Here is a 72,089-nt window from a genome sequence, read left to right on the forward strand (position 1 = left end):
AGGATCCCACATGGCCAACTGTGTAGTTCCAGTCTAAGACCCAGTGGCTTGAACAACACACAGAGCCCATATGTGTGTGTATGCCCAAAATTCTAAGAGAATGGATTTACTGTATGGTCATCCTCCCTAAAGAGAACTTTCTCTCTCTCTCTCTCTCATCTATCTATCTATCTATTTACTTATATCTATCTCTATCTCTCTATTATCTCTGTATCTTCAGTGAGTATATATGCTCTATAGCAAAATTTTAAAAAACCTTAATATTAATCAAATAAAAAAAATTTTGAGGGTTGGCAGGTGGCATGGTGGTTAAAGCTGCTGGATTCTCACATGGCCAACCACTGTTCAAGTCCTGGACCTGGTGGCTTGCTTTCTCACTTTTCCTCTCTCTTTCTGTCTCTCTCTGGTCAAATTGGATAATAATAATAATAATAATTAATAAAGTTCCAAAGCTATTTTTCCAGAAGATATATGCCACAGAATTGCTTATAATGATAATTTGGCAACAATTTAAATATCCAATGGAGATGGAATAAGTAAATTATGGTACACTTAAACAATAACATTAGGTAGCCACTAAAAATAATATTTTATGATACTATGTAATAACAAAACATGTATATTATTATTTTTTTAATTCTTATTATTAATTTTTTACTATTAAGTTTCTTATTCACAAGTTAAAAACTAATAGTAATATTACGGTGCCATTTAGGGGCAGAGATGTAAATTAGCAAAGGTCCTAAAAAAGCCAAGACATAGCTGAAGAAGAAGAAGAAAGTGGGCATCAAGTTCTTGCCCTAGGAGATATTAAGACTTATAAAACTAGAGTAATCAAGGCAAGATGGTATTGACACAAGTACACACGAAATGGCCAATAGGACAAAATAGAGAGCCAAGAAACAATCCACACAAATTTGGAAATAGGTCAGAGGGGAAAGGAAGCTGATATTGCTGCTTGTCCACCTGAGGGAAAAAATAAAATTAGATTTCCTGCCTCATATCTGACAGTAACATCCATTCCTGATGGATAAAATACTTAGATATAAAAATAAAAAATTTTACAAAAAGACAGTAGAATATTGTTTGGGGCCTTGGGGTAGAAAGGGACTTATTAAAAGACCAAAAAACGTTTCCAGCAGAAAATAAGCACAGTTTGGCAAGTGGAATAATCCCATCCCCAGTCATCTGGATTTCTGTTCTAGTTGTTTCCTCTTGCCTAATGAGCATGCATATGTAGACACCAGAAGGTGTCTGTGGGGTGTTTTACTTTGTTAGGAGAATTACAGGATACGGCACCCATTCCAGCACTACAGGGCTACAAATCCTCACCCTGAGAAGGTGATGAAGCAGCCTTCAGTTTAGCTGGATCGTCCATTGACCTGCTGGAGTCTCCCATGCTCACTAAACAGTCTGACCCTGTTTCCCTCTCTTGCTACCTTCTTCCCCGTCCCCTCTCCAGTCTTCTGCTTAATCTGGCCCTGGTTGCTTTTTTATGCCAAGTCAAATGGGAAAAAGAACACCGTGCTCACTTAGTGGGCAACAATTAGCATCCTGCTTCTCTCGTTTACTCCTCCTCTGTCCCCTCAATCCAGCATGTATCACCCTCCATCTCTGTCATAGTTTCAGAGACTGGCAGGCCAACCATTGGCAGGACTAAACTTTCCCTGGGGTTACTGCAGAACAGTCAAATCCTGTAACAGGGCGATACAGCTAGGGCATAGAGAAAACTCTAGACTTGGAGCCAAGAAACTTTGGTTCCAGTTCTATCTTGCTCTTCCTTCTACCATCCTGCCACTGGGCAAATTGCCTCACCTTTCTGGACATCTGCACATGAATCCTCACACGAGCAGGGATAGTGCTCTTTGCACCACCTTTCTCACAACCCAGTTGGAAGGCACAAAATGGAAAATAAGTTAATTCATATGAAATGCCTTCAGAAACCATAAACCACATATCAGATGCTGCTGTTATTTCCAGAAGGTCTGCTATTCTGCAATGTGGGCCAAGAACAAATTCTGTCTTCCTTCTCACTACTGAGATATTGATCACTCTTCTCTAACACTATTGCTTCTGGCCCTGGGATACATCTTGTCAAGCGATGGTCTTCCCCACTTCATTTTTCTTCTGCTGCTGCAAACAGACGATACTACTAGGGAATGAAAAGAAAAATACTATAGAAGAGTCTCATGCTCAGGTCCCATGATTGGACTCCAGTGGGGCAAGACAACTTTGGCTCAGGTGAGAGTGTGCACTTTCTGAGAAGGGGCAATCAAGGGGGTGTCCATGGGGACACAATTTACAAAGTTGTTCCTGAATACCAAGCCTGAACCCAATGCCCTTGAGGCCCACTTAGGAAAAGATACAAACCCAAGCAAGTCTACACTAGCCAAAATCAACAACATTGAGCTTATCTCAGAGACTCACGGTGTATAGTCCTCCATCTGCCCCTGCTGGATGGAGAATATGAGTGAATCTTCATCTCACCCCTTCCACTTCATGCTACTGATGCCCTTCTCTCCCATATCCTAGAGAACTGTTGTCAATATGCCAAAGTTTCAGTGATCTTCCCTTCTGCAGATGAAAACACCCCAAGCTGTTTAGGCTGATGCTTAAGATCTCCAACTCCTCAATTACCTCCCAGCTTCAGCTACCACCTTATATATCTCCTTACACATGTTTTTTGCTTCCTCAGTCACCCTATTGTGGAGAGCAGCTGATCTGAAAACATGTGATTAAAACATGTGGCCTATAGACACATGCAAAAACACACTTCAATAAGCTACTCTAGCAGGGCTATTAAAAAGCACCTACATACAAAAGCAGTATCTGCCTGTGGTCAATAATTATCTTCCTGGTGGAGGTGTGATGTCCTATACTAGGGAGTCTGGACTCTCCATGGTAGAGGTGTGATGTCCTACACTAGGGAGTCTGGACTCTCCATGGTAGAGGTGTGATGTCCTACAGTAGGGAGTCTGGACTATCAGTGGTGGAGGTGTGATGTCCTACAGTAGGGAGTCTGGAATCTCAGTGGTGGAAGTGTGAAGTCCTACTCTGAGGAGTCTGGACTCACAGTGGTGGAGGTGTGAAGTCCTACACTGGGGAGTCTGGACTCTCAGTGGTGGAGGTGTGATGTCCTACACTAGAGAGTCTGGACTCTCCGTGGTAGAGATGTGATGTCCTACACTAGGGAGTCTGGAATCTCAGTGGTGGAAGAGTGAAGTCCTACACTGAGGAGTCTGGGCTCTCAGTGGTGGAGGTGTGATGTCCTCAGTGGGGAATCTGGAATCTCAGTGGTGGAGGCATGATGTTCTATACTGGGGAGTCTGGAATCAACATGGTGACCATGGTTCCAGTCCCCAGTCCATTCAGCCCAATGCACACAAGCCTGGGTACCAGTGCCCAAAGTTCCACAGGCTAAAAGACCACTCTCTCTCTCTTATGCACACATAGACATACCCAATCATGAATAATCACACACAATTTTTTTTTAACCATATGCAATATACTGTCCCTATTTTTATTGGGAGGAAGGAAGGAAGACTAAAACTCCTAAATGGCTTTATGACTTAGAAAAGATTAAGAGCCTCTGATTTGGAATGATCCATATTGCTCATTTTTAAGCTCTTTTTTTTTTTCATTTTAAAAAATGTATTTACCTTTAATCACATGTCTTTACAGTATATGTTTCTTTTTCCAAAACAAATACCATACGTATCAGTCAAGATAAAGATATTACTATATACATTATCGTCAGAAAATAGCTTCTTGGGAACCAGCAGTTAGTGTAATGGCTATGTCACTGGACTCCCACGTAGTCGACCGTGGTTCGCATGCCGGACCCAGTGGCTTAAAACTCAGGCCGGGCACATGTGCATGCGTGCCCAAGATCCTGAGAGGAGAATGGAGGAGAGGGGATTGTGGCATGACCATCCCCCCTGGGGGGTGATTTCTCACTTTCTGTCTCTATGTCTCTCTCTGTCTGGCGAGTGCACGCACCCTATACCGGAAAAAAAAAAAAAAAAAAAAAAAAAAAAAGTTTTACAGTTTCTTGTGGTCCAGCAGGTGGCATGGTGGTAGGGGGCACCACATGGCCAACCGCGGTTCAAGTCCCAGACCTGGTGGCTTGCCTTCTCACTTTTTCTCTCTCTCTCTCACAAGGAACTTCCCTTGTCCCTCTCTGTCAAATGAAAATAAATAAAATTAAAAACAGTTTCTCAATTTTTGTTAATTAAGCATACTTTTACCAGTTTTCTCCTCCTTTCCCCTCCCTCCCTTTGATACTAAGCTTTTTTTTTTTTCACATTTTATTGATTTACAAAAGATCTTATACTAAAAGTATGGACTAAGCTAGAATCTAGTGACAAGTGCATTGTAATTTTATTCCGAAACATTTTTTTTCTCTCTCTCTATTCCCCTTTACTAAAGAGAGGTATAAACTAACTTATTTGTAAAGAAAAAAAAAGTTAATCTCAAGTTAATCTCAATTTGGTCTGTTACTTGCACAAAGCCCTGGAAGAATTCAATTGCTGATGCAAGGCAACAGATATTATTGAACTTATGCAAATAACCATATGCCACAAATAAGAATGCTCACAAATATATATTTTCCAATTGAAAAAGGGTCAGGAAGAGAGAAAAGTATAACTCAATTTTAAAAATCCTTTTTTTAACAAATTGCTGAATCTATCAACAATTCAAAAGAAAACATGGGGCCAGCAGATGATGCAATGCTAGACTCCCACATAGTCAACTGTGATTTGAGTGCCAGACCTGGTGGCTTAAAACTCACGCCGGGTGCGTGTGTGTATGTGCCCAAGATCCCGAGAGGAGAATGGAGAAGAAGGGATTGTGATATGGCCATCCCCTCTGAGGGGTGATTTCTTGCTTTCTGTCTTTCTGTTCTCTCTGGCAAGCACACATGCCTACGTGCAAAATCCTCTCTTTAAAAAAAATTCTTAAATCTGAGAGACAAAGCCTAGAAGAAAATCAGTAATGTTTTAGAAAAAAGTCATAGAATTGTATCTCACCAGTTAAGTCTCAAAATAATCTCTCCTTTTCTTTGAATATGCAGTGTTACTGTGGTCTGACCTTTCCATTAACATTCAACATTATTATTGATATTTCAATAATAATATCTTGTCCCTACCATTAAGTTGGCCTTTTTCTTGGTCATTTTTTTTGTTCTCTTATTTGTCTGTCTGTCTTTAGTTTTCCTGGTATAGTACTCCCTTCAGAACTTCTTGAAGAAATCGTCTGGTGGTGGTAAATTCTTTCAGGTTCTGTTTATCTGAGAATGTTTTTGTCTTTTCTTCCCATATGAAGGATAATCTTGCCAGATACAGTATTTGGGGTAGAAATTGTTTTTCACTTAACATTTTGAATATATTTTCTCATTCTTTTCTTGCTTACATTGTTTCCAACAAGAGGTCCGATGTTAGCCTGATGGGATATCCTTTGAAAGTAACATGATGTATTTCTCTTCCCAATTTTAGTATCTTGTCTCTGTCTATAGTTTTGGTCAATCTGGCTATGATGTGCCTTGGAGAAGATCTTTCAAGGTTGAATCTATGTGAGGTCCTTTGTATTTCTTAGGTCTGGATATTTGAATGCCTCTCTAGGATTGGAAAGTTTTCTTCCAGGATTTCATGGGATAGATTATCAATGCCCTTATTAGTTTCTTCACATTCTGGGATACTGATTATTCAGATATTTGGCCATATAATGGTATCTAGTATAACTTGTAAATTATTCTCATTTTTTTAATAATTATTTTTATTTAATTTCATTTATTCATTCATTTTATTTTTTAATTTGACCTGAGAGAGACACATGGGGCGGGGAGAGTGAGAAAGCAAGCTGCCAGGTCCAGGACTTGAACTGTGGTCAGCCATGTGGGAGTGTCCAGCGCCTTAACCACCATGCCACCTGCTAGTTCCCCTATTCTCATTTTTTGGGTTATTTTCTCGTCTTTTTGGTGAATTTTTTGAGGTCAGAGTTTCTGTCTTCTACATCTGAAATTCTATCTTCTTCATGATCTAATCTGCTTTTAATACTTTCAAGGGAAGTTTTGATTTCCTGTATTATAGTTTTCATCTCTAACAGCTCCATTTGACTCTTTTTTATAGTGTGTATTTTCTCTTTCAGATCATGGAAGAACTTCCTCACCTCCTGGAACTTGTTGTTCTTTTCTCCTGCATTTTCTGGAGTTTGTTATCTCCCTTCTCCTGCATCTCTGTTAGCTTTGTCACTATGAATATTCTAAATTCTTTATCTGACATTTCCACGAGTTCCATTGTACTGTCTGTGGATGATGAAAGGCTGTTCTTTCCCCTTGGGGGAGAGATATTTTCTTGATGTCCCAAATTTCTTGTGCTTTGTTGTGGTTTCTGGTCATGTGATAGATTATGCGTTCTCAAAGTTAATTCTCAATGTTCAGGCATGCAGAAGGAGATGTACTGCCATATTTCTGCAGTTCCATTTCCCTGATCCTCATCAAGTAATCTACACTTTTATCAATGAAACTGGATATTGCAAAGGCATCATAGTCTTAAGGGAATAGGTGCATCTGGGTTGAGTCGCAGGGTTTCCACTAAGAATTCAGAGGTATGAGGGAGGGGATGAGCTGCGCTCACTGCAACTCAGTATTTCTCTCAGCTGCTCACTTTGCAGACTCTCTTCTCTGATTTTTAGTCATTTGGTGGTATATTCACGTTTGTTAGAGATTTCTGCTACTGTAAGCTCGTATGCTTCATTTTACTATGAGGTACTTCTATGCCTATTTCTCCTCTACTACTGTGTCTTGCAACATGGTATCCACAGAAAGGAATTTCAATTTAGATTTATAAAGATGAGTTTCTCCCTTTCTGTACTAGTTCAGTGGGGGTCAAGGTTTACTATGACCCTACAGGTATTCTGATGTTTCACTACTATGCACTTAGACCTGCCTAGACACTCAATGTGTGGAAGGTGAGAAGCAAGGTGAGAAAGTCAGTTGAAAAAAAGAAAACAAAAGGAGAAAGACCTAAATAAATAAATAAATAAATGAAGACAAAACAAAACAATTAAAAAGGAAAAAATATTTTAAAGAAAAAGGCCAAAAAATGAGAACTACACAGCATACCACAGGAAAGGGGCAGGGCTAGGCCCACCTCAGATGCACATGGATTCTAAAATTTGCAAGAGAAAGAAGTCAGAGAGAAGAGACAATACCTACAGATTTTTAAAACACACACACACAAACACACACATATATATATATATATACAAAAGAGAAAATTTTTGAGAGAAAGGGAGAGGGAGAAATAGAGACAGAAAGAAGACAGAGACCACCCTACCTGGCTTTTCACTGGATGTTGGGCCAGGAGAAGAGGTTTAGGGCAGAGACTTTCTGGTTAAAGGGGCAGGGGTAGTCCCACTTCAGATGCACATGGATTCTGGCTTTTCGCTGGGTGTTGGGCTGGGAGGCTCATTTCTAAGTTCTTAGTGAATGCACCAGCACTTATGTATATGCCTCTTGCATGTCTCTGACCTTTTGCAGTATTCAAAACTTGCCCTTCTCACCAGCTCGTGACAGACTCCTAGCGGTAGAGAAGGGAAGTACACTTCATTCTTGACACTCATAATTCCTGGGGAGCTCTATGCCAGGAATGACGATTTTATCCAGTGACAGGCTTTCCTTGCTCTTTTGGATGACTTTGGGTCCACCCAATGGGCAGGCCACTGCTAACTCTTTGACAGATTGAATAGGGAGAAATTGTTAAATCTTTCTAAAGTATTGCCTGCTTCCCCAAGACTTCTCCAAAGTAAACATTCACTGCCTGAGGTAGGAGAACAACCTTTTCTTTTACAAAGTGTCAAAGAGATTGTAGTAATTGGGTCAGATTAGGAGGAAGAGGGCATAACGGTGACTGTACTAGGCACAGCATTTCTGGTCTAACCATCATTTTCTCTTGCAAATTAATAAAATGGCGCTCTGAAGTGTCCATCACCCTAAGAACTTTTTTGTTAGTGTCAAAACACCAGGTGGTGGCACAGTGATGTGCAAATGGACCCACATAGGAAAGATCAGGTCCCAAGACTTCTCTAAGCATGACAGGGGCATATACACAAGCCCAAGATCTTGATTGACTGAAGCTGACAGTAGATCATAGTATGAAGACTCTGTTGGGGGTATTTTTCTTTTCTCTCTCTCTGTTTCAGAAGAAATAATAAATAAACTTCAAAAAAACACCATAACCTGGGGGAACCAGCAGTTAGCGTAATGGCTATGTCGCTGGACTCCCACGTAGTCGACCGTGGTTCGTGTCCTGGACCCGGTGGCTTAGAACTCACGCCGGGCGCATGTGCGTGCGTGCCCAAGAGCCTGAGAGGAGAATGGAGGAGAAGGGATTGCGGCGTGACCATCCTCCCTGGGGGGTGATTTTTCGCTTTCTGTCTCTATGTCTCTCTCTGTCTGTCTGGCGAGCGTACGCGCCCTATAGCGAAAACCTCTCAAAAAAAAAAAAAAAAAAAAAGAATAAAAAATTAAAAAAAAAAAACCATAACCTGAAGACAAGATGGTGATCTCACAGTGATAACCTTTTAAGAGTTGAAAAGTACTTTGTCTAAAAGCAGATTTTAAAAGCAATTTCTCTTCAGAACAACTTTTTTTGTACCACTTAAGAAACCTCTTGATACTCCATGGCAGTAGCAGTGATAAAATGGGTGACATCAAAAACAACCATCTTGAAAAATTTCTTTCCAACAATAGAGCTTTGTATTGTGTTTGTCATAAATCTACATATTCTTCTCTTCCAGATGACCGTAATTGAAAAGTGGAGCTTGTTTTGACAACTGATGGCAGGATGATAGTGTGCTACCGCCCGTCTGTGGACATTCATTATGAACCCCAAAACCTATCCCTAGACCAGATCCTGTACATAAATAATGAAGAAACACGTGATCAAATGCTAAAATACAGATTAGAAGGAAAAAAGTGAACACTTTGAGCAAGGACCCATGCTAGAACAACTTAGCAAAATATTCTTTTCTACCAAGCACCATTGATATCCTCACGGACAGTATCACAGACATCGTAAGAAACTGGATCCTCCAAAATACAGATGACATCAAGGTTCTCAGAGGAATCAGAAATGTGCCTCATTTGTCATTTAAGAAAATCCCATGTGGTGTATTCACTAATAGATTATGTAATAAAATAATAATAAAATTTCTTTTCATATATATTTTTTAAATGGGACCAGCAGATGGCGTAATGGGCTTTAATGTAGTTGACAATGATTTGCGCCCCGGATTCAACGGCTTAAAATTCACACCAGGCACATACTGTGCATGCATGCCCAAAACCCCAAGAGGAGAATGGAGAAGAAGGAATTGCAGTGTGGCCATCCCCCCCTCCCCTGGGGAGTGATTTCTCACTTTCTGTCTCTCTTTCCGGCGAGTCCACGTGCCCTATAACAAAAATCTCTCAAAAAAAAAAAAAAAAAAAAAAAACATACCACAACTCACCCGCTCCTGGACACACCATGAGCTTTCAAAAGCAGGGACAGATGTCCTACTTCTTATAAAATATTAAGGCCATGTAAGGAAAAAAAAAATGTGCTAGACTATTTTAATGTGCTTGAACCATAATATTTTTAAATTATCAATAATTTTCTAATTTGATTTTTTAAAACAGACCCCTCTGTTTTAAGAAAATACTTCAATGTCTTTAAGGCAGTAAAGTTAAAATCATGTTCTCCATGGCTTAAGATCATGGTGAGCTTCAAAGCTTTCTGTCATGACTTGCATTGTGGGAAGAGATCCATCTCTGTAGATTAGGATGACCTAGAAGTGAGTCTTGGGCCAAGTAGGGTCTCTCTTTGAACATCAGAGATATTGGTTTTGCACCCAGGAGCAAATGCAATAGAGAGAGACATAAATAATGACACTCCATGGAAAAGATAGATATTGTGTTGTGACAGCAGAATAAAGAATGAGGAATGTCTAAGAGAGAAAAAAATTACCCTCTGTAGGTGTAGGGTTGGTAGCCTTTAAGAATAATTCTATGCATCTCCTTCTATGGGTTTTCCACCTCCCTTCTATACTAGAAGTCTCTCCTTCAATCCCAAAGCAGTTGACAAAGCGGGCATTACAGCTAATCTCTACTATAGTTATATAGGCAGATCACAGCACAGCCTGTTTCTGCACTTTGGGTGAGGAGATGTGGAGAAAACAGGTGGATAAACTGGTCACAGGATGGCCAGATGTGGGCAGCAGAACTCTAGAAGTAGCAGATATCTGCAGAAAATGTAAGCATTCTTCTGGAAATTACACACGAGAGGATCCAATAAACTACTAAACTTACAGTGGCAAACCAGCATATGGGGCTTGACTCTTGGGATTTGAAGCAGCAAAGCAAGGGTGACCTTTGTAGACCAGAGAAACTAAAGATTAAATAACTAAAGAGTTATTGATTTGAGCTGTCCCAAAATAATTCATGGCCAAACACTATAAACATGAATAGCAAGACTTAAAGGAGTTCAGAGTGATCCAGCTCATGGTGTGGTAGTTAGGGTGGCTGGATCCCACATGGCCAACTGCACATTTCGAGTCCCAGAACCAGAAGCTTGAGAAACACACGAGGCACATGTGTGTGCATGCCCAAAATCTCAAAAGAAGGAGAGATGAAGGAGAAAGGATTGCAGCATGACCATTCCTCATGGGGGAGGGGGTGCTCTACCCCCACCCACGAGTGCATATTTTACCCTCTGGCAAAATTTTTTAAAAAAAATGAAGTTCAAAGGTAGGAAAGGTCATTTTTCCCATGATGACTGGGAATGTCCCACAAAGGAAGAATTTGAGCTATGTCTTAAAGAAAGAATGGAAACAGAGTACAGGAGAAGGGGGGAGAGCATGCACGACATGTACTAGGAGTATGAAAGGAACAAAAGTACAACAGAGCACAAGGGCAGGTGTTCTTTAACCAGACTCAAGGCAAGTCTGTACTCATGAGCATCCATCCCTCATGCTTCATATTACATTAGGTCCAATTCTGGAGGCCCAAGGATGGGAATGTGCTAAGCTGGTCTCTGTGGAGCAATCAAAAGTGCTAAAGACCTCATGAGTTAACCAGTGCTAGTTCTCAGAGAAAAGCCAATAGTCCCAAGAGGACAAGAGTTGGTCTAAAGACACACAGGACCAGCAGGTGGCATGGTGGTTAAGGTGCTGGATACTCCCACATGGATTACCATGGTTTGAGTCCCGGAACTGGTAGCTTGCTTTCTCTCTTTCTCTCTCTCTCTCTCTCTCTCTCTCTCTCTCTCTCTCTCTCTCTCTCTCTCTCTCTCTCTCTCTCTCTCTCTCTCTGTCTCTGTCTCTCTCTGGTCAAATAAAAATAAATGAATGAATAAATAAAATAATTCTTAAAAAAAAAAAAAGAATTGGTCTTAATGAATCATTCGTATCTTTCTCGTGCCTCACATCCCCTTCTCAAAAGGCACTCCTGCACTAAATAAATAAATAAATAAATAAATAAGGCACTCCTGTACTCAGCCACTGAGTACAACACGTGCAGTACTCACTTGGTGCAGAGTACTGGAGAAAGTGTCTCCTCTTCGCTCCCTGTCCCATATGATACTGAGACCCATGACAAAGAGTCCACTGGGCAAGACGTTTATGGCTTCTCACTTTCATCAAAAATATTAACATTTATTCAGCACCTACTCTATGTCAAGCACTGCTCTAAGCACAGAGATACAGCAATGAATAGGTCAAAGACTCGGCCCTCTATAGAGTTCCTTTCTAGCAGGGAAGACAATAATAGTCACATAAATTAAGAATAAGATAGTGCTGTCTATGGTGGGGGAAAAAAGAGTCAGGGAAAGGAAATAATAAGGAAGGAGTTTTTGTTTGTTTGTTTTTACATGAAATGGACAGGAAAAGCCCATTTAAATAGGTGACAGAGAGCAGAGGTCACAGAGGAGGGGTACCAATCCCTGAAATGAACATGAGATGGAGCATCTGAAGAACAAAAGGGCACTGTGGTTGAAGGGAACTCAGGGAGCATGGGGTTGAAGAAATCAAGGGAAAGACAGAGACTTTTAGAAAAGGGACAGTGAGGAATTATCTTGGAGCGTGATCCACTCCTGGCCCATCACAGCCACACAGTGCATATGGCTGCTTCCCTGTGGCCATAACCCCAGAGCCAAGGGAAGGGCTGAGTGAGGTCTTTAGCCTCACTAAGTGAGATGCATTAAACTTTATCCAAAGTTACTTTGCTCTGCAGCTGGGGGAAAAGGACAAACTTCCAGTCCTAAAGTTAGAGCAATCAAGAGTCAAGGGATGTGGAAGTGGCTGGGGCCTTGTTATCTCAAGTAGTAATGAGTCTCAAGAGAAGCCCCATGACTTCACCCCAGAGAAGGGAAGGCTTCCTCGGTGGATCAATACTTGAGACTTCAATTTTTGAAATTCCCCAGAAACTTGGAAGAAATCCAAATATACCAGACCTATACTAGCTGCACATTGAGCTACAAAGTATCCCCCAAATGGCTTATACCAAGGCCTTGTTAGGGATGTTACTCCAATAACCCGGCAGGACCCCTGGGGTCACCCATGGATGAACTTAGTAAATCTCATTATCCTCCTTACACCTCAAGAGGAAAAGACAGGAGGAGCGACCCCCCCAAGACCATCTCCACGGGATGATTCCCTTAACCCCTCACCCAGCTGAACTCAAAGCAAGGGCCAGGATTCTTTCTTTTAAGAAGTTAATGTGGTGTGGAACCACCAGATCGTATAATGGTTACATTGCTGGACTCCTAGGTAGTCGACCATGGTTCAAGTCCTGAACCCGGCAACTTAAACTCATACCAGGTGCATGTGCATTCGTGCCCAGAATCCCAAGAAGAGACTGGAGGAAAAGGGATTGCGACATGATCCTCTCCCCTGGAGGGTGATTTCTCACTTTCTGTCTCTGACACTCTGGCAAGTGCACACACCTTATAGCAAAAATCTCTCTTAAAAAAGAAAGAAAGAAAAAGTTTATGTTGTGATGGGGCTAGAGAGACAGGTGAGTTGCAGTGGCCCTGGTCTGTTTGAGGAACTATTCCACTACAATTCCTCTCCAAAGAGATGGCCATTTCACCCCCTATGGGTGGCCTCTACCATCCTAGAAAGAGAGTATCTATGGAGCTCTCAAAGACAATTAAGGAGAAGCAGCTTGATGGTCTGCAGAAGCATACCCCTTCTTATATCCAACCTAAACATTTCCTGCCTCACCACCAAACATCTCTGCTCTCCATGAGGAAAAGCAACAGAGTAATGACTGCTTAGAATTCAGCTGTGTCCCGACAGAAGAATGCCTTCCTTCTTTTATCATTTCTGTAGCATTCTTAGATGTGCCTTGTAGTTTTACAGTAGGTTCAATTTTTTAAAAAAATTATTTATAATTTTATTTATTGTTATCATTTTTAAAAAATTATTTAATTTTATTTATTATTATCGTTTTTCTATTTTGACCAGAGAGAGAGAGGAGAGAGAGAGAGAAGGAAAGTGAGAAAACAAGCCACCAGGTCTGGGACATGAACGCGGTAGGCCATATGAGAGTCCAGCACCTTAACTATTATGCCACCTGCTGACCCTCATTATCATTTAAAGAAAATAATTTGTTATAGAGCACATGCGCGAGAGAGAGACAGAAAATAAGAAAGCAAGTCAACAGGTCTGGGAATCGAATCACAGTCAGCCATGTAGGAGACCAATGCCTTTACCACGCCATCTGCTAGCCCCAGTAGGTCCAATTTTTTTCTAACTTAATTATGAAATGTCCAGATATACAGAAACTCTTATGGAATAGTACAATGGAGACCCAAAACCCGTAACCTGATGTCAATTTGTAACATTTTTTTCTTTTTATTCATGACAGTGTGCATGCATATGTGAGAGTGGGAGAGATGAGGACCCTCGACAGTCTGATTACACCATAATCCCCTACTTCTAGGCCTCCAGCCCATGGTATTTGGGGTACTTCAATCCTGGAAGCATTCAATTCTAGAATGTTTTAGTCTAAAAAGACCAGCGATTTCTTTCTTTTTTTTTTTTTCTTTTTGGAGAGGTTTTGGCTATAGGGCACGTGTGCTCGCCAGACAGACAGAGAGACAGAAAGTGAGAAATCACCCCCCGGGGGGATGGCCACGCCACAATCCCTTCTCCTCCATTCTCCTCTCGAGATCTTGGGCACACACGCACATGCACCCGGCGTGAGTTTTAAGCCACCGGATCCGGGACGTGAACCATGGTCCACTACATGGGAGTCCAGCGACATAGCCATTACACTAACTGCTGGTCCCAAAAGACCAGTAATTTCAAGTGCAGTTGCCCTGTGGGATCCAGTTTCTCTAGAATAGTGCCTACCTCTGTGCCATGGAGTCAGTCCATGATGTCAATCGTTCGTCAATTTTCAAAATTCCTGGTATATTAAGGATACAAAGGAGTTTCAATACTCAGAAGAAAACTTTTTAAACTTTTATTCTCAATGTTGAACAATTAAAGTAATTTCAACTGTGAAATCATAAAGATATGAGCTTCGCATTATTAACTTGATTTTGGTTGGAAATTATAACCAGAAACAAAAGCCATCAGCCTCAGTTAACAATTTAATAAAGTGCCTTGAAGAAAGGGAGACCTTTGGCATAGATGTTTTAAGAAAACAAAGTCCTGAACCAACTATTTCACCTCATTAGGTAGCTAAAGAAACAGCAAAAATATTTACATATCAGTTACTCAAAAATATAGAAAAATCTTAATTTTTTTCTGTATCTTTTGTTTACAGAATTAAGCACTTGTCTAAATCAGTCCACTAAAAAGGCCAAAGACCTTTCCTACAATACTGAAAAGAAAATTTTAATAGTTCCAATGACAGTTGACTCAGAACATTGAAACTAAAAATATTTTAAAGGAAACCACACACATGTTTAAAATGTTTGTTTTCATAATCGGACTGGCAGGTGGCATGGTGGCTAAGGGCACTGGATTCCACCTGGCTGACCACGGTTTGAGTACTGGACCTGAAGGCTGGTTTTCCTCTTCCTCTCACTCTCACTCTGTCCCTCTCTGGTCAAAGTAAAATAAGTAAATAAATAAATAAAGTTAAATAAAATAATAATTTTTTAAAATAATAAAATAAAATGTTTGTTTTTATAAAACGATGTATATTCACTTATAGCTATAAATTCTATGAACCAGCAGATGACGTGATGGTTATATCGCTGGACTCCCACGTAGTCAATTGCAGTTGGAGTCCCAGACCCAGCAGCTTAAAATTTACACCAGGTGTGTGTGCGTGCATGCCCAAAATCCCAAGAAGAGAATGGAAGAAAAGGAATTGCGGTGTGGTCATCCCTCCCTAGGGGGAGATTTCTCTCTTTCTCGCTGTCTCTTTGGTGAGTGCACATGCCCTGTAGCGAAATCTTTCTAGGAAAAAAAAAGCCGTAAATTCTGTTCTCATGAGAGACTAATTTATTCACCAATATTATTATGACCTCACTATGACTCCACTGATCTAGTCCTCATTTATTCAAGCAGGTTTTAAGTGCAGATCACACTAATATTAGTAATATAGCTAAAGGCGTTTGTCTTACTTATAGGTAGAGTGACACAGTTCACATTACAATACAACACAGAACCTCGACTTTGCACAGTACCATTAAAGTGAGGAAGAGGCAGAAAGCCAGCTCTCGTTGCCACGATCAGCATTGTACCTGAAGTCCTAGTCCATTGAAATACGGCATGACAAATATGCTGAGAGCGAGCACTGAATAGAAAGATATGAAGTCATCTCTGCCACAAATGTGTCTTATAAACTCAAGACACCAAACTGATAAAGTGTTAAAGTTAGTAAGCAAGGGTTTGGTAAGACAGGCAGCTATAAGATGAACATGCGACAATTGCGAAGAGCCAATTCAAAAATATAATCAATATAAATAGCCCCTAAAATTCTAAATACTCAGGACCATTTAGTGGACTCTTGGTTGAGGAAGCCATCTCCCACATGGACCACCACGTAGTTCAAACCCTGTGACCTGTTAAACACACAGGGCACATGTGCATACGTGCTGAAAATTCTGACACAATAGAGAGATGAAGGAGAAGGAATTGTGGTGTGATCACTCCCATTGGGGGTGTATTTTCCCTGTCCCTCTCTCTGTGTCTCTCTGTCTCTGACTAGCCAACACATACAATCTCTGGCAATTAAAAAAGGCAAAACTAAAAGAAAATAAAACTAATAAACTTTTACCAGCCTCAGTTAAAAACAAAATAATCAGAACAGAAGGAACTTTTCTCTCTAGAGCCTCATCATCTTTGTTTATGCAAAGTTTCTATCTTCGGTAGAAAGCCAGCTATGACACCACACTTCGGGAAAGGTTTCTCATTTTTCCATTTGACTGAAACACAACTTTGCCATCTATAGAGTTTCATACATAATAGGATCTATTTTAGATTCTCCATTCTATTCCACCAATCTACTTACATTCTTATTCCATCCAAATTTGCTATGTATCTTTTGATATGTGGGAAGGGAAGCACATCATTGCTAGTTTTTACTTTTTTTTTTTTTTGTAGAGGTCTTTGCCTTAAGGCACATGCACTCGCCAAAGAGAGAGAGGGACAGAGACAGTGAGAAGGAAAGGGAGAAATCATCCCCCAGAGTTGAGGGGGATGACTGTGCCATGATCCCTTCTCTATTTTCCTCCCAGGATCTTGGTCATGTATGCACACATACCCAGCATGAGTTTAAAGTTCCAGGTCTGGAACTCGAGCTGCCGTTAGCCATGTGGGAATCCAGTGACATAATTGCTACACCATCTGCTGACCCAGCTAGTTTTTCATTTTTACACACACACAAACACACACACACACACAAACACACACACACACACAAACACACAGGCATGCACATCTGTTGGCTCTTCTAAAGCACTAACCTTTTATTTAAATTGTTTAATACACACATAGGTTAATATGTTACTTGCAACTACATTGGATTTACTCTAGAAGAATCAACATTTTAAATGTTAAGACTTCCTGGGGTCAGCAGGTGCCATAGCAGTTAAGGTGCTGGACTCCCACATGGTCGCAGCTGTTTGAGTCCCAGACCTGGTGACTTGCTTTCTCACTTACTCTTTCTCTCTCTCTCTCTTTAGTCAAATTAAAATAATAATAATAACAAGTGGAGTTAAATAAATAAATAATTTTTTTAAATGTTAAGACTTTCCATGCTCACTTTAGCAGCAAATATACTAAAATTGGAATAGGGGCCAGCAGATGACATAGCATTACATCGCTGGACTCCCACATGGCTGACTGCCATAGAGTACCGGACTGGTGGCTTTCAAACTCATGCTGAGTGCGTGTGCGTGCCTGCCTAAGATCCCAGGAGGAGAACGAAGGAGAAGGCATTGTGGTGTAGCCATCCCCCACAGGGGGTGATTTCTTGCTTTCTGTCTCTCTCTGTCTCTGGAGCACACACTCTATAGAAAACATATCACCAACAGCAACAACAACAACAACAAAAACTGGAATGATACAGAGAAGATTATCATCGCTCCTGTGCAAGGATGGCACATAAATTAATGAAGTATTCCATATTTTTCAAGGAAGGCATGACCATTGTAAACATTTATGTATTCAACATCAAGAGGTCCCAAATACATAAAATAAAGACTGTTAGACATAAAAAGAGAGAGTAGACTGCAACACACTAATTGCTGGGGATTTCAACACACCACTCTCATCACGGGGGATGGCCACACCACAATCCCTTCTCCTCCGTTCTCCTCTTGGGATCTTGGGTACGCACGCACACAAACCCAGCTTGAGCTTTAAGCCACGGGGTCCGGGACGCGAACCACGGTTGTCTACATGGGAGTCCAGCGACATAGCCATTACACTAACTGCTGGTCCCCTGGCTCCCATTTTTTAATATTGACCACATAATAAATCTAAAAATGTAGAAATCATCTAGCATCTTTTCTGACCACAATGGAATTAAACTTAAAGTCAACAAGAGAAAGAGCCTTTCAAAATACACAAATTCACAGAGACTAAGCAGTTTACTCCTGGAGACTCTGAAACTACTGAAGAAATTAAAAATGAAGGAACGAGCAGTTAGCGTAATGGCTATGTCGCCAAACTCCCATGTAGTTGACCACGGTTCGAGTCTCGGACCCGGTGGCTTAAACTCATACTGGGCGCGTGTGCATGCATGCCCAAGATCCCAAAAGGAGAATAGGGGAGAAGGGATTATGGCGTGGCCATCGCCCCTGGGGGATGATTTCTCACTTTCTGTCTCTCTGTCTCTCTCTGTCTCTCTGGTGAACGCACGTGCCCTATAGCAAAAAAACCTCCCAAAAAATAAAGTGAAAAAAAGAAAAGAAAAAGAACGATGAGATACAAAGTGGTTGGATCTAGAAGATGTAAAGTTAAGTGACATAAGGCAGGTCATGAAAGACAAATTCTGTGTTTCCTGACTCAATATATACCAAATGACTGTACTCTGCTGTAGAAATTGAAAATTTTGAAAACAGAGAAGTAGAGAGGACAACTTTAGATACCATAGATGGCATAGAGGGTGGGGGGGTGGGGAAAATGGGGGAGGTATCCAGAAAAAAGCACTGAAAAGATAAGAATGAAGGTAAAGGGGCAAATGAGTTGTAGAATGACATACTACAAATGAGTGGAGGAAAAAAAAACATGGGACCAGCAGTTAGCGTAATGGCTATGTCACTGGACTCCCATGTAGTCGAAACACAGTTTGAGTCCTGGACCCGATGACTTAAAACTCACCCTGAGTGTGTGTGTGTGCATGCCCAAGATCCCAAGAGGAGAATGGAAAAGGGATTGCAAGGTGCCCATCTTTTCTGGAGGAGTGATTTCTCACTTTCTGTCTCTCTCTGTCTCTCTGGTGAGTGCACACATCCTATAGCAAAAATCACTCATTAAAAAAATAATAATAAAATGAGCGAAGCAACAAATCAACAATAAAAGTTAGTAATTTTTTTAAAAAATAAGACTCCAATACGAGACCAGCAGGTAGCATGGTGGTTGAGGTACTGGACACTCCCACATGGCTGACCATGTTTTGAGTCCTGAACATGAATAAATAAATTAAATAAATAATTTTTTAAAAGACTCCAATACATGATCTATCTTTCCATTTGTTCAGGTTTAATTTTTTTAAAGAATTATTTTATTTAACTTTATTTGTTTATTTATTTTAATTTGACCAGAGAGGGTGAGAGAGAGAGAGAGCTAGAAAGCAAGCCGCCAGGTTTGGGACTCAAATTGTGGTCGTCCGTGTGGGAGTCCAGTGACCTTAACCACCATGCCACCTGCCGGTCCCTGTTGGGGGTTTATGTAAAATAATTTTATTTGTAAAGATGTTACCTGTCATGTTAAGCTTATTGTCTTCATCTGTTTTGTACTGCTATAACACAATACTCAAGAACGTACAATTTATTTTTTTAAAGAATTACTTAGTTTTTACATACCATTTGTTATTATTATTATTTTTAGAATTTGACCAAACTGAGACAGAGAGAGCGAGAAAAGGAAAGCGAGAAAACAAGCTGCCAAGTCCAGGACTCGAAACGTGGTCAGACATGTGGGAATCCAGTGCCTCTAACGACCACACCACCTGCTGGCTCCAAGACTGTGTAATTTATAAGGAACTAAAATGTATTGGCTCACAGTTCTGGAGTCTGGAAAGTCAAGATCAAGATGCTGGTTTCTAGCAAGGTTTTTCCCGTTGCACCATCACATGGCAAGAGGTGAGAGAACCAAGAGAGAGTTCACTCTGAAAGCCTGTTTATTAAGGCATTAAACCCATCTATTAAGATAGAGCCTAATCCCTAAGATTAGGGCCTAATCACCTCTTAACGGTTCACCTCCCAAAATTGTTATATTGGCAATTAAATTTCAAAGTGAGTTTTGGAGGGAACAAACATTCCAGCCATAGCACTTATACATAAGTATTTTGTAATTCTTTTTGCAAGTTTTTTGGTGTTTTGTTTTACATTTTTGTCCATAGAGAGCATGCTCATCCTGGAGAGAGAGAGGGAAAATGAGAAATCACTCCCCAGAGGGGATGGCCACACCAAAATCCATTTTCCTCCATTCTCCTCTCAGGATTTGGGGCATGCAATCACATGCACCAGCCATGATTTTCAAGACCCAGCTAGCATAATGGCTATGTCGCTGGACTCCCATGTAGTCGACCGCAGTTCACGTTCCGGACCCGGTGGCTTAAAACTCACGCCAGGTGCGTGTGCGTGCGTGCCCAAGATCCCGAGAGGACAATGGAGGAGAAGGGATTGCAGCATGACCATCCCCCCCGGGGGGTGATTTCTCGCTTTCTGTCTCTATGTCTCTCTCTGTCTGTCTGGCGAGCGCATGCACCCTATAGCGAAAACCTCTCAAAAAAAAAAAAAAAGGAAATAAAAGACCCAGACCTGGGACTTGAACTGCAGTTCACCATGTGAGAGAGTCCAGTGCCTTACTCACTACACCACCTATTGGCCCCAGGGCAATAGTTCTTGTTGTAAATACTTTATTTTTTTCTATTTGCCTATTTCCTAATCAATTCTAATGATATTTTACTAAGTCTCTTGAATTTTATACAATCTTATTACCAGCTTAAAGAAATGTTTTCATCTTTTCTATTCCAGTGACTCAACTAGTTACTTAACTTTATGTTACTGCATTTGCTGAAAAGTCTAAAAGATAATGTCAATTAACAATGTTGATAACAAGCATCCTTATAAGTTCCTATGTTTAATTGAAACCATGTTTCAGTTAGCTTTTCTGGTGTGTTTCGTAATTATTTTTTGTTATATTTCAGTAATCTGCCTCTGTAAATAAAAAGATTAAATAAAAATATTTTTACAGAGTTTAAGAAGTGAGATAGGCTGCTATGTTTTATCAAATAACTATTTCACATTTATTGTTAAGATTATATTTGTATTTATTCATTTATTTTTAATTTGCCAGAACATGCATGCACTTGCCAGAAAGAGATGGAATGACAGCGGGAGAAGGAGAAAACAATCCTTAATGGGGAGTGGTCATACCACAATCCTTTCTCTTCCATTTCTCTAACCTTCTGGAATTTGAGGCATGCAAGCACACATGTCCAGCATGGTTTTCAAGCCACCAGGTCTGGGATTTGAACCACGTGGTTGGACATGTGGGTTCCAGCTTGCTTAACCACCAGATCACAGGCTGGTTTATGATCTTATCATTAGTATTTTAGAGTTTATTGGTATTAGTATTTGCTAGAGACTCGTGCACTTGCCAAAACACAGGAGAGGAGAAACTATTCTCCCATGGGGAATGGTCAAGCCCTTCTGACCTTCGGGTCCCCTCACCTGCTCCTCCTTTTGGGATTTTAGGCATGTACACACACACACTCTCCACATGTTTCCAAGCCAATGGGTCCAGGACTCAAACTGGGCAGTCAGCCATGTGTAACCTGACTGCCTTAACCACTAGACCACAAAGCCGGTCCAATCATATTAATCACATTGCTAGATGTATTGATGTTGGACACACTTGTATTCCTGGAATAAACTTTTTAAATCATTATCTATTATCCTTTTGATAAACACTATATTTTTCTTACTAGTATTTAATTTAAATTTTTTTCTCATTCTAAAGCAAGCCTGATCTATATTTCTTTCTTTTACATTTGGGTTTAAAAATAACTTTTGTATTTCATTTTAAATCTTTTTTTTTAAATGCCAGTTGGCTTTGCACTTGTCAGAGAGAGAAAGAGAGACCCCAATGGGCCAAGATTGTACTGTAATCCCTTTTTTTCCATGTCTCCATCTCATCAGGATTTTGGGCGTGCACACATGCACATGCATCCAGTGTGCTTTTCAAACCACTGAGGTTGGGATTTGAACCATGGTCAGCCACATGTGATCCAACTCCCAATGCATAGCCTTAACCACTGCACTATGGGATTGGCCCTTATTTTTTGGGTTTCAGCTTAAAGTTATGTCGGCTTCACAAAACGAATAACAGAGATTCCATCTTTTTCTCTACCTAGAATAGTTTAAATAACATTGAAATTATCCAGTCTTGAAAAATTAACAAACTACAGCTGTGACTATCTGGTTACGCCTCATTCTATTTTTAAATCTTTAATCACCTCTCCAGTCTCTACTATTTAATTGGTCTATTCAGGTTGCATCATCCTGATGTCCATTACTCACTATTTCTATTTTGCAATGAAAATATCCCCTTTTTCTTTAATAAAAGAGAGAGCAAAGGAGAGGAAAAGAGAGGAGACATAGTTTCGTTGTTGTTTTTCGATGCAGCCTCGCTCTGTTGCCCAGGACAGCCTTGAGTTTGTCAACCTCCTGCTTCAGCCTCCCCAGGTTATTAGGATGGCAGACTCACACTACCAACCCTGGCTTTTCAATTGAATCAGGAATTAAACCCAAGCCTCCCATGTGGCCCCCAGCCTGCAGAGCACAGCACCTGACAGTACCCACTACTGTGGCTGCACTCCTTTTTTTTTTTTTTTTTTTTTTATCTTTTTTTTTTTTTCTTTTTCTGTAAGGCACATGTACTTGCCAAAACAGAGACACAGAAAGAGACAGTGAGAAAGCATCCCCTCAGGGAGCATTACCAAGCCACAATCCCTTCTCTTCCATTCTCCTCCTAGGATTTTGAGCATGCACACATGCACACATGCCTGGCACATTTTTAAAGCCATTGGGTCCAGAACTTGAACTATATAGTCAGTTTTATGGGATCCAGCCATCCCAACCTCCATGCCATCTGCTGGCCCCAGTTGGGCCTCTTTTTAAGAAAGACTTTTTGAGGGCCAGCAGGTGGTATGGTGGTTAAGGGTACTGGACTCCCACATGCCCAACCGTGGTTTGAGTCCCAGACCTGGCAGGTTGCTTTCTCGCTTTCCCTCTTTTTCTCTCTCTCTCTGTTCCTCTCTGGTCAAATTGAAATAAATATGTAAATGAATAAAATTAAATAAAATAATTCTTTAAAAACAAAAAAAGGCTTTTCTTTCCACATCATTCTATGTAAGTTCTTATTCTTTTACTGAATCATCACAAAAGTCGTGATGTGATGTAGTTTTCAAATGCAAAAAATAAGTCATGACTTTTCCGACAACTCAATAATTTCTCTTGAATCTGTAGTTATGTTTCAATTTATTTATTTATTTATTTATTTATTTGGGGGAGAAATTTTTAATACAGGGTGCATGAGTGCATCAGAGAGACAGAGAGAAACAGAGAGATGGAAAGTGAGAGATCACCCTCGCGGTGGGATGGCCACACTGCAATCCCTCCTTTTCCATTCTCCTCTTGAGATTTTGGGCACTCAGGCACACACACCAGCATGAATTTTAAGCTACTGGCTCCAGGACTTGAACTGTAGTTGACTATGTGAGAGTCCAGTGTCATAACGATTACACCACCTGCTGGTCCCCAGTTATGTTTCATTTTTGATTCTTAGTCTTATATAAAGAGTTCTTATAGGTTGAAATAAAGTATTTTTTCAGCAAGATGAATACTATAGTGAAAACAAGCAATGACCAGCCATGAATAAGTTCGAGAAAAAAGAAATACAAAGGGTCAATGAATAAATGAACTGAATCGTATCGGCTATGGTTTAAATGTCCGTCAATGCTGTCCAAACATAGATATTGTAGGGGAAAGTACCTGACTACAGGGCTTGCAGTCTGGGCGGACATGTAAGCAAAAGACTCCCTTCTCCGAGTAACAGAGTAGGTAATAGTTGAGGCTGTTCTCCTTGGACTAAACCTGGAGACTTGTTCTCTAAAGAAAGGATAATCTACCTAAAAAGGACTTGTAGAGAGGATGTGGAGACCCCCTCCCAAAGAAAACCGCTGAGTTCCAAAACATGGAAAAATGTTAAGACACAGAGAGGCGGCTCTACCCAGAGGGCGAAGTCTACCATAATGAAAGTAAAGAATTTTTTGGAGCATTTGGCTGCCTGATTCATATCTTTCTACCCTAGAGGAAAGTCTGTCTGTTAACAAACCCAGCCAACTTACACAGACCCAAAGACCAGCCCACTCATTCAAGAGAGGAAGCTTTTATGAAAATAGACTTATCCAGTGAGAAGAAAAACTCGTACCATCTCGTTTAATTTAACAAAGCATTTATTCATGAGTGTAACTGGATACCCAAGTACCACCAGATATTTGTTTTGTTTAATTTTATTTTATTTAATTGCCAGATGGCATATGCACTTGCCAGAGAAATTATTACACACTGAATACATGCTTTAAAAGCTATACCCCATAAAGATGTACCATGATTTTTTTATAGATCAGAAATCGCAGTAATAACAAAAAAATTAACATACCCTGTCCTAGACCAAATCTAGTAACATTCTAGAATTCCAAGGGTAAATAGGAAACCCTGGAAGCTTTCAGAGATGAAGTAGAGAGACAGATTACCAAAGAAATAAGGGTGAGAATGACATCAAACTTGTTGTCAAAAAAAAATTAATTCTCAAAGACATTGGAATAATATTTTCAAACTTTTGAGAGTGGGAAAAGTTTAGTCTTTTTCTTTTTAGAGAAATTTTTGCTATAGTGTGCATACACTCACTGGAGAGACGGAGAGACAGAAAGTGAGAAATCACCCCTTAGGAGGAATGGCTATGCTGCAGTCCCTTCTCCTCCATTCTTCTCTTGAGATTTTGGGCACGCATACATGTTCCCAGTGTGAGTTTCAAGTCGCCAGGTCCAGGATTTGAACCACACTGACTACATGGGGATCCAGCAACATAACCAACACAACCATCTGCTGTTCCCTAGTCTATTTTTTTTTAAGTAATACTTTTACTTGGTAAAAGAGTGAAACTACATTTTGAAAGTGTTCACAGTGGGGCCAGCAGGTGGCATAGTGGTTAAGGCACTGGAGTCCCACATGACCAACTAAGGTTCAAGTTCCAGACCTGGCAGCTTTAAAACCATGCCAGGCATATGTGTGTGCATGCTCAAAATCCCAGGAGGAGAATGGAGAAGAGATTGCAGCATGGAAATCCTTCTTGATGGATTATTTCTCACTTTCCCTTTCTATCTCTGTCTTTGTCTCTCTAGGGAGCAAAAACTTTTTAAAAACAAGTGTTCAGGTCAGCAGGTGGCATAGTGGTTAAGGGCTCTGGATTTCTGTGGAGAGCAGCCAATCTGAAAACAGATCCCCACATGGCTGATTGTGATTTGAGTCCTGGACCTGGCTCTCTCTCTCTCTCTCTCTCTCTCTTTCTGTCCCTCTCTGGTCAAATTAAAATAAATAGATAGATAGATAAATAAATAAATAAATTAAATAAATTAAATTAAATAATTCTTTAAAAATAAAATGTTCGTAGAATCTTATTCCCACCCTCTCCCCATTCACTTCATTCCCCATTCACCTACCTCCAAAGGTAATAACCATTTTTATTAGTTTTCAATTTATTCTTCCAGCTAGGAGAATGCTTTAACTCACATTTCTAAACCAAGCCAAAGAATCAACAGAATTTGAGCAAAATAAATATATATGCAACACACAAGCACTCAGAATTAAATGTGCCAATCTAATCTTTGTGAAATAAAATATTGGAACAGGAATTCCAACAAAAGGAAAAGCAAATCAAGAAGGAGGACATGCAGGACACAAGGAACATGGCAGCAGTTGAGGAGGACCAAGAGGAAGTAAAAGAAGCCAAAAAGAAGATGAGGGGATTTGTTAGACCGAGGCAGATTTACTAGGAAGCTGATGAGCTAAAGCTTCAGCGCCCCTCACTCAGTCCCGCTAGCCTTTTGGAAGGCCAAGGGACAGACTCTGTTAGTGCTGTATTTGTAATTTCAGATATTCTTCTCTTTTTGGAGGACTCCTCCCAAGTCGTATAAAATTTAAGAGATACAAACCCTTTATCATCCTTGATTAAACTTTGACAATTGGAATCTTTTTCTTCAAGCAACAAGGTTTACAATGACATGAATTACAATACTTTCCTTGGGTTTAATCAAACTATAATAATATTTACCCAATAAGTGATATTTACTGAGTTTCCTTTTTTCTTTTTTTTTTTTCTTTCTTTCTTTTTTTTTTTTTTTTTTTTTTTTTTGGGGGGTTTTTTCTTTGGGGGCGCGCCACCCCCCAGAGAGACAGAGAGACAGAAAGCGAGAAATCACCCCCCAGAGGGGAGGGCCACGCTGCAATCCTTTCTCCTCCTTTCTCCTCTCAGAATCTTGGGCACGCACGCACACGCGCCAGCGTGAGTTTAAGCCACCGGGTCCGGGACTCGAACTGTGGTCGACTACATGAGAGTCCGGCGACATAGCCATTACACTAACTGCTGGTCCCTCTTTTTCCTTTTTTTGAGAGTTTTTTGTTATAAGGTGTGTGTGCTCACTAGAGAGACAGAGGAAAACAATGTGAAAAATCACTCCCCAGTGGGGATGCCCTTGTTGCAATCCCTTCTCCTCTATCCTGCTCTCAGAATTTTAGGTATGCATACACACATTCCTGGAGTGTTTCTCAAGTCGCCAGGTTCTAGACTCGAACTTTATTTGGTCATGTGGGAGTCCAGAACTTTAACCATTATACCACTAGCTGGCCCCACTGATTTTCCATTTCTATTACCTGTAGGTAAGACACAAAGATTTAGTTGGAGTTATAGAGCAGAATGTGAATGCTATGAATATTGGTAATATAAAATATCAATATAACTAAAAATATTAGGACATGGGAGGTGAGACGAAAGGATGATTAACTTACTAGTCTTTAATAATGGGATATTGAGGTCGGCAGGTGGCATGGTGGTTAAGGGCAGTGGACTCCCACATGGCTGGCCAGGCAGCTTGCTTTCTCACTTTCCCTCTCTCTTACTCTCTTGTTCTCTCACTCTGTCCCTCTCTAGTCAGATTTTTTTTTAAAGTAAGTAAATAAATAAAGCTAAGAAAAAATTATTTTTTAAGAAAATGAGATATCTAGGAATACTATTTAAAGTTGATAATAAGAATCAGAATTCTATTATACTGTGTTTTGTTCACTACATGAATAAAAATGTATGTCACTAATTACAGTCTGGAGTTGGAGAGGGTCAAGGAAAGTGAGAAGTGCTTTAAAAGCAGTACATTTTTCAACTTTTCAAATGTAGCCATAGATGTCTAAAGGTGATTAACCAAGAAAAAAGGCAAAAATATTACTATGGGCAGAAATATTATTTAAACATAAAATAATAATTATGAGGAAAAATTCAGTCAAGAAGTTTTGCTTGTGGCAAATTGAACTAACGCAAGGGGAGAGAATTTTTTTATTTTTCATTTTATAGTCTTTTACAACGTTCAATTTTTTTTTTTTTTTTTTTTTTTGAGAGTTTTTTGCTATAGGGCTCGTGCGCTCACCAGACAGACAGAGAGAAACAGAGTGACAGAAAGCAGGAAATCACCGGGGGGATGGCCACGCCGCAATCCCTTCTCCTCCATTCTCCTCTCAAGATCTTGGGCACGCACGCACACGTGCCCAGCGTGAGTTTTAAGCCATGAGGTTCGGGACGCGAACTGCAGTCGACTACGTGGGAAACCAGCGACATAGCCATTACGCTAACTGCTGGTTCCCTAACGTTCAAATTTTTAAAATGTATTCAAATGCTACTTCTAAACCCATTTTGAAAGCAATTTAAAGATATATGTGAGCAACGATATTCTTTATAGCGTTTATAAGTGTGGGAGCTGAAAATAACCTCAATACCTACAGAAAGAAATAGGAGACTAATTAAAATAATTTAAATTGACTTTATGTATTGATCAATATGGGAATATCTTCATATTATAGTAGGGTTTTTTTAATTTAAAAAAAAATCTAAATACAGGGTCAGCAGGTAACGTAGTAGACCACAGTTCAAGTCCCAGACTCAGTGGCTTGAAATTCACACCAGGTACGTGTGCATGCATGCCTAAAATCTCAGAAGGCAAACGGAGGAAAAGGGATTACAGTGTGATTTTAAATTTTTAAAATTTTTTAAAAATCTAAGTGCAAGGTACCAGCACACGGCATGATGGCTATGTCACTGGATTCCCATGTAGAGGATCACAGTTTGAGTCCTGGATCTGGCAGCTTAAAACTCATGTAGGGCGCGTGTGATTATGTGCCCAAGATCCCAGACTGAGAGAATGGAGAAGAGATTGTGGCATAGCCATCCCCCCCGGGGGCTGATTTCTCACTTTCTATCTCTCTGGTTCTCCAGCAAGTGCCCTATACGCCCTATAGCAAAAATCTCTCTCAAAAAATAAAACAAAACAAACAAACAAACAAAAAAAAAAACCTGGGACCAGCAGATGGCATAATGACTAAGTCACTGGACTCCCATGTAGTCAACTGTGGTTCAAGTCCTGGACCTGGTGACTTAAACTCATGCCAGGCATGTATGCATGCATGCTCAATATCCCGAGAGAAGAATGGAGGTGAAGGGATTACAGTGTGGCCATCCCCCCAGGGGTGATTTCTTGCTTTTTGTCTCTCTGTCTCTCTCTGTCTTTCTGGTGAGCGCACGTGCCCTATGGCAAAAACCTCTCCAAAAAAAAAGAACAAACCTAAAAGCTAAATAACATAATGATTCATTTTCTAAAATATGTAGTAAGGGGCCTACAGATGGTATAGTGGTTATATCACTGGACTCCCACATGGTAGACTGCTGTTCAAGTCCCAGTGCATGCCTAAGATTCTGGGAAGAGAATGGAGAAGGGATTACAGCACAGCCATCCCCCCCCAGGGGTGATTTCTCACTTTCCTTATCATCATCTCTATCTCTGTCTCTCTCTCTCTCTCTCCAGCAAATGCATGTGCCCTAAGTCAAAAGCCTCTTTTAAAAAATATCTGTGGAAAAGGGGCCAGCAGGTAGCGTGGTGTCTGTGGCACCAATCTCCCATATAGCTGACCCTAGTTCAAGTCCTGGGCCTGGCTGTTTGCTTTTTCACCTTCTTTCTCTCCTTCTCTCTCTCTGTCTCTCTCTGGTGAGCACATGTACCCTTTAGCAAATTGAAAAATAATAATGTTGATAAATTAAATTAAAATAATTATTTTTTAAAGATTTATAGTATGTATGTATATCCTCATGAGACATATTCCAAAATGTTAACAATTACATTCTGGTAATAAGAATGCAGGCAATTTTTATTTTTCTCTTGTTGCTTATTTAGATTTTTCTAAAACTTCCTATAAAAAAGATACATTCTTTTGTAGTAAAAAGAAAAGGGAAGTGTTATTTTAACATATTTTTCTTTACTTAATTCATTCTACATTTCTCTTGATTGGAACAAGGCCACAAAGATTCTATTTGTCATTCTTTCCCTGATTATTTGAGCCAAAATCTGTTTGACATCACCCTCAAATCAAAGTGGAAAGGTACAAAGATATCCTTCAACTTGCTGTGATAAGAAAAACACAGTTTCATAGCTAAAGGCAGATACAGAGAACATCATTTGCTGGTTACCTGGTATAGCTGTGACATCAGTATCTGAAGCCAAGGAGAAGAGTCTAAATCATCACAATTTGACAACAAAGCACATGCTGACATTGTCAGAGGTGTGTTCATTGTCTGGATGCTCATTTCAAATCGCTTTGGTAAGGCGTAATTACTGCTGCTAAATTTCATAACATCCTAATATCTGTGGCTTTTCCATTCATAAGGGACAGTCCTGTGAACCTTGATGAGACTTCATCATTACAACAAACGTAAAGGTGAGAAAACAAAGGCCACAGCTATAGGTGATGGGGAAAGTTCCAGTCCAATCCATTCTCATTATCTCAAAGCAAGCAAGAGGACCAAAGAGAATGCCCTTGATCTGAGATGTTTTTTCCTTCCTTTCTTTCTTCTTTTTTTTTTTTTTTTGAGAGATTTTTGCCATAGGGCGCATGTGCTCACCAGACAGATAGAGAGAGACAGAGAGACAGAAAGCGAGAGATCACCCCACAGAGGGGATGACCATGCCACAATCCCTTCTCCATTTTCCTCTCAGGATCTTGGGCACACACGCACACACACTTGTTATGAGTGTAAGCCATGGGGTCCAGGACTCGAACTGTGGCCGACTACATGGGAGTCCAGTGACATAGCCATTACACCAACTGCTGGTCTTAAGATGTTTTACTTTCACATAAAGACTGTTCTGTACTTCAGAATTTCAGAAGATATTTCAAAGGCAATCACAATGGACTTCTATCCAATTTCACCTGTATTTTTTGGCCTCGATCTATTTCAACTCAATCAGATACATATTTCTGAGAACCGAAAGCAATTTAAAGAATCAAAATAGTGTTTACCCAAAGTGAAAAATTCTCCAAGGGTAATGTTGGAGTAATAACACGGTTACATTTATTGAGGTTTTCCAATGTGCCAGGCACTGTATTAGGTACTTCACACATACTTTTCTCATTCAATATTTACAAAACCTTGTAAAACATGCAATAAGATGACCTACATGAGGCAGACTGTGTTTTCAAAATATGGCCACAACAGCATTTCCCATTCCAAATACTTTTCCTTAAGGTTACTTTGCCATTCTTCTCATCAACAACTTGGGCCCTGTGTACCCTCTCTTTGAACCCCAGCAGGCTGTGACCGATTGAGTACAGCAGAATGATATACGTAACTGGCAGAGCTGGGTCAGCAAAGGCCTTGCGACTTCCACCAGGCAATCTTGGCATGTCTGCTCTGAGGCAAACCAGACAGCACTTACGAAGTCTTAATATCGGCCTAGCCAGTTACGTATATCATTCTGCTGGAATAATTGTTTAAAAAAAGAAAGAAAGAAAGAAAGTGACCTATCTCACCACATTTTATGATTATGTCATTCCCTCTGTTGCCACTTATTGGTCCATTAACTAAAATACTGAAAACTGCTTACAAATCACTTACGGTATAAAGCAAGGTTGAGTGACCTAATTACTATAGACAAGTATCCTAATAACATAAAATCTCTCTTAAATAAGTAAAAATAAGGTGGAAAACTATGTTTTTATATTTATTCACATGTGAAAAGCACCAATAGGAAAAAAAAAAAGCCTTTGAAGACTCAGCACTGAAAATCACTGAAGAATGATGGCAGGAAGCGAATGAACTCGGCCCTTGGAAGGCCCCTTCCTTGTAGCTTTCTTTGCTGCCCTGTGAGTGGAAAGGACAGCCGGCCATTGATAACGCCTCTGCCTACTGTCACAGGGCTCACTACTCCACGTAGATCTCATTTGGACTGAGTAGAAAAGTCCACTGAAGATCATTCCTTGAAAGTCCCTGACCACCTCAAGCACATATATCCTGTGATTGGCTCTACCTGCTTATATCAAAGAGCTTTCATTACTCATATAGATACTGCTAGGCTTTCCTGCTAAATCTAAAAGAAATATATTCAAATGTAGTTCAACAACACTGGCACAATTTCAGTAAAAAAAGAATCTCAGGCATCACTTTAGTCCTCCTGATTAGAGTACATGAAGGGGCTTGAATAAGTTTAGAAATGCACACTATAGGGAACCAGCAGTTAGCGTAATGGCTATGTCGCTGGACTCCCACATAGTCGACCATGGTTCGTGTCCCGGACCCGGTGGCTTAAAACTCACGCCGGGCGCGTGTGTGCGTGCGTGCCCAAGATCCTGAGAGGAGAATGGAGGAGAAGGGATTGCGGCGTGACCATCCCCCCTGGGGGGTGATTTCTCGCTTTCTGTCTCTCTGTCTCTCTCTGTCTGTCTGGCGAGTGCATGCACCCTACAGTGAAAATCTCTCCAAAAAAAAAAAAAAAAGAAAAGAAATGCACACTATAATACAATTATGGATGGATTCAAATATTTCAAATATTCAAATATTCCATTTTCCACAATTATTTTCTTTACATTTTTGCTATAGGGTGCACATGCTCACTAGAGAGAGAGAGACATGGAGAGGGAAAGTGAGAAAATCACCCCCCAGGGGAGATGGCTGCACTGCAAACCTTTCTCCTCCATTCTTCTCTTGGGATTTTGGGCATGTATGCACACATGTCCAGATTTTTTCTTTTTGGGGGGGGGGCGGTGGGGGTAGGAGGTTTTTTATATAGGGCGTGTGCGCTCACCTGAAAGAGAGAGACAGAGACAGAAAATGTGAGTTTAAGCCACCAGGTCTGGGACTCGAACCATGGTCGACTACTTGGGAGTCCAGCAACATAGCCATTACGCCAATTGTCCAAGCATGATTTTCAGGCCACCAGGTATAGGGCTTAAAATCCACCCAATAAAGTATAGTTGGCTATGTGAGAGTCCAGCACCTTAACCATTATGCCACCTGTGTATTCTAACAAGATTCTTAGGTGATTAGTATCACAATATATTTACATGCCTTTTCTTTATTTAAGCCAATAACAGAAGTGTTTTTCCTTTTTTCTCTTCTATTTTATTATTTACCATTAATCACTATACATTTTTACACTGTGTGTTTTTCATATTATTAAAAAGTCCACGTAAATATAACTTTAAATGCTGGGTGTATCACTAGTTTATATCCCTCCCCCATCTATTTTTTTTTTTCCCTAAATTTTGCCAAAGAGAAACAGAAGTTGAGAGAGAGCCAGAAAGCACACCCCATGTAGCCTGGTCACACTACAATCTCTTCTCCTCCATCTCTCCCTCCTTTCAAGATTTTGGACACACACACACACACACACACACACACACATACCATGTTTCTCAATACGTTGGGTCTAAAACTCAAACCACTATCAACCATGTAGGATCTAGCCATCTTAACCACCACACAACGGGTTGGCCCACCACTCTCTTTTTATATTTAGGTTCTTTTCAATTTCTCATTGTTAAATTGGTCATGGACCAGTTCTGTAATTCACTAGTAATGTGCTGCTCAAGAGAAGCTGTATTCTATATGGTGTCTATGGTTCAAATCCCTGGCATGGTCAGACTGAAAATATCAGGTATGGTGCAGGTACCTGAATTTCAATGGGCTCGAGGATGGAGAAAGGGGATCGTGGCATGCCTAGCCTTCTAGAGGGTGCTTTTCTCTCTCTCCTCTCCACCCCCACCCTCCGTCTTTCTCTTGCTCCCTCTTTCTGCTAGACTTTAGGCGACTTTTTGAATAGCAAAATAAATAGAATAGAATCACATCTATCTAAGAAATGCACCAGGAGGAAAATCTGGCCAAAAGTTCACCAAAGTGTTAATGATATTCAACTGGGGCTATGGACAAAGGGTTTCTAAAAATATATTCTATTGGAGTTTCTAATTTTTCTATATTAAAAGAGGACCTCCTTCCTTAGCAGGGAAAAAGTACATTAAAAACAATTTGTCTATGCACATGTAGGGGCAGAGTATTCTGTTTCACTCATTTTCCCTGTGATCTTAAAACTGCTCTAAATATAAAATCCACCCAATAAAGTGTCTGGATCTCACATGGCCAACTGCATGGTTTGAGTCCCAGATCCAGTGATTTGAAAAACACACTAGGTGTGTGTGCATGTGTGCCCAAAATCCTGAGAGGAGAATGGAAGAGAAAGGATTATGGCATGAGGATTATGGCATGATTATACCTCCTGGGAGATTTCTCACTTTTCTTCTCTCTCTCTCTCTCTCTCTCTCCCTCTCTCTGACAAGTGCTCGTACCCTATCACAAAAATAAAGAGAGAAAATAAAAATAAAGTATATTTTAAAATAAGGGCTGACTCCATGACACAGTGGTAATGCACTGCTCAAAAGAAGCTGGCTCCCAGGACCAGTAGATGGCATAATGTTTATGTTGTTGGACTCCTACGAGTCAACCACGGTTCCAGTCCTGGACCCAGTGGCTTAAAACTCAGCCTGGGTGCTTGTGCATGTGTGGCCAGAATCCTGAGAGGAGAATGGAGGAGAAGGGACTATGGCGTGGCCATCCCCTCTGGGGGTAATTTCTCGTTTTCTGTCTCTGTCTCCCTCCGAACAAAAAAAAATAAACATACAAAAAAAAAAAAAAAAAAAAAGAAGAAGCTGGATTCCACATGGCACCCACAGTCTGAATCCCTGTCCTCATCACCCTGAAATACTCCAGTGGCACATATGCCCAAGATCTGACAGGCTGGAGGGCTGGAGGAAGAGGACTGTGGCATGACCAGACCCTTTGGAGGATATTCTCCTTTCTCTCTCTTTCTGACATAAGTACTTGCATTTGTGTGCTCTATCACGAATAAAGTAGCAAAAGTTTTTGAAGAAAGAAAGAAAAATTGGGCCACTAGGTGGCATAGTGGTTAGTGTGCTAGACTCCCACATGGTTGACCGTGATTTGAGTCCTGGACCTGGTGGCTTGAGACTCACACCAGGCACATGTGCATGTGTGCCCAAAATCCAAAGAGGAGAATGGAGAAGAAGGGATTGCAGTGAGGCCATCCCCTCTGGGGGATCATTTCCTGCTTTCTCTCTCTGTGTCTCTGGCAAGCTCATATGCCCTATAGCAAAAAATAAAAATAAAGTAAAATCTACCATTGCTAAGAAACACTATTGAAAACAAATAATTAAGAACTTGTTGATTAGGTCATTTATATAGCCTGGTTGAGGATCAAAAATTAAAGTATGTTTTATTTGGTTTTTTCCACCTTCTTAACATAGACCTCTGATTTCTTTTTTTTTTGGAGAGATTTTTCACTATAGGGCACGTGTGCTCGCCAGACAGACAGAGAGAGACAGAGAGACAGAAAGCGAGAAATCACCCCCCAGGGGGGATGGTCACGCCGCAATCCCTTCTCCTCCATTCTCCTCTCAGGATCTTGGGCACACACGCACACGCGCCTGGCGTGAGTTTTAAGCCACCGGGTCCAGGACACGAACCGTGGTCGACCACGTGGGAGTCCAGCAACATAGCCATTACGCTAACTGCTGGTTCCCAGACATCTGATTTTTTTTAACCAAATGTTTTTACTTTTGTTTTAATTTCCTGTAGAGCACATGTGCTCACCAGAGATAGTAAGAGAAAGAAAAAGTGAGAAAGCGCTCCCAAAAAGGTGATGATCGTGCCATTTTCCCTTCTCCTCCACTCTTCTCTCAGGACCCTGTGCACACACACACACACACACACACACACACACACACACACACATACACATGTCCAGTGTGTTTTAGCAAGCCACAGGGTCAAGGGCTTGAATTGCACAATTGGCCATGTGGGATTCAGCTGCCTTAACCGCCACACCACCTGGCTGGGCCCAGTGCTTTTACATGTTTAATTAAGCAAAGAGAAAAACTTAATTCCAAACGTTTTTTTTCTCATTTTCCGTGTCTCTTCTTATTTCTCTAGTTTGGATATAAATTTTTTTTGGGGGGGGGGTTTAAAAATTTCTCATTTTCCATGAATCCCAAACATTCTTTTTCCTTCCATTTAGTCCCTTTTCTTCCTCTCCAAGGACCCTATCTGTTTTACCATTTCCCAGACCCAGTGCGAGGGGTGGGCAGGGGTTAGGATGAAACTGTCCAAAGCTCTGTAACAACAGGGCTGCCTAATCTTGAACAGAAGTCCCCTATTTTGAAGACACAATTGAATTTATTTATTTAACTAAAAGCAACAGTTATTATTGATCTGGAAAAAAAAAAAAAAAGAAAGAAAGAAAGAAAAACTTTTGTTTGCAAAATAACAGCCAAGAGAGTTAGAGAGTTGGCTGAGAGAAGCTCATTATACTAATTCTCTGGAGAATCCCAAGCCCTGTCAAACTAGGGCGATGAATAGATCCCTTAAGAAAACAAATCTTTCAGCCCTTATGTCACTCCCACAAAGAGACGTGTTTATTCCAGAAGGAGCTAACCCACCATCTCCTAGAACCATAGGAGAAACGTTATCTCAGTGAAAATGAAATGAAAATCTGTCTCGGAATCACCCCAGTAAACCAAGAAGAAGATGAAGAATTGCTCCAAGTGATAACTGTACTTTTCCAAGGTGTTCTCCAGAATGAGCTTGTTGAAAATAGAAGATTGTGAAACACCTTGAACTCTCAGACCCTTTAAGTTGAATGATACAAAGTCTAAGGAAACCAGTCTACTCTAAGTAGCACAAGGAATGAAGCTGCCCATTCAGGAAACTTTGGAAAAGGACAGGAATCCTTAGACAATATCATCTCATTCATGAGAGATGCAGATGTCACACAAACAGTGTAAAACCTGCATTTAGATTCCACAAATAATATTACAGCCTAAGAAATACCCATGAGAACCGGCTGTCTTCTGCAATCCTGTAAGTAATGTATGATCTGGTTGGAACTTGCCGGAGGGTGGCTGGACACCTGACCCTGGGTCTATGTAATAATCTCCACCTTGGCACCAAAGGGTAGAGATTATTGGGATGGCAGAGCAATAGTGGCATCCTGAACCCCTCCTCTTACTGGCATTTGTTTTTATATTCCAGTTTAAGTTCTGGTACATCAATGACAGGCACTGGGTCTCATTCATAATTTTAGCCCCACCATGCAGACCAATGCTGGAACACAGCACGACGAAGTCAATGTTTATTCCACCAGAACCATGGCATCACTTACTCACAGTGAGGAACTTTGCCTGGCCTGACTGCACAAAGTTGTCCCACCTGGTGATCTATGTAACTGTCCCCTTGGAAAATACAAAGATTTGGATAAGAAGCCTGGGTTAAACTCTTTTTTCTTTCTTTCTTTTTTTTTTTTTGGAGGGGGGAGGTTTTTGCTATAGGGTGTGTGCGCTCACCAGAGAGATACAGAGAGACAGAAAGTGAGAAATCACTCCCCCGGGGGGATGGCCACGCCACAATCCCTTCTCCTCCATTCTTCTTTCAGGAGAATGCCCCTTTTGGGCATGCACACACATGCGCCCGGCATGAGTTTAAGCTACCAGGTCCGGGACTTAAACCGTGGTCGACTACATGGGAGTCCAGTCACGTAGCCATTACGCCATCTGCTGGTTTTTTGTTTTTTGTTTTGGGTTGGGTGAAACTCCTAATGCTTTTCCCTAGAAAGGGACCCTTCTAAATGTACTAAAGCTGCTCAGAAGAGCATACGGCACCAACTACAGCAGGATCAACCTCCGGGTCCCCCCTCCCTCCCCACTGGGTACTACATGACTGATCCTTAAAACAACGAATGACCTGAAGCAGACGGTGCAGCCATGTCTAAGTCCAGGCTGCAGGAAAGTCTCTCCCTCACTCATCAAGCATGTAGGATAAAGGCAGAGGGAAATGCCCGCGACTCATGAAGTGGTCCACTGCTCTTTGTCTCTGGAAATCGCCCAAGCTGGTACCTCTGGCTGGAAATAGGGAAAAAGTACAAGTTCCCAGTGGCCTTGTCCATGTGCAATCTCCGTGAGCCGGTCACAATCTTTTGCAAGGTTTATCCGTACTTAGTTCATGATTCAGTAAGAACCCAGGGTTTTCTCCTCCCTCTTAGCACATCCAGCTCTTCACCGTCTTAGTCTCTGTTCCTCTTTTCCCGAATGTGTCCGCCCAGAATTTTGTCTAAATAACACTCATTCTAGCAGTTTCTGACAAAGTTCCTCGGTATCGTGTTCGTGTTGGATTCTGCTTCCATTCTGGAAAGAGCTGGGTAAATTTCTTGTCACTGGACTCACCTTTGAACCTCATGATTAGGTTGTGGAGGCCTCTTTTACAAATCGCTGATCGATCTAAACATCATGGAACCTAGAAATAATCCCTGGGGACTAGCCAATATACCCTCAAAGGCTAATCATCTATTTTCTGTTCTTTAATCATTCAACAAATGTTAGAGATAATGGTAGTATGTGGGGTGACTTTGAATAGTGTAGCCTATACTAAAAGGAAGGCAAAACACAAAAAAGAGAATGTTTATAAAATTTAGTATTTCATCCTCCCTACTAATATCATGTGCATCCATTAATATCCCCCCTGTCCTAACCTCTTTTTCCCAGGTACCTAAACTGAGTCCCAATGGTATTCTCCACAGACTGGCAAGTATTTCTTGCTACAGTTCTAATTATCGCAGTAGTTGTTAATGCTTAAGGAAGGAAATGTCCAGAGATGCTGACTTTTAAAGAGAGATCTTTTTTAAATAATTATTTATTTAATTTACTTATTTGCTTAATTTGCTATAGGGCAGGTGCACTTACCAGAGAGAGATAGAGAAAGAAAGTGAGAAAGTAAGCCACCAGGTCAGGGACTCGAACCACGGTCGACGATATAGATGTCCAGCACCTAAAGCATCATACCACCTGCTGGCCCAAGAGAGATCTTTTAGTGGCTTCTGTTTAAGGAGTTTCTTGCTGTTGAGAGCACTCTATCAGACCAAACAAGACTTCTATCTACTTACTAGATCAAACTTCGGATCATCTCAAAGATGGAGGATCTCCCTTTAAAGAATGGTTATGACAGGACCAGCAGTTGGCATAATGGCTATGTCACTGGACTCCCATATAGTCAACTGCTGTTCGAGTCCCGGACCCAGTGGCTTAAACTCACACCAGGTGTGTGTGCGTGCGTGCCCAAGATCCCGAGAGGAGAATGGAGGAGAAGGGACTGTGGAATGGCCACCCCCCCCCCCGGGGGGGATGATTTCTCACTTTCTGTCTCTCTGTCTCTGTCTTTCTGGTGAGCGCACACACCCTATAGCAAAAACCTCTCCAAAAAAGGAAAAAAAAGGATGGTTATGAGAAGATGCCCCCACCTTCCCAGAGAGTAAGCAAACTCTCTTCACATGGATCAGTTTAAGACTCTTCGGCATGCTGACTCTGCAAGATTGCTTTCCCCTAAGAATTACTATATACATGACATGTCTCCAACCTCTTGTTTGTTAAGCACTTGCCAAATCCATTTCTCAAACACTTGACCTATTATTCACTTATTCAATAAATACTTATTAAAGCTAATTACTTCTTTTTTTATTTTTTAAGAGAAATTTTTACTAGAGGGCATGTGTGTTCACTGGAAAGACAAAGAGAGAGGAAGTGAGAAATCACCCACAAGGGGGGATGGCCATGCGACAATCCCTTCTCCTCCATTCTCCCCTCAGGATTTTGGACACATATGCACACATGCCTGACGTAAGCGTCAAGCCACAGGGTCCAGGACTCGAACCATGGTTCACTACCTGGGAGTCCAGCGACGTGTAACCATTACATCAACTGCTGGTCTCAAAGGTAATTACTTTGTAAAACTTGTTCTAAGTGGGGTAGAAAATATAAATACTGGGACCAGCAGACTGTATAATGGTTATATGGCTGGATTCCCTTGTAGTCGATTGCAATTCAAGTCCTGGACCCAGCAGCTTAAAGCTCACGCCAGGGCTGTGTACATGCATGCCCAAGATCCTGGGAAGAGAATAAAGGAAAAAGGACTGTGTTGTGGCCATCCCTCCCGAGGGGTGAGCTCTCACTTTCTGTTTCTCTGTCTTTCTCTGTCTCTCTGGCGAGCGCACGTGCCCTATAGCAAAAATCTCTCTAAAAGAAAAGAAAATATAAATATTACTAAAGACATTCTGACTCAGGAAAATAAAAATACTATAAAAATGTAATTTATTTTTAAAAAAGTGGGACTTCCCCATAGCTTTGTAATTAAGAAAGACAGATCCCATGTCACCAATGCGATTTGAATCCTGGATCTGACAGATCTCGTACAGCTGATGCAACTTGAATCCTGATTCTACCTCAGTTTAAAAAAAACATGGTGAGTACTTGCCTGCCCCAAATCCCAACAAGATAGAGAAGTGGAGAAGGGGTTGAGACAAGACCATGTCTCATTTGGGGGGGGGGGAGTTGCTTCCCAAACCCCCATCTCTCTCTGTCAAGTGCACACATGCCTTGTTAAATTAATTGTGTGCGTGTATGTATTAAATAAAAATAAAACAAGATATAATAGAAGTATGGAGGGGGCAGGATGGTGGCACAACAAGAAAAAGTGGCACTCCACAAGGGTGACCCACACAGGATGGTTCTGGATTCATGTCTGGAAATCTCCTTGAGTATTCTGGCATATGAATGCCCATGGTCCAGGGCTGACTGAAGCTGGGTCTTGGTGGCATCAAGACACTGATGGAAGTGCTCTCTCTCTCTCTCTCTCTTTACCTCTGTCTCTGTCTCTCTCTTTCTCTCTCTCTCTCTCTCTCTCTCACACACACACACACACACACACAAATAAACCTCCTCCATTTATTTATGGAAGAAATAAAATAAATAAACTTAAAAAATGCTTTTTTGGGGACCAGCAGATGGTGTAATGATTATTTCCCTGGACTCTCACATAGTCAAACGCAATCTGGACCCGGTGGTTTAAACTCACACTGGGCGTGTGTGCATGCGTGCCCAGGACCCCAAGAGGAGAATGGAGGAGAGGGGATTGTAGCGTGGCCATCTTACCTGGGGGGTGATTCCTCATTTTCTATTTCTGTGTCTCTGTCTTTCTGGTGAGCACATGCATCCTACAGCAAAAACCTCTCTCTAAAAAAAAAAAAAAATGAAGTATGGGAGATACAGAGGAAATGCTCCTTTATTCAGAAGATAAGTCTTCATGAACACAGTAACATTTATAAAGGAAACACTTAAAGGATAAACAGGAATTGAAAGGCTGAAGGTTCTAAATTGAAAGAATGTCATAAACAAAAATGCAGGTACATAAAAATAGATTAAAAAAACTTAAAAATTAGAAAATGTATTGTGTCTAGCCCTCAGGGTTTGTGAAAAGATAAATGAAAATAGAATATGGGAATATCACTTGACAAAGTTTATTAAGAATGCTGAATACCCAACTCTCAATAAGGACTTCTAATTTTTGTAGATATTATATGAATTTTATTTAATTCATGATTGTTGTGCTTTTTTCTGATAGATTTCTTTTTTTGTTTTTATTAATCCAATGCTAGTGAACTGCATTAAAAAGTCAGGTAATCTTAAAACAGCAACACCCTCAAATATTAAATATTTGTGGGTGAATATCAGTATTAAAATAAGAATAGAAACAAAAGATACTGAAAGCAAATTACATTGCCAGGGATGAAAGAATTTACTGAGGAATCAGAAATTAAAATTTTGATAAAGAAAAATAAGAAATGATAAAGTGGATGAATATAGAGGACTTAATTTTGAGCAAAGTGAGCCATACTGAAAGATACACACTGTATATCCCCACACAATATGGATGGAAAGTATGCACTCTATGGCAGAAATTGAAAGATCCAAAGGTATGATAGTAGAGAGGATAAGTGATGATACCAGAGGCTGTATGGGAGGGGTTGGTGGTAGAGAGTAGGTGATAGAGGGTGAGTAAGCGGGGCAAAGGAAAAACACTTAGCAGGCAAAAGACTAAAGTTTTCTGTTAAATAATTTTTTAATAAGAAAAAAAGTTTAAAAAAAAAGAAAGGTCTTCTTTCATTACCTTCAAAATACTTTAACCTATTGGATATATGTTTAAAAGAAAAGAAAGAAAACATTTTTTATTCAGAACCTTTCTTAGGCCACTGCATATCATCTCTTCCCCCTCTAAAACCCAGAAGCATAAGAGATCAAACATGAGACACGTCCGCCCAGGTACCTGTCTGAGGCAAATAAGCCTCAGAGGTCAGGTGGGAAGACATGTCCTTCTCAGAAATAAAGGACTCCTTAAGGCCAAAATAAGAACAAACACTCATTCCTTCTTCTTCCAGTTCCAGATTGTCCTCAGATCCTCAGAACATCACAACTCCTAATGTTGGGCACCTTTGACCGGCCATCACCAGCAGAAGTCAGAGGAGCCATGGGGAACCGCACCACTGTCACCGAGTTTGTGCTGATGGGGCTCTCAGATGCCTGTGAGCTGCAGATGCTCATCTTCCTGGGGCTCCTCCTGACCTACCTCCTCACACTGCTGGGGAACCTCCTCATCGTGGTCCTCACCCTCACCGACAGGCGCCTGCACACCCCCATGTACTACTTCCTCCGCAACTTTGCTGTCCTGGAGATCTGGTTCACCTCAGTCATCTTCCCCAAGATGCTGAACAACATCCTCACTGGATACAAAACCATCTCCCTACCAGGCTGCTTCCTACAAAGTTTCCTCTATTTCTTCCTGGGCACCACAGAGTTCTTCCTGCTGGCAGTGATGTCCTTTGACAGGTATGTGGCCATATGTAACCCCTTGCGTTATGTCACCATCATGAGCAAAAGGGTCTGTGTCCAGCTGGTGCTCTCTTCATGGACAACAGGATTCCTTCTCATCATTGTTCCAAGTTTTTTTGTATTACAGCAGCCATTCTGTGGGCCCAATATTATTAACCATTTCTTCTGTGACAACTTTCCTCTCCTGGAACTCATATGTGCAGACACAACTCTCATAGAGCTTCTGTGTTTTGTCGTGGCCAACTTCAGCTTGCTGGGCACTCTGTCCGTGACAGCCACCTGCTATGGCCGCATCCTCCACACTGTCCTGCGCATCCCCTCAGCCAAGGAGAGGCAGAAAGCCTTCTCCACCTGCTCCTCCCACATCATTGTGGTGTCCCTCTTCTATGGCAGCTGCATCTTCATGTATGTCCGGTCAGGCAAGGGTGGCCAGGGAGAGGACAGGAACAAGGTGGTGGCATTGCTTAATACCGTGGTGACCCCGATGCTCAACCCTTTCATCTACACTCTGAGGAACAAACAGGTGAAGCAGGTGTTTAGGGAACAGGTGAGCAAGCTCCTTTCATGAAGCTGTGGAACAAAGAGGCAGAAGCTACTATTTCCAGATATGCTAATGGAACACTGATCTCTTGAAAAAACTGAACCTTGGGACCAGCAGGTGGCGTGGTGGTTAAGGCACTGGACACTCCCACATGGCCGACCAGGGTTCAAGTCCTGAATCTGATGGCTTGCTTTCTCACTTCCTCTCTCTCTCACTCTCATCCTCTGTCTCTCTCTGGTCAAATTAAAAAATAAGTGAATAAATAAATAAAATAAGATAAATGATTATATATTTTTAAAAAAGAAGCTTTAAAACAAAAAGAAAAGAAAGAGAAACTGGACCTTTCCATTCAGAGGAAGCGCTGACAATAAGTTTCTGCAAGATCTGTTTCTGTGGTGCCAGTCACTTTGCGATTCGGCATGAACTCAGAAGCTCTTGGGACTCTTAAGGCATTTTTATCAATTCCAAGATTTGAACAGCCTGTTCATTCCGGCAGTGTCTGCCTGGCTTCCCAACAGAACACAAGCTCTGAGAGGCAGGAGCCAGCTCTGTAATTCCCATGAGCTTCAAGCATCAATCCATTGTCATAGACCTCATAGACACTCAATTAATGCATGCAAAGGGTCGGACAGTGAAGCAGAGGTAATGCAATGTTCTGGGGGCTGATCCAGTGAGAAGGTGTCAATTCTAGTTCACAAAGCTCCCTGTACATGCCGAGCACATGCTCGCTCATTGCAGTTTGGCTGGAGCTATAGGTGGATCGACCCTCTTAAGGTTCCTCTCTCTCTCTCTCTCACTCTCTCTTTTCCCCTTTCTTTCACTCTCTCTTGGAAGTAATAAATGAAACTTTAAAATAAAATCACTGAATTTATATCCTTTCAAGTGTCTTTTATTTTCTTCTTCTTTTTTTTTTTTTTTTTTTGAAGTTTTTGCTATAAGGCGTATGCGCTCGCCAGACAGAGACAGAGAGACAGAAAGTGAGGAATCACTCCCCAGGGGGGATGGCCACACCACAAACCCTTCTCCTCCATTCTCTTCTCGGGATCTTGGGCACATGCGCACATGTAGCCGGCATGAGTTTTAAGCCACCAGGTCCGGGACACGAACCACAGTCAACTACATGGAAGTCCAGCAACATAGCCATTACGCTAACTGCTGGTCCCGTCATTCATTTATTTTTAATTTGACAAAGAGAGACACAGAGAGAGAGAGAAAGGGGGGAAGTGAGAAAGCAAGAAAGCAGGTCCAGGACTCGAACCATGGTCAACCATGTGGGAGTGTCCAGCACCTTAACCACCATGTCATCTTCTGGTCCCATATTATTACTATTTTTTATCTGACCAAGAGAGAGAGAAAGGGAAAGCGAGAAAGCAAGCCACCAGGTCCAGGGCTTGAACTGCATTCGACCATGTGGGAATCCAGTGCCTTTATCCACTAGGCCATCTGCTGGCCCCCTCCTTTTCTATTTGATACCAATTATCAGCAAAAGCATTTGAGAAGTTTTTCGCTCCCCCCTCCTTTGAAAAGCTAAATCAATCAATCTGCCTACCTCAGCAATTACCATCATTCTGACATCCTGTGCTATTATTTTGTTTCCTGATGGCAAATCCACTGAATAATAGGTCCTCTCTGTTTAAAAACTGAATAAAGAGTTTGAAAACAAGAAGTGTTTGCAGAATATGTAGTATATCTGGGTCAGATTAAGATTCGACAGCTAATTTGATGAATTCTAACATCTAACACCTTGGTAAATCATACTTGAAAAAACTAATCATGAGAAAGATGGTTACATTTGTAAAGTTGTATTGTTCTCTATACAAATTGCAGCTTCCTCACAAAAGGCAAAATGATTCAATAATAATTTTTGTAATATGTCTCATGGTTACTGTTGAGTGTCATAGTAATATACAATTATTACACGTGTAATATGAACCACATTCTCTTCATTAATTGGTATACTTTATTTGCTATTTATTTTTTCATTTCTTTGCATTTTTAAGATTTATTCAGTCAAGATATAAACAAGATTACAAATTAAAAATACATGACAAATCAACAACTAGCTTTAAATCTGCTGGGATGGGGACCAGCAGATGGCATAATGGCATTGCTCGACTCCCATGTAGTCAACTGCTGTTCTAGTCCCAGACCCAGCAGTTTAAAACTCATGCCAGGTGCGTGTGTGTGTGTGCCCATATCCTAAGAGGAAAATGGAGTAAAAGGGCTGTGGCATGACCATCCTTCCTGGGGAGTAGACTCACTTTCTGTCTCTCTGTCTCTCTCAGTCTCTCCAGTGAGCACACATGACCTATAGTAACAATCTCTCTGGAAAAAACAATTTTTTTTTAATTACTGGGATGAATAGAAATTTTATCATGCATACTTTAATTCTAATGAACATATATAATTAAATCAATTTGTGAAATAACCTGCTGCACAGCAGAATTTAGTTAACTTTATAATGAACATGCTGTGTTTTTCTTTTTCTTTTATATATTTTTTCACTTGTCATATGTTTCCTTTCCTTGCACCTCAAGATTTTATATTCAAAGAAGTTCATGATGGTGGCATAATGCAAGGAGTTACATATGGCCACATACCTGTCAAAGGACATCGCTGCCAGCAGGAAGAACTCCGTAGTGCCCAGAAATAAATAGAAGAAACTTTGTAGGAAGGATCCTGGTAGGGAGATGGTTTTATGTCCAGTGAGGATGTTGTTCAGCATCTTGGGGAAGATGACCGAGGTGAACCAGATCTCCAGGACAGCAAAGTTGCGGAGGAAGTAGTACATGGGGGTGTGCAGGCGCCTGTCGGTGAGGGTGAGGACCACGATGAGGAGGTTCCCCAGCAGTGTGAGGAGGTAGGTCAGGAGGAGCCCCAGGAAGATGAGCATCTGCAGCTCACAGGTATCTGAGAAAATTTTATGTTCAAAGTGTTATTTTAAATCTTAAGATTAAATTCAGTTTAAAATATTAAAATTTATTTATGAAGATAAAGATAAAATCATATCTCATATCTGTAAATGAGCAAATATTAAATATAAAGTAACAAAATTAATTTAATGAATTAGTTTATTCACTCCAAAATAATTACTGCACAAATGCTATGTTCAAAGAAATGTACTATGTGGTCTAGAAGCTATTGTAATAATCTAAGTCTTTGGAAAATTAAAATCTAAAGTACCCAAATGAATATAACTTAAGATAGAAAATTATATGTATTAAAATATCAAAAATCTAAGATGTGTCCTGGCATGTTCAGAGACCAAGGCAACTAAAGATATGCTCTAAACCTCATCTTCTAGAGCCCTGAAACACTAGACAAGAATCCATTTTAAATCTGAAGTGTGTCCTGGCATGTTCAGGGACTAAGGCAACTAAAGTAGAGGAGAGATTTGTCACAGAATGACCAGAAACCACTACAGAGGCACAAGAAATATGAAAGAAAAAAAAAAAAAAGAAAGAAAATATTTCTCCCCTGAGTTAAAAAGAACAATCCTCATTCACAGACAGAACAGTGGAACTTGTGGAAGTGTCTGATAGACAATTCAGAATATTCATAGTGACAAAACTAAAAGCGATGCAAGAGCTGAGAGACAATGAACTCCAAAAGATACAGGAAAAAAGAGACAATGAGTTCCAAGAGGTGAGGAAGTTCTTGCACACTCCGAAAGAGGAAATACACACCATAAAAAAGAATCAAATGGAGCTGTTAGAGTTGCAGGCTGCAATTCAGGAAATCAAAATCTCCCTCGAAAGTATTAAAAGTAGATTAGTCCATGCACAAGATCAAATCTCTAATGTTGAAGGCAAAACCTGTGAGCTAGAAAAAACAACCAGAAAAACTGAGAAAATAACCAGAAAAGATGAGAATACTATACAAGAAATACTATTTACCATTAAGTGCCCAAACATCCAGATAATCAGTATACCAGAAGAAGCTAATAAAGGCATTGATAATCTAATCCATGAAATCCTGAAAGAAAACTTCCCACATCTAGAGAGGCATTCAAATATCCAGACCCAAGAAATAGAAAGGACCACATAGAATCAACCCAAGAAGATCTTCTCCAAAGCACATCACAACCAGATTGGCAAAATCCACAAAGACAAGATACTAAAATAGGCAAGAGAGAAACGTCAGGTTATTTATAAAGGTTATCCCGTAAGGCTAACATCAGACCTCTCATCAGAAACAGAGCAAACAAGGAAAAAGTGGGGAAATATATTCAAAGTGTTAAGTGAAAAACAGTTTCAACCAAGGATACTATACCCAACAAGATTATCCTTCATATGGGAATAAAAGATAAAAACATTCTCAGGTAAACAAAACCTGAAGGAATTTACCAACACCAGACCAAGAAGTTCTGAAAGGAGCACTTTATCAGGAAAACTAAAGACACACATAGAGATATAAGAGAACAAAAAGCAACCAAGAAAATGACTAACTTATGGGACCAGCAGGTGGCATGGTGGTTAAGGTGCTGGACACTCTCACATGGCCAACCATGGTTCAAGTTCCGGAACTGGTGGCTTGTTTTTCTCACTCTCTCTCTCTCTCTGTCTCTCTCTGGTCAAATTAAAATAAATGAATGAATAAATAAATAATTGAATAAATAATTCTAAAAAAAGACTAACAATACTAGAAACAAGAAATATCAATAATAATGTTGAATGTTAACTTCTAGGATTTAAACAGAAAGATCGGACCACAGTAATGCTACAAATTCAACAGAAGACAGATTAATTACATAAGAATAAACTGGTGAAATAGAATTTTATGACTTTTGAGTAAAACATTACTGATTTTTTTTTTAACTATAATTTGTCTTCCCAATGTAAGGATTTTTGCTTTCTTTTGAGCTGTTGATAGGGTCAGCAATTTGTTAAAAGGTTTTTTTCTTGTTCGTTTGTTTCTTTAAATGGAAGCATAAACTTTTCTACCTTCCTGACCCCTCTGGAATTGGAAGATATTTGGGAGTATTCTTATTTTGTGGAGTTACCTGGATATCCTCTCACTACCTGCAAGGCCTAGTTATAATCACAGTTCCTCACAGAGGTGTCCCCTAGTCATCCATCTATGGGCAGCCTCACCTGTTTTCTCTCTTGAAGCACCAGTTCAATTCCTTCATACTGTCATTAAAGTTTATTATTATACATTTATTCACACTTATTTCTCACCATCACTATTTGTATGGACAAAGACTAATTTTCCTTGTGACCAGCAGATGGCTTAATGGTTATGTCACTGGACTTCTATGTAGTCAACTGCAGTTTGAGTCCTGGACCTGGAAGCTTAAAACTCACACCAGGCATGTGTGTGTACGTGCCCAAGATCCTGAAAGGAGAATGGAGGAGAAGGGATTGCAGCATGGCCACCCTCCCTGGGGGTGATTTCTCACTTTCTGTCTCTTTGTCTCTGTCTCTCTAGAAAGCACTATATCAAAAATCTCTCTCTCAAAAATAAGGGGGACCAGCAGGTGGCATGGTGATTGAGGCGCTGGACTCCCACATGGCCAACCATAGTTCAAGTCCTGGACCTGGTGGCTTGCTTTCTCACTCTCCCATTCTCTCTGTCTGTCTCTCCCTGGTCAAAATTAAAGAATAATGATAATTAATACAATTAAAAATAAATAAATCTTTTTTAAAAAGACTAATTTTCCAAGCTGGGAGAATAAATCAGGTTCTTTTCCTTCGACAAGAGATCCTTCATGCAGAAACAAAGATCCACATAATAAAGATAAAATCATGAGTAAGATATTATTTCCAGGCCCTTGGAAGATCCACTAGGGAAGAAAAACAAGGATCCTTGGTTACAAAGAAGACTTTCTCACCATGTCCAACAAGTGCCCACAGATAGGATCACAACCTGAGAACTTAAGGACTCAGAAAGCCAGGTTCTTTCTGGTCTGACCAGAGGAGAAGCACAATTTCTAAAAGTAGGCCCCAGCAAGTATGACCAGTGTATATCAAATATAATCCTTACAATTAGCTGTAGAGCCATCTGGGCCTCCTTCTTATAGGGCAATGTGTAGTGCTGTCTCTTACCAGAAGTAAGGCAACGCCACAGGTGGTTCTCATGAGAGCACCAGCTGTTTAACAGACAGCTGCCAATCTTACCCACCCTTCCATAACAAGGATAGCCAGGCTCTATTGGAAGAGGCACCCTAGCGGGGAAAAGAACTCACTAATCCTTTAAAAACAAATAAAATTGGTCACTCATTTGCCAAATCTAGTACTAGTTCCTAAAATCTTATTACTACTGTAGTCAAATTACGTTAGCCAGCTTCATATTGGAGACCTACAGGATGCATCTAATTTAGGGGATCTTTTGGTAACCAAAGAGGGGAAAAAAGCAAAATTAAAAAGTAGTAACTTGAACAGGCCAAGAATGAAAATGGGGACTGTCCCAAGGTTCTCTTGCCATGATTCTGCCAATGGAGAGGGACAGGAAACATGTCTCTTTTATTTACCATTCATAGTCATCCTTAGCTATAGTGCAATGCCCAGCACATGATAGGTGCTCAATAAACATGAATAAATGGTTAATAAAAAATTTTTCCATACACATACCCTGCAACTCATCCTTCAAGTCTCAGTTTTATATAAGTTCATCAAGAACATCTTCCCATCTTGCAGGATCAGCAGTTGGCATAATGGCTATGTCCCTGGACTCCCATGTAGTCGACTGCGGTTCAAGTCCCAGACCCAGTGGCTTAAGCTCACTCAGGCGCGTGTATGTGCGTGCCCAAGATCTCCAGAGAAGAATAGAGGAGAAGGGATTACAGCGTGGCCAACCCCCCAGGTGGTGATTTCTTGCTTTCTGTCTATCTCTGTCTGTCTTTCTGGTGAGTGCATGTACCCTATAGCAAAAAAAACTCTCAAAAAAAATAAACTTCCCATCTTGCTATGGACCAAATGTTTGTGTTTTCCTAAAGTTAGTTGTTGAACTAGTTATTGAACTAATCCTTAAGTGGTAATATTTGGAAACTGGGCCCATGGAACATAGTCAAGTTTAGATGGTGTCATGAAACTGAAGCCCCAGGAAGGAGTGGATTCCCTTATGAAAAGAAGAAACCAGAGCTCTCTTTCTATCTGCCATGTGAGGATACACCAAAAAGGTAGCTATCTATAAGCCAAGAAGTGAGTTCTCACCAGACACTGAATCAGCTGAGCTCTCCCCAGACGCTGACTGGCTCCTTGATCTAAGGACTTAGTCTCCAAAACTGTGAAAATAAACTTCTGTTACTTAAGCCACCCACTCATAGTATTTTATTATAGCGGCCCAAGAGACTAAAATATTTGTCTTCACTCCAGGTCAGAATCTCCTATGTTTGGGGGCCAGAAGATGGCATGGTAGTTAAGAGTACTGGACTCCCATATGGTCGAGTCTCAGACCTGGCATCTGGCTTGCTTTCTCTCTCTCTCTCTCTCTCTCTCTCTCTCTCCTCTCTCTCTCCTCTCTCTTTCTGTCCCTTTCTGATCAAATTAAAATAAATAAATGAATAAATAAAGTTAAATGAAATAATTCTTTAAAAAAAAAAAAAGAATCTCCTATGCTTGCCTCTAAAACACCAGTGACAATGGTAATTAATTACTTGCATGATTATACTTAATGCCTGTTCTCCCTACCAGACTCTATTTCTGGTATCTAGAGCAGCATCCAACACACAATAAGCACTCAACAAAAGTATGTTGATTGCTTTCATAATTGTGCTTCTTTAATGTTATAATTAAACTTTAAAAGTTTCTGTCATTCTTAGTCAGAACAGAGTAAACATTCAATCCCAAAGTTGAAGAAAGTAAGCAGTAAGGGATCTTCCTAGGTCCCTATTACCACAGATAGTAATGAATCTCGAGGGAAGCACAGCTCCAACCAGCAGGAGAAGGGTGAGAATCTCTAGATGGGTTAATTTTGAGCTCTGTACCTTTGTGTTCTCTGAGTTTCCTTGGAGACTAAACAGAGCCCCAGATAGTCCAGGCCTGGGGCCAGTACCACAGGGACCAGGAGTCTGCCATGATAGTTTATCCCAGAATCCTCAATGCCACCATAGCCCTGCAAGGACATATAATTCAGAAGCCTCAACTGAAAGGTCATATGAATCCACAGCAATTGATGTCTGTCTCTCCTTTAACACAGGAGGGATGGGAGATAATTAATGAAATTTCCCCCAGGAAAGTGACCCAGCAGGACTGACATGGCAGCCTCCTAAGAAAGTGGTCAACCAAGAAGGTCCAGGGAATATCCAGAGACAGCTTATTTCTGGGGAAACCTAGGCATCTGTCAGGGACAAGAATGTCAGGGAGCATTGCTAAGGGAGACTAGGTGTTGGGAAACATGCAGTTTGGAGACATATAGTACACAGAGTCTGGGACCTGCCTGTGTTCGTGACGCGCAGACCATGTTACAACTCTGGAGCTTCCTTCACTTCGCAACCCTGGTGAGTCCTCCAAGTGTGGTGCTCAAGCGACATCGTAGACCCAGGAGCTTCCTGTGAAAACCAGGAATCTCCATCATTGGAACTGCCTTGGAAGGCAATAGAGCACCTCGCATGATAGTCAGTCAGGTAATCTTGGTGCAATTGTTGGAATAAGTTTTGGAGGAATGTTGGAGGCATAGAAACCTGCCTTCTATTTTCCAGTGTCCACAGGCAAGCTATGGCACAACTAATTTCTTTGACTTATTCATCATTCTCAATATCCTCATGTTCAGTCAATGAGCGAGAGAATCCTAAGGCTTTTCCTACTCTTCTCGTGGACAGCTCTTTGTCTCCCTTTATCTCACCTAACATGTTCCATCCAACTCCTAACCCAAATGGAATCACCGTGCCAATTTGTTTTGTAATTTTAGATTGTTCTGTGCAAAAAGAATAAAAATAGTAAAAAGAGGAAAGAAAAGTCCCGTAGTCCTCCCAGCCTTACAAGGCAATTATGTTCATTTTTCTATGTCCTTATCTAGTCTTTCTCCCTGATAAATGCATATTTTATTTAGCTGTAAAGTTGTGTGTTACGGGACCAGCAGTTAGCATAATGGCTATGTCGCTGGACTCCCACGTAGTCAACCGTGGTTCGAGTCCCGGACCCGGTGGCTTAAACTCACGCCAGGCGTGTGTGCGTGCGTGCCCAAGATCCCGAGAGGAGACTGGAGGAGAAGGGATTGCGGCGTGGCCATCCCTCCTTGGGGGGGTGATTTCCTGCTTTCTGTCTCTCTGTCTCTCTCTGTCTGTCTAGTGAGCGCACACGCCCTATAGCAAAAATCTCTCCAAAAAAAAAAAAGTTGTGTGTTACCATCCCTCTGATTCAACTCGATCACATTAGCTCCTAATTTTAGACAGGTTAAGCTCTTCTCTACAGACGTTTTACCTTAACCTATCATTTCTATAAGAAGCACCAATGACGTAATTGCCTAGTTTTTTATCCTGATCTGTAAGAACGTAAATAATGTAAAAGCTAGAAATGATAATCATTTGAAGTAAACATACATGTATCCTCTTACATTGAGATTTAACCAATTAGCAACTCTGAATATCAGCAGTTATTTTTTAATTATTACTAAAGAAATTATGCAAAAATATTTAAGAATAATACCTAATGTACAGATGCATGCTCTATCTTCTCCCTGTTTCAGTTTCATAGTACACGTATCCCTCAAAACCTGTCAGTGATGTACTAACCAAAAGTTTAGAGTAACATGCCGAAACTTTGTTATAGTAATAAATAGGAAGGGAATAGAACAAAATACACAATGTATGGGGTCAGCATGTTGTGTAGTAATTAAGGTGCTGCACCGCCACGTGGCCAACTGCAATTCAAGTCCTGAATCCAGTAGCTTGAAGATCATGCCAGGTGCATGTGTATGCATGCCCAAAATCCTGAAAGGAGAATGGAGGTAAAGGTATTGCAGTGGGGCCATCTTCCCTGGGGGGTGGGGAGTAATTTCTCATTTTCCTTCTCTGTCTCTCTCTCTCTCTCTCTTGTGAGCACAAATGCGCCATGGCAAAAATCTAAAAATAAATAAATAAATAAATTTTCAAAAAGACATAATAAGGACCAGCAGGTTGCATGGTGGTTAAGGTGCTGGACACTCTCACATGGCTGACGACAGTTTGAGTCCTGGACCTAGTGGCTTACTTTCTCACTTTCCCTCTCTCCCTCAGTGCCTCTCTCTGGTCAAATTAAAATAAATGAATGAATAAATAAGATAAAATAATACATAATATATGAGCATAGCTATGGAAACCAATAAATTAAAAATAAATAAGAAAAATGTAATACCAATACATCAAAATCTTATACATTGTCTCTCTGGGGCTATGAGTGATTCTTTTCATTATATTTCTCTGTACTTTCTAAACTTTCTATAATACAATGAGCTGATAATATTTTTATACTTTTAAAACTTTTTATTTAGGAACCAGCAGTTGGCGTAATGGCTATGTAGCTGGACTCCCATGTAGTTGACCATGGTTCAAGTCCTGGACCCAGTGGCTTAAATTCATGCCAGGGACATGTACATGCATGCCCAAGATCCCAAGAAGAGAATGGAGGAGAAGGGATTGTGGCATGGACATCTCCCTGGGGAGTGATTTTTTGCTTTCTGTCTCTCTGTCTCTCTCTCTGTGTCTTTCTGGTGAGCACATGCGCTCTATAGCAAAAACCTCTTAAAAAAAACTTTTTATTTAAACTGAAAATTAAAGAAAGGAATCATGTACATGAATTCTTTCACCCATGAACAAAGCACCAGAGACACAGATCCTTTTGCTCATCATGGTGGCATAAATTGAAATTTTTAAAAATTTTCCTTTATATTGTCAATGGGCCAGGAGGTGGCACAAGGGTAATGCAACCTAACCCAAGTGGGAGGGTTCCGAGTTTACATACTGGGACCTCTCTGCACACTCCAGACACTCTTGTAAGCCTGTGACGGACTCATCTAAGGGTATGAACACCCTATTGGGGACGCCTCACTCTCTCTCTCTCTCTCTCTCTCTCTCTCTCTCGATTCCTCCCATGTAGGAATCCAGTGCCTTAATCACCACCCAACCTGCTGACACAAAATGCAAATATTTTTAGAGACTTATTAATTTCATTCCATTTATCATTATTGTTATCTTTTAAATTTGTATTAGGCATGTGCACTCACGAGAGCCAGAAAGAGAGCAAGGGAAAGTGAGAAAGCAAGTCACCAGGTCTGGGACTTGCGCCACAGTCGGCCATGTGGGAGTCCAGTGCCTTTACCAGCACATCACCTGCTGGCCCCAGGATGTAAATTTTTTAAAATAATGTGCTAGACCTGGAAGCTTGTTTTCTCACTTTCTCTCTCTCATGACTGCACATGCCCTGCAACAAATTTCAAAATTAGTAACAATGATGAATAAAATTAAATAATTTTTTAATAATGTGCTAATAATAAAAAAAGATAAATTCTAGGGAAACAGCAGTTAGCGTAATGGCTATGTCGCTGGACTCCCACATTGTCGACTGCGGTTCGTGTCCCGGAACCGGTGGCTTAAAACTCACGCAGGGCACATGTGCGTGTGTGCCCAAGATCCCAAGAGAAGAATGGAGGAGAAGGGATTGCAGCGTGACCATCCCCCCGGGGGGTGATTTCTCACTTTCTGTCTCTATGTCTCTCTCTGTCTGGTGAGCGCACGCTCCCTATAGTGAAAACCTTTCCAAAAAAAGAAAAAAAGATAAATTCTATATCTTTGACAATAATAAACCCTAGTAGCCCGAGTGCCAATAATGTAGCATGTGCATATTTCTGTTTTCATGTGCATGCATTATTTTAAGTTTTTATTGCATCCTAGGAGGGAACATCAAAATTCATGGAAAATGGAATTAAAGTATAGTTTATTTTGATGAAAAAATTAAGGAGAAAAAGAATTGATAAAGACAAAACTATTTCAAAAGAATCCCAGAAAATGGAGTAAAATTAGGGGAAAGTATATGACTTGATGCTGGCTCAGTGAGGACACTTGAATAAGTCTGAAAAATGAGAGCAGAAAATTAGTACCTGCAATAAATAAAAGACTTCTTCTGTCCCATAAATACAACACTAACAGTTCTTTTATTCACTTCCAGGTTGTCTTTGGATCCCTAGGATCATGATTCCTCATGCTGAGCACCATAGATCAGCCCTCCCCGGCAGAAGTCAGAGGAGCCATGGGGAACCGCACCACTGTCACCGAGTTTGTGCTGATGGGGCTCTCAGATGCCTGTGAGCTGCAGATGCTCATCTTCCTGGGGCTCCTCCTGACCTACCTCCTCACACTGCTGGGGAACCTCCTCATCGTGGTCCTCACCCTCACCGACAGGCGCCTGCACACCCCCATGTACTACTTCCTCCGCAACTTTGCTGTCCTGGAGATCTGGTTCACCTCAGTCATCTTCCCCAAGATGCTGAACAACATCCTCACTGGACATAAAACCATCTCCCTACCAGGCTGCTTCCTACAAAGTTTCCTCTATTTCTCCCTGGGCACCACAGAGTTCTTCCTGCTGGCAGTGATGTCCTTTGACAGGTATGTGGCCATATGTAACCCCTTGCGTTATGCCACCATCATGAACAAAAGGGTCTGTGTCCAGCTGGTGCTCTCTTCATGGACAACAGGATTCCTTCTCATCATTGTTCTGAGTTTCTTCATGTTTCGGCAGCCATTCTGTGGCCCCAATATTATTAACCATTTCTTCTGTGACAACTTTCCTCTCCTGGAACTCATATGTGCAGACACAACTCTCATAGAGCTTCTGTGTTTTGTCGTGGCCAACTTCAGCTTGCTGGGCACTCTGTCCGTGACAGCCACCTGCTATGGCCGCATCCTCCACACTGTCCTGCGCATCCCCTCAGCCAAGGAGAGGCAGAAAGCCTTCTCCACCTGCTCCTCCCACATCATTGTGGTGTCCCTCTTCTATGGCAGCTGCATCTTCATGTATGTCCGGTCAGGCAAGGGTGGCCAGGGAGAGGACAGGAACAAGGTGGTGGCATTACTCAATACCGTGGTGACCCCGATGCTCAACCCTTTCATCTACACTCTGAGGAACAAACAGGTGAAGCAGGTGTTTAGGGAACAGGTGAGCAAGCTCCTTCATGAAGCTGTGGAACGAAGAGGCAGAAGCTCGTATTTCTAGACATGCTAATAGGACATAGATCTCTTGAAGAAACTGGACCTTTCCATTCAGAGGAAGCGCTGACGATAAGTTTCTGCAAGATCTGTTTCTGTGGTGCCAGTCACTTTGCGATTCGGCATGAACTCAGAAGCTCTTGGGACTCTTAAGGCGTTTTTATCAATTCCAAGATTTGAACAGTCTGTTCATTCCGGCAGTGTCTGCCTGGCTTCCCAACAGAACACAAGCTCTGAGAGGCAGGAGCCAGCTCTGTAATTCCCATGAGCTTCAAGTATCAATCCATTGCCATAGACCTCATAGACAATAAATACCTGCAGAACGATTAAATGCTTAATGTGTGTTCCTCCATCACCCTCAGAGAAAGAATAGTTCTCTATTAGCACTGTCTTTATTTACACTTAATAGTTCTGTTACAGAAAAATATAAGCAAAAACTCAAAATCTCTATAGCTAGTATAATTGTTTGTTTTGCACATAAAGTTATTTCTGTTTTTTGATATTAAAATTCATATAAATTCTGTATTCCTGTTTATGGAAGCTCTTCCATCAACTAGTTATATTATTTCTTTGAGCTCCAATTTTCTCATCTGTAAGACTAAGATGACAATATCCACTTCAAAAGATTATAATAAAAGTGACCAGCAGTTGGCACTATGGTTTAGGCTCTGAATTCCCACATGGCTGACCATGGTTCCAGCCCAGGACCCGGTGGCTTGCTTTCTCACTTTCCCACTCTTCTCTCTCTGTCTCTCTCTGATGAGTCCATGTGCCATGCAGAAAATTTAAAAGTAATATTGATTAATTAAAATAAATATTTTTTTTTTGGAGAGGTTTTTCACTATAGGGCGCATGTGCTCGCCAGACAGACAGAGAGAGATGTAGAGACAGAAAGCGAGAAATCACCCCCCAGGGGAGATGGTCACACCACAATCCCTTCTCCTCCATTCTCCTCTCGGGATCTTAGGCATGCAAGCACACGCGCACGGCATGAGTTTTAAGTCACCGGGTCCGGGACAGGAACCGCGGTCGACTACATGGGAATCCAGCGACATAGCCATTACGCTAACTGCTGGTTCCCAAAATAAATAATTCTTTAAAAAAGATTATGTTAAAGTCAAACGGCAGGGGGGCGGAAGGTACAACAGGTAGCACTGGTCTCCCACATGTTCAACTGTGGTTCACATTCCAGACCCAGCAGCTTGAAAATCATAATGGGCATGTGTACGTGTGTGCCCAAAAATCTAGAGAAGAATTGAGAAGGGATTTCAGCATGGTCATTCCCCATGGGAAGAGAGTTCTCACTTTCCCTCTCTGTCTCTCTGGTGAGCGCACCTGCCCTATGGTAAAAACCTTAATTAAAAAAAAAAAAAAAAAACACCTTAAAAACGAATTTTTTTTGAAACCTTAAAAAATGACTGGCTTAAAAAAATAAATAAATAAATAAATAAATAAAAAACACCTTAAACACGATATTTTATTGAGACCTTAAATAGTGACTGGCACAGAGTAAGGCCTCAGTAATGTTAACTCCTTTACTCTAATTCTCATCCTACTCTTCCTTTCCTCCTTTTTTATTTTATATCAGTTCTCAACAAAAGCATTTTAGAAGATTTTACATTCAAAATGTTAATTCATATCATTTAGTTCAATACAGTGTTTGACTTACTGCAATTTATGACTAAGATGTTTACTGCTAATGAAGTCATAGTCATATCTGTAAATGAACAAATATTAAACAACTAAGTAACCAAAGTCATCGACATGCTAATACCTTACAGCATCATTACTGTGCAAATGCCATGTTCAAGGAAATACATTATGCGGTCTAGCAGCTAAAATCTATGCCTTTGAGTCATTTGATATTTAATGAAGAAGACATAAAGTACCCAAATAACTATCATTCAGGGTAAAAATTATGACATAAGAAAAATCATGTATATCTATTCAAAAACAAATTTGACAACCAGGAGGAAATGTATTATTGTCCAGCAAAAGACAATTTTCAAAAACTGAAATAAGGAGAAATAGAAACCTCAACTGGACAAATTACCATAGAAAAATATCAAAATGGGATTATATAGTTTCTGTACTTCAAAAACTATGTCTTTCATGTTAAACATTAAAAGCCAGGCCAGAAAGAACTATCGCATGTTTTCTCTTATATGTGGAAATTGAAAAAATATTAAAAATACGAATACAATAAAACAGCCTCACACAGGTAGAGGGATGAAGAATAACTATTAGAGGTTGAGAAGGATCAGGTGAGCATCTATAGAGGGATGTTGATTAATGGAAGGAACATTGCTGACAGAAGGAACAGCTATTTTTATAATACATAGTGGGGAGAATACAGATGGCAACAACTTGCTGTGTATCTCATAGCACTAAAAGGGAGAATTTTGAATGTTCCCACCACAAGTAATGACAAATGGTTGAGATAGTACATATGCTAATTACCCTGCATGAATCATTACACATTGTATTCTTTTTTTTTTTTTTTTTTTTTAAAGGGTTTTTTTTTAGGGGGCTTTGCTTTTTCTCCGCACGTGCCCTATAGCAAAAACCTCACAAAAAAAAAAAAAAAAAAAAAAAAAACATAGTGGGGAGAATATAGATGGCAGCAACTTACTGTGTATCTCATAGCAACTAAAAGGGAGAATTTTGAATGTCCCGAACACAGGTAATGACAAATGGTTGAGATAGTGCATATGCTAATTACCCTGCATGAATCATTACACATTGTATTCTTATACTGTAAAACCATGCTGTATTTCCACAAAGAGGTACAATGATTATATATTAATAAAAATAGTTTATATACTATACCCTCAACAACAACAGCAACAAACAAAAAAGTGACTGAAATCTATAAATGGCCAATAGGTTTAAGAAAAGCTGTGCAACATCACTAATTGTTAAGGAATGCAAATAAAAACTACAGTGAAATGCACTGTCACTTCACACTCATAGGATGACTTTTAAAAGGACCCAGAAAATAGCAAGTGTTGTCAAGAATGTTCAAGAATATACAACTATTAAAAATAAATGAATAAAAAATAAATAAAAAAGAATATGGAGAAATCAGAACACGTTTCCATTTCTGGTAGGAATTATAAAAAATGGTAGAGGGAACCAGCAGTTGGCGTAATGGCTATGTCGCTGGACTCCCACGTAGTCGACCGCGGTTCGTGTCCCAGACCCGGTGGCTTAAAACCCACCGCGTGAAATAAGTCTATCATAAAAGGACAAATTTTGTATGGTCCATTCATATGAGGTTCCTAGAACAGTCAAATTCTGGAAGAAGGTTAGATGATGGTTACCAGCGGCTGGGTCAAGAGGGAATGAGGAGTTCTTGTCTAACAGGTACAGAGTTTCAGTTTGGGACTACTAAACTACGAAAGTTCTGGAAATGGGTAGTGGTTGTAACTGCGCGACAATGGGACTATACTTGCTACTGAACTGAATCATTAAAAATGGTAAAAATTTTATGTTAGGTGTTTTTATTTATTTATTTTTTTTGGAGAGGTTTTTGCTATAGGGCGCATGCGCTCGCCAGACATACAGAGAGAGACATAGAGACAGAAAGCAAGAAATCACCCTCCATGGGGGATGGTCACACCGCAATCCCTTCTCCTCCATTCTCCTCTCGGGATCTTGAGCACGCACGCACACGTGCCCGGCGTGAGTTTTAAGCCACTGGGTCCAGGACGCGAACCGCGGTCGACTACGTGGGAGTCCAGCAACATAGCCATTATGCTAACTGCTGGTTCCCAATGTTAGGTGTTTTTTACCACAATATTTTTAAAATTCACATTCCAGAGCAGAAACAAAATAAAACTATGTCCTCTTGACTCCCCGCTTTTCTCATATATCCTATAGCAAATCTATACCCAAATTCTGTGGTTGTTCCTTCAAAATATATACAGAACCTTGGCACTTCTTCCATCACTGTCATCTTTCTCCACACCATCTCCCATTTCCTTCTGGGTCTCCATCTCCTACCTGCCACCCCTACTCCATCCCCCGACAATGAGACTATACTTGCTACTGAACGGAATCATTAAAAATGGTAAAATTTTTATGTTAGGTTTTTTTTTTACCACAATATTTTTAAAATTCACATTTCAGAGCAGAAACAAAATAAAACTATGTCATCTTGACTCCCCACTTTTCTCATATATCCTACAGCAAATCTATACGCAAATTCTATGGTTGTTCCTTCAAAATATATACAGAACCTTGGCACTTCTTCCATCACTGTCATCTTTCTCCACACCATCTCCCATTTCCTTCTGGGTCTCCATCTCCTACCTGCCACCCCTACTCCATCCCCAGAGGCCTAGAGAAGTTAGAAGCCACGGATAAGGGAAGAGGGGGCTTGCAGAGTTCAGACAGATGACATCAACCACACATACCCTTTCTCTCTGAAGACCTCCTGCCTCAAGCAGGCCTCAGGTAAAGCAAAGAAGAAGTTTTAACTTAAAATGAAGTTCAGAATTTTACAAAGAATTAGATCATTTTATCATCTCATTCTTTGAAATGATAGTCAATGGAGAACTTGTACAATTATATGAATGGTCAGAAAAATCACCACACCCGTCCCAAATTTCATCCACAGGTCAAGGAAGAAATAAATACATGAGCATGAGGTTCAAATGAGGATGCAGACCAGGAGCAAAGTGGAGAATACACATTAAAAATAAAGGGTTATTAACTATGATATGCAGAGACAAGGAACCGGTAGATCGATGAGCTAAGTTATGCAGACACCTCACAGAAATGCAAATATAAAGCACCACTAAATAAAAAAAGTCCAACTGTATTAATGGTCAAGACAATTCAAGTTAAAATAGCATTTTTTAAAAGAATTATTTAATTACTTTATTTATTTATTTATTTATTTAACTTGCTATAGAAGACATGTGCTCACCAGAGAGACATGAGAAAGCAATTCGTCAGGTCCAGGAGTTGAACCACAGTTGGACACATGGGAGTCCAGCACCTTGATCACCACGCCACCTTCTGGCCCAAAATGACACTGTTTTTATTTTTGAGAGAGTTTTGGGTTTTTTGCTTTTTTGTTTTGTTTTGTTTTGTTTTATTTTTGTTGTAGGGCTTATGCATTTGCCGGAGAGACAGAAAGCGAGAAATTACCCCCCATAGGGGATGGCCACACCATAGTCCTTTCTATTCCATTTTTTTCTTTTGGGACTTTGGGCATGCATGTACATGCAGCTGGCATGAGTTTCAAATGGCCAGGTCTGGAACTCTGCCCATGGTTAACCACGTGGGAGCCCAGCACCTTAACCACTAAGCCACCTGATGGCCCCGATAACACTTTTAACAATTGATGAAAGACTTTTAAGGTTTTTTTTAATTATTTATTTAATTTTATTTATTATAGCTATTATCATTTTAATTTGCTATCGAGAAAATGCCAGGGACTTGAACAACGGTCACCCATGTGGTATTCCAGCGCCTTACCAATGCATCACCTGCTGGTCCCCTGTTTTTTTTTTTGTTTTTTTTTTTGAGAGGTTTTTGCTATAGGGCACGTGCACTGGCCAGACAGACAGAGAGAGACAGAGAGACAGAAAGCAGGAAATCACCCCCCAGGGAGGGTGGCCACGCTGCAATCCCTTCTCCTCCATTCTCCTCTCCGGATCTTGGGCACGCACGCACACGCGCCTGGCATGAGTTTAAGCCACCAGGTCCGGGACTCGAACCGTGGTCGACCATGTAGGAGTCCAGCAACATAGCCATTACGCTAACTGCTGGTCCCAGCCCCCTGATTTTTAAGTTAGTGATGGTATATTTGTACTTTTTTACTGAATTATTTTATTTAACTTTATTTATTTTAATTTGACTAGAGAGGGACAGAGTGAGAGAGAGAGAAGGAAAGTGAGAAAGCAAGTCAACAGGTCCAGGACTTGAACCATGGTCAAGTGGGAGTCCAACACCCTTAAACACCATACCATGTCCCGGTATATTTCTATTTTAAAGAGTACTATTTTTGTTGTTGTTTTGAATTTTTTTAAAGTGAGAAACCATTCCCATGAAGGATAGTCACTTCACAATCCCTTCTCCTCCATCTCTCCCTCCTCTTAAAATGTTGGACACACATGCAAACATCGCATTGTATTCTCAAGCTGCCGAGTCTGGGACTTGAACCATGCCACTCAGCCATATGGGATCCAGTTGCCTTAACCACTACACCACCATTGGCCCAAGTGCTATTATTTTGATAATTCCTAAAATGTTTACAGATAAAAATGACATGACATCTGAAAACTGCCTTACAGTAATGGAGGAGGGGGAGGAAGTAGGTGGTAATCTAGGCAAAACAAGAATGGCATGACTTGCTTGTTGAAGCTAAGCGATGACCACACTGATACATGGAGATTGATTACACAATCTATCTACTTTTGTATATGCTTGAAATTTTTATAATTAACAAATCACGACATAAATGTAACAGAAACACTTCAGGTAAGTGTGGGAAGCTGCACACCAGCAAGTCAGCCGAGGTTTCTCAGAGAGCAAACAATTGCCATGATTGGTTCCCTTCCAAAAACCTGACCTTCAAAACCTTGCTCTGATTGGCCACTAGAATCCCTCTAATTTGCATATCCGGCACCTCATGATTGGTCCAAAAGCAACCAATCACAGCCCACCGTTTACAACTAATCAGGGCCCACCATTTACAACCAATCATAGCCCACCGTTTACAACCCACCAGAGTGTATATAACCACGATGCCTGGCCCATAGTAGCCAGACGACGACGACTACCAGGAAGACTACAACTGAAGAGCCTGAAGAGTTGAAACACCGCGCAGTCTCCAGACGATCCTGAAGAGCTGACACTACATCGTCTCCAGACAACCTGGGAGACCCTGAAGAGCTGTAACACTACATCGTCTCCGGACGACCCTGAAGAGTTGTGACACCGCGTCGTCTCCATGCTGCTCACAGTAGACAACGCGACACTGCGTCTTCTCTGTGCTGTACCGTGCTGCCCACAATAAATGGACGACACTGTCGTCTCGGTGCTGTAACACTACGCCGCTTGTCCCGGCTCTCACTCCTTCACTCAGGAAACCTGTTCAGCTGTCCCCCTGGGTCGGGACAGTTAAGTGGTGATATGGGTGCCTTAGTAATATCATGGCAATATGACAAGAAAAAAAATGAGAGAGATGTTAAATAGGTAGAACCTGATAGGACTTGGGTACTAATAAAATAAAATGATTAGAGGGAAAAATATAAATGAAGGCAATCACAAGAACTGAATCTAGAGAAATTAGTATCACAGGAGGACAGTCATTCCAGGGTTCATTTGGAAAGAATCTGCCTCCAAACTCACTAAGGTGGCTACTAATAGCCGTTGGGCCTTTGCTAGCAATTGTCCAAGTCATCTGTTCCCCCCACAGATGAGCTCCTCCATGAGGCAGCTCACAGCACAGCAGCTGGCTTCCCCCTGAGCAAGTGAGGAGCAACAGAGGATGTGCAAGATGGAACTCACAACCTCTTCGAACATTCTCAGAAGTGACATCCTATCCCTTTTACTGCATTCTATTCGTTAAAAGCTGGAAAGCCAGACAATGGTACAGTGGAAAATCGTAATGCTTGGAGACAGACCCATGTGGCAAGGTTTACAATTTGAGTCCCGAGACAACCACGTGTGCATACATCCAGCAGGTACACACAGATAGAATCACAAGAGAACTGTAGGGCCCAGAAAGTTGGGTCCTTTCTTTCTTTTTTCTTTCTTTTTTTTTTTTTTTTTTAATAGAGAGAAATTTTTTTGCTATAGGGCACATGTGCTTGCCAGAGAGATAAGAGAGACAAGAGAGACAGAAAGTGAGAAATCACCTCTTAGGGGTCATGGCCACACTGCAATCCCTTCTCCTCTATTCTCCTCCTGGGGCTTTGGACACACACAAACACACACAGCATCTGTTTTAAGCCACTAGGTCCAGGACTCAAACTGCAGTTGACTACATGGGAATCCGGTAACTAAATCATTACACAATCTTCTGGTCCCAAGAAACACAACTTCTAAAAATGGATCCCACCAGGAGCAATCAGTGTGTGCCATATACCCTAATCATAATCAGCTGTACACCTATCTGGGCCTCCTGCTTATAGGTCACTGTGTAGTCACAACTCTTGTCAGGAGTAAAATGATACCACAGGTGCTTCACATGAGGTGACCAGCTGTTCAGTGGATGGGCTGCCACCTGGCCACCTAACCACCTGACAGCAAAAATAGCCATATGGGCATTCTTGTCAAATAAACTCAACCATCTTTCTAAAATACATAAATGGGGGGCCAGCAGGTAGAATAGTGGTTACGTTGCTGGACTCCCACATGGTTGACTATAATTCAAGTCCCAGACCTAGAGGCTTAAAACTCATACCAGGTGTATGTGCTGCATGCCCCAAATCACAAGAAAATGGAGAAGAAGAGATTGTAGCATGGCCGTCCGCCCTGGGGGGTGATTTCTCACTTTTTGTCTCTCTGTCTCTCTGGCAAGCACACATGCTCTATAGCAAAAATCTCTCATAAGTAAATAAAAACATAAATGAAACTTGGCCATTTTTCTTTTCATAGATGGCATTGGTCTCTAAAATTACATTGAGTGCTGAAGTCAAGTCAGCCAGCTTTATATTGAAGGCCTATGATTTTATGTGGTCTCAGAGACAATTTAGTGACCAAAGAAAGTGGAATTATACAATAGTAACTTGAATGGGTCAGACTGTCCCAAGGTTCTCCTACCATAATTCTTCTATTGAAGGATGGTCAGTAAGGGCAGGGACCATGTCTCTTTTATTTACCACTCAGAGCCCTCCTTGGTGTATAGTGCAAGAGCACATAAGAGGGGCTCAGTGAACATATGTTGAGCAAATGATTAATTAATAAGAGATTTTTCCACACAAACACACTCCAATTCATCCTTTAAGTCTCAGCTTTATATAACTTCATCAGGGATAGCTTCCCTCAATGCTGTGAACTATGTCCTCCTAAATTCATTTGTTAAAGCCCTAGTCCTTTAAGTCATAGTACTGGGTTGTCAGAAAAAATCATGATTTTCTTGTTTTTCTTTAACTATTTTTTAAAGAATTATTTTATTTAACTTTATTTATTTGTTTAATTTGACTGGAGAAGGACAGAGTGAGTGAGTGATAGAGAGAGAGAAAGTGAGAAATCAAGCCACCAGGTCCAGGACTTGAACTATGGTTGGCCATGTAGAGTTCCAGGTCCCGGCGCCCTCACCCCCCCCCCCACCTGCCAGTCCCATGATTTTCCTATGTTTTTCTATGCAAAAATGAGTCATAACTTTTCTGACAACCCAATATCTGGAGCGGAGGCCCAACCCCAGAGTCCCAACCCCAGTGTGATTATTTTTTAATGGCTCTCTTCCCCACAAGATTCTGCCTCTGTAGTTCTAGCAACTATAGCAGTATCTATTACATAATAGGCATCAACAAAAGGATGCTGGGGGCTTTAGTAACTGGACTTCTGTTATAATTAAACTTTATTAAAGGTTTTGTAAGGGGGCCAGCAGGTGGTGTGGTGCTTAAGGCGTTGGAATTCCCACATGGCCATCCAGTTGAATCCCGGTCCAGTTGAGTCCCAGACCTAGAAGCTTGTTTTCTCACTCTTTTTCTCTGGCAAAACTCATGTAAAAAATCATAATAACAATGGGAACCAGCAGTTAACTTAATGGCTATGTTGCTGGACTCCCACGTAGTCGACCACAGTTCGCGTTGCAGACCCGGTGGCTTAAAATTCACACTGGGCACGTGTGCGTGCGTGCCCAAGATCCCGAGAGGAGAATGGAGGAGAAGGGATTGCAGCGTGACCATCCCCCCGGGGGGTGATTTCTCGCTTTCTGTCTCTATGTCTCTCTCTGTCTGTCTGGAGAGCGCACGCACCCTATAGCAAAAATCTCTCAAAAAAAAAAATCATAGTAACAAATAAAGTTGAATAAATAATTTAAAAGAATTATTTATTTTATTAATTTGTTATTATTTATTATCTTTTCATTTGACCGAAGAGAAAGAGAGTGAGAGGAGATGAAAGTGAGAAAGCAAGCTATTGGTCTGAGAGTCAAACCGCAGTCGGCCATGTAGGAGTCCAGCAACTTAACCACCACACCACCTGCCGGACTCATAAATAATTCTTTTAAAAAAGTTTTTGTGAATCTGGTCAGAAAAAAAGTAAATATTAAATCACAGAGTTGAAAAAAAATAAGCGGTAAGGGACCTTCCTAGGTCCCTATTACCACAGATAGTAATGAATCTCAAGGGAAGCCCAGCTCCAACCATGAAGAGAAGGGTGAGAATTTCTAGATGGGTTAATTTTGAGCTGTGTACCTTGGTGTATCTGTGAGTTTCCACAGAGACTAAACAGAGCCCCAGATAGTCCAGGCCTGGGGCCAGTACCACAGAGACCGGGAGTTTGCCACAATAGTTTACCCCCAGAATCCTCTATGCCACCATGGCCCTGCAAGGACATATAAACCAGAACCTCTTAAGCTCAACTGAAAGAAGGTCATATCAATCTTCATCAATTGATGTCTGTCTCTCCTTTTACACAGGAGGGATGGTAAATAATTAATGAAATTTCCCCCAGGAAAGTGACCCAGCACTAGCGTGGCAGCCTCCTAAGAAAGTGGTGAACCAAGAAGGTTCAGAGAATAATCAGAGACAGCTTATTTCTGGGGAAACCTAGGCATCTGTCAGGGACAAGAATGTCAGGGAGCATTGCTAAGGGAGACTAGATGTTGGGAAACATGCAGTTTGGAGACATATAGTACACAGAGTCCAGGACCTGCCTGTGTCCGTGACGCGCAGACCATGTTACAACTCTGGAGCTTCCTTCACTTCGCAACCCTGGTGAGTCCTCCAAGTGTGGTGCTCAAGCGACATCGTAGACCCAGGAGCTTCCTGTGAAAACCAGGAATCTCCATCATTGGAACTGCCTTGGAAGGCAATAGAGCACCTCGCATGATAGTCAGTCAGGTAATCTTGGTGCAATTGTTGGAATAAGTTTTGGAGGAATGTTGGAGGCATAGAAACCTGCCTTCTATTTTCCAGTGTCCACAGGCAAGCTATGGCACAACTAATTTCTTTGACTTATTCATCATTCTCAATATCCTCATGTTCAGTCAATGAGCGAGAGAATCCTAAGGCTTTTCCTACTCTTCTCGTGGACAGCTCTTTGTCTCCCTTTATCTCACCTAACATGTTCCATCCAACTCCTAACCCAAATGGAATCACCGTGCCAATTTGTTTTGTAATTTTAGATTGTTCTGTGCAAAAAGAATAAAAATAGTAAAAAGAGGAAAGAAAAGTCCCGTAGTCCTCCCAGCCTTACAAGGCAATTATGTTCATTTTTCTATGTCCTTATCTAGTCTTTCTCCCTGATAAATGCATATTTTCTATAGTGTCACGTGTTAGCATTTGTCTCATTCAACGTGGTCACATTAGTTTCTGCTTTTAGACCAAGTCAGCTCTTCACTTCAGAAGCTGTGCCTTAACCTGTCATTTCTTTTTTTAAAAAAGAATTATTTTGAGACCAGCAGGTGGTGTGGTGGTTAATGGTGCTGGACTCTCACAAGGCCGACCATGGGTCGAGTCCCGGACCTGGAAGCTTGCTTTCTCTCTCTCTCATTCTCACTCTCACTCTTGCTCTCTCTGTCCCTCTCTGGCCAATTTAAAATAAACAAATGAAGTTAAATTAAAAAGAATTATTTTCTTTAACTTTATTTATTTATTTTATATTGACCAGAGAAGGATAAAGCGAGAGAAAGAGAGAATGTGAGAAAGCAAGCTGCCAGGTCCAGGACTTGAACTGCAGTCGGCCATGTGGGAGTCTAGCACCCTTAACCACCATGCCTCCTACCGGTCCCTTAATCTGTCATTTCTACAAGAAGCATCAATGACATGATTTTCTAATTTTTTATCATGATCGGTAAGAGTAACACGAAGCAGTGTAAAACCTAGAAATCATCATCATTTGAAGCAAACAGCAAGTATTCTCTAAAATTGATATTGAACCAATGAACAGCTCTGAGTATCAGCAGTTATTTTTTATTTTTACTGAAAGAAATTATCAAAAGCATTTAAGCATAATACCTAATCTATAAATGCATCTCTTTCTTTTCTCTGTATCTATTGGTTTCATAGTACATGTATTTCTCAAAAAATGTCAGCCAAGTAATAACTAAAAGTTTGCTGTAACACACCAAAAATGTGTTCTAGTAATGTGTGGAAAGGAAAAGGAAACAGAATGTATGATGTATGAGCATAGCTATGTAAACCAATAAATAAACAATAAATAAGAATAGGAAGAAATGTCAGAGCAATACATCAATATCTTAGAAGTTGTCTCTTTAAGGGAGGTAAGTGATTCTTTTTTTTTTTTTTTTGTATTTTCCATAATAAGCTGACAATAGTTTTGTTATTTTTTAAATTATTTAAATATAAATTGCCCAAACCACCTTCTATCTTTTCTCTAATTTATCTCTACTAAGTATTATTTATTTATTTATTTTGGGGTGGAGAGGTTTTTGCTATAGGGCATGTGCGCTCGCCAGACAGACAGAGAGAGACAGAGAAACAGAAAGTAAGAAATCACTCCCCAGGGGAGATGGCCACACCACAATCTCTTCTCCTCCATTCTCCTCTCAGGATCTTTGGCGCACACACACCTGGAGTAAGATTAAGCCACCAGGTCCAGGACTTGAACCACGGTCGACTACGTGAGAGTCTAGTGAAATAGCCATTATGCCAACTGCTGGTCCCATCTAACTAAGTATTATTATTATCCTATCAGAATTTCAACTGAAAAAAAAGAGAAATAAAATAGCTCACGTTACGTGACTTCTTACTGTTATCAGCCGGGAGCTAAGTGTTGAGTATTCATTATCTGTTTTTTAGTCCTTGGATAACAGTTTATACAGGAACTGTTATTCCCACCAATGAAACAGAGATTCGATGAGGTTAGAAGAGCAGCCCTAGGTAAGTTACTAATTGATGGCACTCTGGTGCAATCAGTCTCGAAATAAAAAAAAATACCTTCAGTAACCAGCTCAAAATTAAGTGTGCCATCAAGGCTCTCCAAAAAGGGCTATGACAGGGAACCAGCAGTTAGTGTAATGGCTATGTCGCTGGACTCCAACGTAGTCGACCGCAGTTCGCATCCCGGACTCGGTGGCTTAAAACTCATGCTGGGCACATGTGCGTGCATGCCCAAGATCCCAAGAGGACAGTGGCGGAGAAGGGATTGCAGCGTGACCATCCCCCCTCGGGGGTGATTTCTCGCTTTCTGTCTCTGTCTCTCTCTGTCTGTCTGGTGAGCGCACATGCCCTATAAAAAAAAACCTTTCCAAAAAAAAAAAAAAAGGGCTATGACACATTGGGTAAGGAATTTGTGAAGGGAAACTTTTTAATGAACTTGGAAGATCCCTAGCAACATTTGAACAAATATGAGAAAATATATCCTCTGATCTAGAAGAATTACAATTATTTCATACGGAGTTTTCTTTTTAAAAAATTGATAAATCCTGGGACCAGCAGAGGGCAAAATAGTTATGGACTCCCACGTAGTCAACTGCAGTTCAAGTGCCAGACCCGCTGGCTTAAAACACACCGGGTGCATGTGCATGTGTGCCCAATATCCTGAATGAAGGATGGAGAAGATCCTGCGGCATGGCCATCATCCCAGGGGCCTGATTTCTTGCTTTCTGTCTCTCTTTCTCTATCTCTCTCATGAGCGCATGCATCCTATAGCACAAATCTCTCTTCTAAAAAAAAAAATAGTAAATACAAAAGTATTTTTAAAAACTTCCAGAAATTTACTAAAACTTGACGAAAGTACATGACAATACTGAGTCAGTGAAAAATTGGACAACAAGCCTGACAAACGAGAGAACTAAAAGTTTAAAGAAAGTAAAAGCTTCTTCTACCCCAAGAACAGCACTAAGAGTTCTTTCTTTCAGTTCCAAGTTGTCTTTGGATCCCCAGAACATCACGACTCCTGATGCTGAGCACCTTATTCAGCCCTCCTCAGCGTAAGTCAGAGGAGCCATGGGGAACCGCACCACTGTCACCGAGTTTGTGCTGCTGGGGCTCTCAGATGCCTGTGAGCTGCAGATGCTCATCTTCCTGGGGCTCCTCCTGACCTACCTCCTCACACTGCTGGGGAACCTCCTCATTGTGGTCCTCACCCTCACCGACAGGCGCCTGCACACCCCCATGTACTACTTCCTCCGCAACTTTGCTGTCCTGGAGATCTGGTTCACCTCGGTCATCTTCCCCAAGATGCTGAACAACATCCTCACTGGACATAAAACCATCTCCCTACCAGCCTGTTTTCTTCAGTTTTTCCTCTATTTCTTCCTGGGCATCACAGAGTTCTTCCTACTGGCAATGATGTCCTTTGACAGGTATGTGGCCATATGTAACCCCTTACGTTATGCCACCATCATGAACAAAAGGGTCTGTGTCCAGCTGGTGCTCTCTTCATGGACGGCAGGATTATTTCTTATTGCTATTCCAAGTTTCTTTATATTTCAGCAGCCATTCTGTGGCCCCAATATTATTAACCATTTCTTCTGTGACAACTTTCCTCTCCTGGAACTCATATGTGCAGACACAACTCTCATAGAGCTTCTGTGTTTTGTCGTGGCCAACTTCAGCTTGCTGGGCACTCTGTCCGTGACAGCCACCTGCTATGGCCGCATCCTCCACACTGTCCTGCGCATCCCCTCAGCCAAGGAGAGGCAGAAAGCCTTCTCCACCTGCTCCTCCCACATCATTGTGGTGTCCCTCTTCTATGGCAGCTGCATCTTCATGTATGTCCGGTCAGGCAAGGGTGGCCAGGGAGAGGACAGGAACAAGGTGGTGGCATTACTCAATACCGTGGTGACCCCGATGCTCAACCCTTTCATCTACACTCTGAGGAACAAACAGGTGAAGCAGGTGTTTAGGGAACAGGTGAGCAAGCTCCTTCATGAAGCTGTGGAACGAAGAGGCAGAAGCTCGTATTTCTAGACATGCTAATAGGACATAGATCTCTTGAAGAAACTGGACCTTTCCATTCAGAGGAAGCGCTGACGATAAGTTTCTGCAAGATCTGTTTCTGTGGTGCCAGTCACTTTGCGATTCGGCATGAACTCAGAAGCTCTTGGGACTCTTAAGGCGTTTTTATCAATTCCAAGATTTGAACAGTCTGTTCATTCCAGCAGTGTCTGCCTGGCTTCCCAACAGAACACAAGCTCTGAGAGGCAGGAACCAGCTCTGTAATTCCCATGAGCTTCAAGTATCAATCCATTGCCATAGACCTCATAGACAATAAATACCTGCAGAATGATTAAATGCTTAATGTGTATTCCTCCATCACCCTCAGAGAAAGAATAGTTCTCTATTAGCACTGTCTTTATTTACTCTTAATAGTTCTGTTACAGAAAAATATAAGCAAAAACTCAAAATCCCTATAGCTAATCATAATTGTTTATTTTGCACATAAAGCTATTTCTGTTTTTTTATATTAAAACTAATATACATTCTATATTCCTGTTTATAGAAGCTCTTCTGTCAACTAGTTGTATTATCTCTTTGAGCTCCAATTTTCTCATCCGTAAGACTAAGATGACAATATCCACTTCAAAAGATTACAATAAAAGTGACCAGCAGATGGCATGATGGTTTAAACTCTGGACTCCCACATGGTTGACCATGGTTCCAGCGGCTTGCTTTCTCACTTTCCCACTCCTCTCTCTGTCTCTCTCTGCTGAGTGCATGTACCATGCAGCAAATATAAAAGTAATATTGATTAATTAAAATAAATAATTCTTTAAAAAAGATTATATTAAAGTCAAATGGCGGGGGGCAGGGGGGACTGCAGATAGCACTGGTCTCCCACATGTTCAACTGTGGTTCAAATTCCAGACCCAGGAGTTCTCTTTCCCACTATACAAGATGGCAGGTGACAAAGCTGCAAAGTAGGATACTAAGGAGAAGAAACCTGAAGCCAAGAAGGCTGATGCCAGTGGCAAGGTTTAAAAGGGTGACCCCAAGGCTGAAAAGCCCAAGAAGAGGAAGCCCCATTGCAGCCGAAACCCGGTCCTAGTCTGGGGCACTGGTAGATACTTCCGGTCTGCCATGTATTCCGGAAGGCCATGTACAAGAGGAAATACTCAGCCACTAAATCCAGGATCAAAAAGAAAAAGAAGGAGAAGGTTCTTGCGACTGTCACAAAACCAGTTGGTGGAGACAAGAATGGTGGTACCCGGGTGGTTAAACTGCACAAA

General features: G+C 41.0%; 3 protein-coding genes and 1 pseudogene across 3 annotated transcripts; all 4 read left to right on the top strand.

Annotated features, from left to right (window-relative positions):
- The first annotated feature begins 17,533 nt into the window (after window positions 1-17,533).
- Window positions 17,534-17,632, top strand: LOC114007121 (uncharacterized; annotated as a pseudogene).
- Window positions 17,633-41,739: 24,107 nt separating this feature from the next.
- LOC102480209 (olfactory receptor 49) lies at window positions 41,740-42,669 on the top strand. The gene has a single exon (XM_006144591.1). The coding sequence runs from the start codon at window positions 41,740-41,742 to the stop codon at window positions 42,667-42,669; it is 930 nt and encodes a 309-aa protein (XP_006144653.1).
- Window positions 42,670-54,806: 12,137 nt separating this feature from the next.
- LOC102480641 (olfactory receptor 49) lies at window positions 54,807-55,772 on the top strand. Its single transcript, XM_006144592.1, has one exon. It carries the CDS (start codon window positions 54,807-54,809, stop codon window positions 55,770-55,772), a length of 966 nt encoding a protein of 321 aa, XP_006144654.1.
- Window positions 55,773-69,864: 14,092 nt separating this feature from the next.
- Window positions 69,865-70,830, top strand: LOC102481069 (olfactory receptor 49). Its single transcript, XM_006144593.1, has one exon. The coding sequence runs from the start codon at window positions 69,865-69,867 to the stop codon at window positions 70,828-70,830; it is 966 nt and encodes a 321-aa protein (XP_006144655.1).
- The last annotated feature ends 1,259 nt before the right edge of the window (window positions 70,831-72,089 follow it).

This window comes from Tupaia chinensis, unplaced genomic scaffold (genome assembly GCF_000334495.1).
Source record: "Tupaia chinensis unplaced genomic scaffold, TupChi_1.0 Scaffold000126_2, whole genome shotgun sequence".
In the NCBI taxonomy this organism is placed as follows: Eukaryota; Metazoa; Chordata; class Mammalia; order Scandentia; family Tupaiidae; genus Tupaia; species Tupaia belangeri.

Excerpts from the sequence above, each read along its gene's own strand:
- LOC102480209 (XM_006144591.1), top strand. The coding sequence starts at position 41,740 with ATGGGGAACCGCACCACTGTCACCGAGTTTGTGCTGATGGGGCTCTCA.
- LOC102480641 (XM_006144592.1), top strand. The coding sequence starts at position 54,807 with ATGGGGAACCGCACCACTGTCACCGAGTTTGTGCTGATGGGGCTCTCA.
- LOC102481069 (XM_006144593.1), top strand. The coding sequence starts at position 69,865 with ATGGGGAACCGCACCACTGTCACCGAGTTTGTGCTGCTGGGGCTCTCA.